The sequence below is a fragment of the Vulpes vulpes genome, chromosome 9 (genome assembly GCF_048418805.1).
Source record: "Vulpes vulpes isolate BD-2025 chromosome 9, VulVul3, whole genome shotgun sequence".
NCBI classification, from domain to species: domain Eukaryota; kingdom Metazoa; phylum Chordata; class Mammalia; order Carnivora; family Canidae; genus Vulpes; species Vulpes vulpes.
Window position 1 is genome coordinate 3,509,717 of NC_132788.1, and position 69,748 is coordinate 3,579,464.

Sequence of the window (69,748 nt, forward strand, 5' to 3'; positions counted from 1 at the left end):
CTGTCGCCTGGGCCCCTGCGGCACTCAGGTGAAGCATGTGACTGCGCCCGGGGCTCCCTGGGAGGCTGAGGAGGTGGCTGCTGGCCTGCGAGTGTCGCCCCGAGCTCCCTTTTGGGGTCTGGATGGTGGTGGTAATTGGGGGGAGTCCGCTCTGTCAGCGGATCATAATAGGTTTCCCAACTTAGCTACAGGGGGTTGAATGGTGGCTCCCCAAACTCTCATTCCAGAGCCTGGAACCTGGGAAGGTGATTTTATTTGCAAAAAGGGTCTTTGTACACGTCCAGAGAGTGAAGATGTCTGATGAGATTACCCCGGATAACTGAGGCGGGTCCCAAATCCAGGGATGAGCATCCTTGTAAGAGAAGGGCAGAGGGAGATGTGACACGGACATAGTGGGCCCTGTGAGGATGGGGCCACAACGTGGGATGACGCAGCCACAGGCTCAGGACGGCGGGGGCCCCCGAGGCTCGGGCAGGCAGAGAAGGGAGTCTCTCCGAGAGCGGCTGCAGGGAGCAGGGCCTGCCCACACGCCGATCCCAGACTTCCGGCCTCCACCCTGAGACGGTCCGTTGCTGGCGGGTGAGAATTTGTTAGGAGCAGCCCCGGGGCCCCTCAAGATCCGGGCTGGCTGCCACCCCCTGTTCCAGGATGCAACACATCCCGTTTGCCAAGACGGTGCGCGCTGGCGTGGGTGCCGCACCTCTCCCGGCACAAGCCAGGGGAGGAGTGCGGGGGTGGAGGGCTGTGGAGAGGGCAGGGCGGCTGGGTGGGGGGCCGTGGGGGGGCCGGACTGGAGGAAGCTGGTGTGCTCCTCTCGCCCTGCCAGCCGCTGCCTGGGGACGGCCCCTTGCAGAAGCCGGGACAAGGGCCCAGGCCGGGAGTCGGCAACCTTGTCCCGTACGGGGTCAGATGGTAACAACCCAACTCTGTTGTTGTAGCACAAAAGCATCACAGACAAGGAAGCACAGAGATGTGGCCCGATCCATGGACTCAGGCCTGGGCCATCGGGCAGGTGTCCTCGGGAGGACGCAGGGGCAACAGGGACTTTGGAGAAAGGAGGTGGGGCTGGCCTGCCTTGGGAGCAGCCCCCCCAAAACTGTCAGGCCTGGTGGCCCCCAGGCTCGGAGGACGGGTCTTCTCAAGCTTCCCAGGGGCTTGTTTGGAAGGCAAGGGGTCTGGGCAGTGGGGCTCACGGTGACCCTCCTGCCCCCCACAATGACAGCCCAAGCAGCCAGTGCTCCCTGGGGACGCTGTGACAAGTCACGACGAAGGTCTCCATGGAGCAATGGCCCACGGTTCCCAAGAGCAGAGACAGCACTGATGCACCGTGACACAGGCGCAGACCCAGCTCCTGGGTTTATCAAGACACCGGCAGATGCGTCGCACGAGCAACGAGACCCAGACATCGTGGAAAAGAACCGAGTGGAAGTGTTTGGCCTAAAGATACACTCCAAATAGCCACATTCTCCTGATAGGAGGTGGGGGCGAAGGTGAGCGAGCCGTGGCCGGAGCCCCTGGAAGGCCGGAGGGGACACTAGAGGGCACAGCAAGCAACTGGGGCGTGAGACCAAGTTCAGCTGGAAGAGTGACTCTGAGCCCCCAGAGGCGGTGGTGGTGGCTGCTCTCTGGGGTGGAATCGGCCACACGTCCAGCTCCCAGGGGCCCGAGGCCTTGGAGCCAAATGGGGATGGAGAAGGGGCTCCAGCGTGGGGGGCTGGGCTGGCGGGACCTGGGCAGGGGCTGGGAAGGACCCCCTCAGCCTCCCGCACTGTCGGGTCTCTGTGCGGGGCCGCTGAGGGAGTGAAGGCCCGTGTCCTGGCTGTGACGTGCGCCGATGACGGCTCACAAGCCCCTCGAGGCCACCCTGACAGGGGACACCCGGCTGTTGGGAGTTTGAGGTTCTCGGAGCTCAGATCAGCCAGGGAGGAGCCTGGCTAGTGAGGTTCTGGGACACGAGCAGGTAAACTGGGGACCCACTGTCAACCCTCGGGGACACGCCGAGGGCCAGCGGACTCACTGCTCGGACTCCTGTGAACTCGCACTGACTTTAACGTACTCTGGGAACAGGGAGGGGCGCGCCAACAAACAAACGGATCCCCTTTCGTCGGTAGGACGCCTTCCATCCCTCGGCTTTGAGTCGGGAGCCAGGTGGCCGCCCGGGGCAGGGGTGTCAGACCCGTCTCTTTGACACACCCCGACAGCCGCGGCAGCCAGATCCACCCAGAAGCTGGTTCCTGAAGCCTGTGGGCCAGCCCGGCGGCGGCTGCACCTGGGGCTTGGCAGAAGTGCAAGGCTCGGGGTCCTGGGTGGGCGCGGGGAGGGGGTGCGTGGAGCTGTGCCCGTGGTCAGCTCTCGCTCCAGGGGGACACTGCCTCGCACCCAGGGCTCTGTGTCCTTGTCCACAAAATGGGCTTAAATTCAAGCCAAGATTGCACACATGAGTCCCCGTGGGGCGGGTCACAATGTGCAGCCGGGGGGAGGGGCGTGTGCAATTACAGTGACCATGTTCCGAGGCAGCCCCCCCCCTGCCAGGGTCCCCGTGGGCTCCCCTTAGAACCGGATGAGCCACCCAGTCACCCAGAAGCAACCCTGACTCCCAGGCTGCCCCAGGTGGAGGAGGACTCAGGGCCCCTCCAAAACTGACGGCAGGTGGCTAGCGGGCATCCCTAGTTGGTCCTGGCCCCTCGGTCCCACCGGAACCCACCCTGCGGCCCGCCTCCCCAGCAGGTCCTCCGCCCCCCGACGTGGATCCGAGGCTCCCCTGCTGCCTTGTGCGCGCTGTGCCCTGGACCGCAGCGGGATTGCCCCCGGTCTGTGAATCCCAGGTGGCCTTGCAGAACGGGGGGCAGGAGGGGGCGGGGAGGTCGGCTGGTCAGGGGTTCCGTCGCCCGCCTCGATGCGCAGTTGCCGGTCCGACAGTGCACATGCACACACGGGGACACGCACGCCTGCCCCGCTCCCACCCAGGCTGGAGCACACGGCAGGTGCTGCGTGGGGCCAGCCCCCCTCTAGCCAGGCCGGCTCGGAAAGGGACAAAAGATCAGGCTGGAGCATTCTTCTCCGTGGCCTTCAATACGTGCGTGGAGCGCCGTCGTACAGGAAAGCCACGTCAGCCTCGGCGTTTCTCAGGGATCGGGGCAGGCTGGCAGGGGCGGTGGCCGAGGGTGTCAGGGAGCAGGGGTGGGGGGTAGCGGCGGGTCTGGAGCGCTGTCACCTCGCAGGAGGGCTCGCTTTCGGATGGGGCTCCGTCTTGTCCCGTGTCCCCCGGACTGTGAGCAGCACGACGTTCAGGGCGGGTGGAGGAGCACGAGCTGAGGTGCAGGGAGACAGGAGGAGGGCCCGGGTGGCTCTGTCGGGCCCCTTCAGGGCTGCTGGGTCATCACAGGCTTCTGCGGGACACACACACACACACACAGGTGTGTGCACTGGCCACTCCCTCATCAGAGGGTGCACGGACAGAGAGGGAGAATTTCAGGCTCTGAAGCGCGGGGAGGGATATTCTAATCGGAAAGCCCGTCAGTTCTCAAGTCCCCGCTGGCAACTTCCTCCGGGACAGTCATCAGCCCTGGGCGGGGACGGCGGAGCTCCGGCCACGGTCGTGCCGCCGCTGTCAGTTAAGGTGGGGCCTGCGGGCACCTCTATCCTCGCGTCTCCCCCCACGTGCGTCCCCTTGTTGGGGTGCCTGTCCCCTCCCTGGGTGTCCTCCCCATCCGTGGGCTGTCCCCTCCCCAGGTGACCTCCCCATCCATGGGCTGTCCCCTCCCCGGGTGTCCTCCTGTCCATGGGCTGTCCCTCCCTGGGTGTCCTCCCCATCCGTGGGCTGTCCCCTCCCCAGGTGACCTCCCCATCCATGGGCTGTCCGCTCCCTTTTGTCCTCCCCATCCGTGGGCTGTCCCCTCCCCAGTGTCCTCCTCGTCTGTGGGTTGTCCCTCCCTGGGTGTCCTCCCTGCCCATGGACTGTCCCCTCCCGGGGTGTCCTCTGCCCCAAGCCAAGACCCACCCCAGGATGAGCAGTGGCCCCTGCCACTGGTACATTCTGGTACCTTTAAGAAATGTTTTCAATTTTCCTTTAAATCTTTGGCCAATTTTACCCGTTAGTGTTCCCCCGGTCTGTGCTCTGGGGTCTTTTTATTTTTTTCAATAAATTTATTTTTTATTGGTGTTCAATTTGCCAACATGCAGAATAACACCCAGTGCTCATCCCGTCAAGTCCCCCCCTCAGTGCCCGTCACCCAGTCACCCCCCCCCATGTGCTCTGGGGTCCTAACGTCACCGTCACCATGTAAACCTGCCAGGCCACCGAGGTGCCCGCGCCTCAGGAAGCAAGAGGAAAGCTTACTGCGAAGCTGTGGGCGGCCACCCCCTTCCTGCTGTTGGGGTTCCTCTGCGTCAGGGATCCGCGGTACGTGGACGCCGATGGCCGAGCAGAGTCGGCGGCTCTACCTTCGGGGACAGGGAAGCGGTTAGGGACGTGCACACCCCGTGGGCTCCACTTTTCTCCGCGGCCTGGGAGCGAGCCTCACGGTCCCGTCGGAAAGGCTCCCTCCGGCAAAACACCAAGTGCCACTGCCTTTCCTTTACTCTGTGACGTGCCGTGGGCCACGGGGCCTGGTGGCGCTGCCCTCAGCATGGAGGGGCCCCCCCCCAAGGGCCCTCGCTCTCACATCCTGGCCAACGGCTTGTGGCCACAGCGAGCGGATCCCGGGGGAGGGCGGCCAGCGGCCTTGTCTGCCTGCCTGAGGCCCGGCACCTGCTCCCCGGGGGGGTGCTGGGCCCGTCTCCCCCTCCCAGCCCCGGGCTCCATGACGTCGCGGCGGTGGCTGCAAATCCACCACGGTGCAGGTGTTCACGCCACGGAAGCCGCCAAGTAGGGCTGCGTGATGCATCTTGCCAGGGGAGCTGAGGAGCTCCGTTCCGGGCAGGGCACGCGGGGCCGGGATCTGCCACCTGTTCCTGCTCCGGGACCCAACCCTACTGAGGGGACTGCCGATCCAGTGATCCCGGGGTGGGGAGGGAGGACACCCGTGGCCCTCCCCACCTGTCCCTGGGGATGAGGGATGAGAAGCCACTCCGCGGAGGCGGGTCATGGTGGCAGGAGAGGTGGGTGCAGGCTACCAGCCTCCGTGGGAAAGCCCGCCAGCTCCGGGGGTGCCTGGGGTGGTGAGGTATCCAGGCCCGGGACCGGGTGAGTGGCCTCTGAGGGCAAGGGGCTCACCCCCATCCTCCTGCTGTGAGCGGGAGCCTTCACTTGGGTTTCAGCCACGAGGCCTCCCAGAAGCTCCCCAAGCGCCAGTGCATGTGCTCCAGAAACCTCCTGGCCGCCCCGTGGCAGCTGGCCCCACTGGCAAAGTCCGTCCCCTGGCTGGTGGCCCTGGGTCGCGGGTTCCCCTCAATGGGCCTTGGGACCAGCTCTGTCTCTGGGCTGACCTCTCGGGGTATGGGGAGCTCAGGGGTGCAGAGAGGGAGCTGGCAGGGAGGGGAGCTGGGTGCACACCGGGGTGTGCAAAGACGTGCCCTGAGGAGGTGGAGGAGAACATTCTGGAAGTGGTGGGGAACCTCCGAGGGGAGACACTGCACCCGGCCTTCGGGGAAGGGATCGAGAAGAGCTCTGGGCAGGAGGCCCGGCCCAGGCAAAGGTACGGAAGTGCGGGTTTGCACAGAGCTCTGAGACCCCAGGGGCCTGCGAGGTGTGTGCTGTCCACCCAGGGCCCCACGTGGGGCAGGAAGTGAGGGCCTGGAGGGCTGTGCCAAGAAATCCCACTCATTCTGCAGGCAGGCGGGGGCCAACGATTGTTCGGAAGCAGAGGAGGGACACAGAGAGAGCTGTGCCTCACAACGGGTGGTGAGGACAGACACAGGGACCACGGGACACGTCACCGGGGCTTAGAGGGCTGACGGAGCAGTGGGGGGACCGGGCCCTGACCCAGGAAGGGGGCTGCTTCCCTCTGGTGACCTGCTGCCGGGCTGCGAGGGGATCCACGCACGGGCACACGGCTCTCCGCCGGCCCGGCCGTGCACGGTGCATGAGGCAGCCAGGCCTTCCAGCCTTTCTGCCCGGAACAAGGTCCGTGTCCTTGTCACACGGAGACACGGAGGGACACTAGGTCACGTTCTGTGCTTCGCGCGAGACGGTCGGGAGCTGCGTACCGCATTAGACCAGCTTACGGCGCAGGGCGTGGAAAACCCAGCGGGGACGAGGGGAGCCGCTCCCTCTTACCTTGGCTTTTCGGAGAATTACTGAACTTCCTTCTGAGGAGATAGGGCGCAGTCGTCACCTAGAAGAAAGAAGTCTCTGGGCTTCACGACATTGCTGCAATTCTGGGGCCCTTGGGTGGCTCTGCCCGTGGTTGAGCGTCTGCCTTCAGCTCAGGGTGTGACCCCGGGGTCCCGGGATCGAGTCCCCCATCGGGCTCCCTGCAGGGAGCCTGCTCCTCCCTCTGCCTGCGTCTCTGCCTCTCTCTGTGTCTCTCATGGATAAATAAATAAAATCTTAAAAAAAAAAATTGCTGTAATTCTTAGCCACACTGGGAGCTAACCCGGGACTTCCCGGGGTTCTTCCGGACTCTGGTGAACCAGGTCAGCTGTCTGTCCTTTGGCAGTATGTGAACACTGGTCAATGTTAAAACACGTGGTATCAGTGAACGAAGCGCCAAGTGCCAGAGCATAAAGGAGGTGCTTCCGTTTGTCCCCCGGGGGTGGGAGGCACGGACAGCACGCTCTCAGCCCCGCAGACCTGGGGGTGTCACCACCTGCATGGTGACGCGGATGACCTGCGTGTCCTCTCTGAACTCATCTGGAAAATGGGCCAGCAGCCCCTTCTCAGGGATACTGGACGACCGCCCACTCCTCGCACGTCCCCGGCTCTCGTGGCTGAGGCCCCTTCGCTCTCACTGTCCCGTGGACTGCGTCCCTGTGACGACGCGGATCTCCGCTCCCTGTTTTGCCTCTTCGGGCAGGAGCAGGTGGCCTGGAATTCCCCTGGAAAGTGCCCAGCTTCTCCCCGGGGTCCTGCCGGGCACATTTTGTGGGCTGCACCTGGGGACCTGATGCAGAGGCCTCTGGGGCTGGGGCTCCCCGAGCAGGTCAGAAGCACCACGGCCCCGGGAGCAGGGCGGGAGGTTGGGGCCAGGGTGCCGGGGCCAACATCCCTCCATCCTGCGTGGCCTGCGTGATCTCCATCAAGTATGTCCAGCTCCCCGAGCCCCGGTTTGCTCATGGGGGCCACAGGGTTAATCCCAACGCTCACTCGCCAGGCTTGTCAGCCCCAAATGGAAGGAGGGGAAAAACACTGTTTACACTGTAGAGAGCTGCCCAGCGTCACTGCACGATGAACAGGAGTGACCAGGGTGCGCTGTGGCTCTCAAGGGGCACGAGGCAGCAGGCAGGATGGGGAACAGATGCTGCTCTTCCTGGGGCACGGGGGTGGCACCCCTGACGCCTCGGAGACCCGGCTCCCTCCTGGGCCGGCACCTCCTCTGCATGCAGTGATGGGGCCACCGTCTCAGACCCACCCCGGTCCCGGTGCCCCTGCAGGCACACTGGCTCCTCATGCCCGCGCGGCCACGGCTGACACCTGCACCTCCCGGGGGCCAGGGGGTGCCGACCCCAGGAGCCCACCTGCCTGCACAGGGCCGCGGGGGAGAGCCCAGAGTGAGGTGGTCTATGGGTGACGGGCGAGGAGGGGTCCGTGCGGCCTCCCGCCCCCACGCTGAACCACTCCCGCCGCCTTACCCAGAGCCAAAGACACCGTGTGTGGGGTTTGCCGAGGCCGAGGCCTCTGCCCACCGTCCTGCCTCCCCAGCTGGGTTTTCCTGGATTTCCCCAACACGATGACGCCAGCCCTGTCTCAGCGCACGCCTCTGGGGACGCCCTGGGGTCCCCTGCAGGGCTGGCCAAGCTTACACAGGGCACGTTTCAGCCCCACCGCTCCCGGGACTCGACACGCTTCTGGAAGAGCTGCACCAGCCTTCCTCTTGGAATGACACGTACCTCGTCCGAAGTCTCTGCATTCGGATCCTTAGGCCTCTGGTCGTAACTCCCAGCAAGTCGGGGAAGAAATATCTGGAGGACAAGGAGGGAGCCTGTACCTGCTTGCTGCTTGTCCGACCCCGTCACAGGTGGGCCCGCGGGACAGAAGGATGGCCGTCCTCCCGGAACACTGGCCCTGCCGTGTATCCCCTGCAGCCGGACCTCCGGGGGCTCTCCTGGGACCACCCTCTGTTCGCCTGCCAGGCTACCCCACTGGCATGACCTGCCTGGGGACCCCAGCCCGGATCTGGGGAGACAGTACTGGCCCCAGACCCGCCCCCAACCTGCTCTTCCCGCTGCGCCCAGCTCTGACGGCACGTGCGGGACGCCACCCTTCAGGCTGCTTCTTTCGGACTTGAGGCCGTGTGCATGCGTCCCAAGTTCTCACAGGAAGAGCCAAGCTCGCCTCAAAAAACGCTTCTTTAGCCAGAACCCCGGCGGGGCACAGCTCCCGGGCTGGCCACGGGTCGGCGGGGCGGGCGGCGGCCTCTTGGTTCCAGGCCCACCGGGCGGGCCTGCGCTCTGGCCGGTCCCTGGGCACAAAGCCCCCGCGCTGGGCGCCCGCACTCACCGGGAGGTTGGACTTCCTCCGGGGCTTCCCCGAGGGCTTCACCGTGAGCCCCGCAGCCTGCAAGGCCGCAATCTTGGACTTGATGTTGGACACCTGGCAGAAAGGACAGACAGGCGGACCTCGTTCAGGTGTGCCGTCCCAGCCGCCGATTCGCCTGCATTGTTACGGTTCCCTTAAGACGGGGGTCCCAGCGGATGCGCTTTCGGGGAGCCCGTTGTCACACGTGGCTGCCGGGGAGGGGGCTGCTGCAGGTCGCCCCAGGTAGAAGGGAGGGGGGCCCTGCACACTTTCTGGCCCATTAGGAATTCTGGTTCCCACCGGGGACGGAAGGAGGGGCAGCGACTGCCGTCGGCATTGCTGTAGCTCTCAGGGACAGGGCTACACTTGACGGGCAAAGACTTGGTCGGCGTCTGCCTCTCTGGCATTACTATTTTATATTTTATATTTTATTTTATTTTATTTTATTTTATTTTATTTATTTTATTTTATTTTATTTTATTTATTTTATTTTATTTTATTTATTTTATTTTATTTTATTTTAATTTTATTTTTTCTGGCATCATTTTAAATGGGCCCCCACCCCCAGCTCCCATGGCAGCCAGAGGAAACTTCTAGAAACAGAAACAAGGCCCCTGTTCTGCTCCCTCCAATGGCTCCCCACCCTCCTCTCGGACCTGCCTCCCACCCTCTGCCCCCTCACACCCTCTGCCCCCGGCTCAGGGTTTCACTGCTCGTTCCTGAACATGCCAAGTTCAAGACCACCCCAGGACCTTTGCACATGTGTGCTGCCTTCTTCCTGTCCTATCCCTTCCTGGGCAGCCCACCTGGGGGCTCCACCGAGCCACCCTCACTTCCTGTGTGCACAGCTCTCTTTAAGAACTGAGCTCCTTGGTGTCAGGCTGGCTTGTCCCCCCTGACGGGCGTGCTCGGTGCACAGCTCAGGTGACATGCTCCTCACTCCTGGTGGGCACTTGCTTAGGAGAAGCAAGAATGGGCCGTGGGTGCTGGCTCCCCTTGCAGCCTGAGGGCCAGACCCTCTCTTCTCTGCGGGTCCCCAGGGGGGAGAGCAGTCCCCAGTCACCTAGGCCGTCCCCGAGGGGCCCTGGCTCCGTCCTTGACCTCTGTACACTATGGACACAACGCTCACCGGAACTCAGGTCCTGGGCCCACACTTGGGCTCCCAGGGTGACCCTCGGGTCAGAGTCTGGTCCTGAGACCCCCCACCCCCGGGGGCTGTCCTAAAACCCGAGTCTGCTTCTGGAGAAGCCCCCGCGTCCTGAGACTGGGCGGGGTACGCGTCAGCATCATGCCCGCGGGGCTGAACACCCTGCCCGCCTGCCCCTCACCGAGGCTGCAGGCGGGTGGGCATTTCCAAGCTCCTGTTCGGGAGCTGCGGGTGGACTGTCCACGGCCGCCACTCCTCCTCCCGGGGGCCCCCGCCCCTGGGGCTGGTGCTACCTCGCTCTCCACCTGCTGCACCTCACACGCCGTCAGGGCCACTCTGTCCTCCAGCTGCAGCAGCTCGTCTGTGGTCCTGCCGGGCTGCACGAGGTCCCGAGGGCCCCAGGGGGTCGTGTCCCGTCCGTGCGTTTGGCCCGCAGCCGTGCACACCTAGGACAGGGAAGCACGGAACGTGACCACCTGCAGGAGACACGGCAAGGCCTCCCCAAGACGGGCCCATCCCAGAGACACCCCTTCCTGTGGGCCTAGGGGGCTGGGCACCCACTGCTGCTCTTGTGGGGGCCCAGGACCCACCGGGGATGGGCTGCCTGCCTGGGGGGGCATGGGGTGGGGGCAGCAGCTTCGTCACAACCTCTGGACGCCTGGCCCCACCTCTGCCCAGGTCCCGCAGAGCCTACCAGGGCGCCTCACCTCCGGGGCTGCCCCGGGGAGGTCCTGCGAGGAGGGGCTCCTGGCCAGGTCTGACCCTTCCTCCTCGCTCCCTGCCTCCTCGGACGAGGTGCCCTGGTCACTGACGCGGCAGGTCAGCTCCTCCAGCTTCCTCCTGAGGGTCTCCTCTTCTCTGTCGGCGTCGGTGGGCTCGCGGCCGGCGAGACACTGCAGCGGGCAAGGAGATCCGCGTTCAGCGGGTCATCCGCGGGCACCGGGCTGCAGGGGGGCTCTGGGAGGGGTCCGCAGCCACTGCCCAGAGGAGCTGGTCCGAAGAGCTCGTGCTGGGCCAGTCCCGGGCTCAGGAGCCAGGCTCTGCAGGGGCGGCGCGGGGCACACCTGCCGATCCCGACGCCACCCAGGCCAAGGCCCACCCACGGTGAGCGAGACACTGGGCGCTCCTTCGTGGGCACTTTCACCACCAACAGTTCTTCCCTCTGACCCCAGATGGGGTCCCCGAGTCGAGGGAGTGCCCCCCGCCGTCAGCAGCCCAGCTCGGCACAAGCACCAGATTCCCAAGCAGTGGCAGGAAAGCCGAGGCCACCACGGGTCACGTGACCTGGGGCGGGTGGCCCTGAAGCCCATTTTGATGCCCGAGAGTTCTGGAACACCAAGTGAAAGCTGGGAGTGGGACCAGAAGAGAGGGCAGCGGCGGGGGCGGGGGGTGACAGCGACGGGGGGTGACAGCGACGCCGAAGCTGATCGGCGTCCGACGCGTCATTACCCCCGGGCAGCCGCTGTCACCGGCGCTCCCGATGGGCACAGGAAGGCGCGGATCGATCGTGCCAGGCTGCTCGAACTACGAGTCGTTAGCTGGCCGCAGCCTTGGGTCACCGTGGGCCTGGAGGCACCAGGTAACAGCCTCCCAGTGACTGAAAGCGCCACTTCCTCTTCCCCTGAGTCACCGGAGTCCACGGGCGCCCAGATCGGGACCCGGAAAAATCGATGCCTCTGTTCTGCTTCCAAGCACAGCAGAGGCGTCTTTCCTGCCATTACGTCCTCTGTGGCTCGCGTGTTTTCAAAGGGAAATGGCACTTGGGGAGCGGGGAGATGTTCCTGCTTTGTTCGGCAGGTAATTAGCTCGATCCTCACGGCGCCCGGGGCTCCGAGCGGGCGAATCTGCCCCAAGAAGAACGGAGAGCCGGGAAACGTCAACACGAGGGGCTCGGCTGCGGGTCACCGGCCCCCCCGCCGGCTGCGGGTCATCGAGCCCCCCCTCTGGCTGACGGTGATCAAGCCTCCCCCTGACCCTAGCTGAGGGTCATCGAGTCCCCCCCCCGGCTGTGCATCATTGAGCCCCCCTTCTGGCTATGGGTCATCGAGCCCCCCTCTGGCTGCGGGTCATTAAGCCCCCCCCTCTGGCTGCAGGTCATCGAGCCCCCCCCTCTGGCTACGGATCATCGAGGCCCCCCCTCTGGCTGTGGGTCATGAGGGCCCCCCCCGGCTGCGGGTCATCGAGGTCCCCCTCTGGCTGTGGGTCATTGAGCCCCCCCCGGCTATGGGTCATTGTCCCCTCCCTGGGATGTGGGTCATTGAGCCTCCCCCACCTCTGGCTGCGGGTCATTGAGCCCCCCTCTGGGTGCAGGTCATCTAGCCGCCCCCCTCTCTGGCTGCAGGTCATCAAGCCCCATACCCCTGCTGCCGGTCATCGGCCCCCCGCCCAGCTGTGGGTCATCAAGCCGCCCTCTGGCTGTGGGTCACCAAGCTCTCCCTCTGGCTGTGGGTCATCGAGCTCCCCTCTGGGTGCAGGTCATCCAGCCGCCCCCCTCTCTGGCTGTGGGTCATCAAGCCCCATACCCCTGCTGCCGGTCATCGGCCCCCTGCCCAGCTGTAGGTCATCAAGCCCCCCTCTGGCTGCGGGTCACCAAGCTCTCCCTCTGGCTGTGGGTCATCAAGCCCCCCTCTGGGTGCAGGTCATCCAGCCAGCCCCCCTCTGGCTGCGGGTCATCAAGCCCCCCTCTGTCTGCGGGTCATCGAGCCCCCCTCTGGCTACCCGGGAGTCCAGAGGTGGTGATGGATACTGGGCAGGGGGAGGCTCACCAGCCACCTCTGTGTGTGCAGGACACGTGGTTGCCACTGCAGACCCCAGCCAGCGCCCGGCACAGTCCCTGTCAAATGTCCTCTCGAGCGTGGAAAGGAAAGAAAAGCATCCCAGGACAAGGAGCTGGAGGGCTCTCATCCGGGGTTGGAGGAGGCAGGAGCCAGGGGCGGCAGGGACCACAGAGAAGGGAGAGGGCGGCGGGCAGCAGCCTGGGCATGAGCTGCGGGTCCAGTGCTGCCCTGAGCTAGGCTCTGGCAGCTCTGGGTGCTCCGAGGAGGAGGCAGGAGGGCCCCAGGGCGGCGCGGACGCGGTAAATACACCACCACCCTGGTTTTCCATCTGGTATCAAGGCACTGCCCCTCCCACCCCAAGCAGAACGCCTGCTTCTCAGGTCCTCGTGAGCGACCTCCACGAAGCTGGTGGCCCTGTCCTTTCCGCCCAAAGCGGCAACCACCTCGGCACTGGCTATGCCCCCGTGTGAGCTCCGACCGTCAGCCTTCCCACCTTACTTAGACACACGCCGGCAGAAAACCGGGCATGAGCTCCTGGTGCTTTCAGCTTGTGTGCAACCAAACCAAAATTTACCATTTTTAAATTGGGGGCAGACCTAGGCCGTGGATTGAAATGAACCACCATAACCTGGCACGGGTGAGGCTTCCGTGGGGAAACCGAGTCAGCGTCTGCAGGCTGAGCACAGCACCGATGGCCTTGGGGGTGGCTTTTGGGAGTGCGGGCCCACGCCCACCACGGGAGAGGGGCCATGCCAGGGCTGGGTTTCCCGGCCTTCTGGAACCCAGCCCCATGGAAGCCCCTTCATACACATGCTGTGCTGGGGCTCTGGTGTGAGTAATTGTAGATGAGCCTCCCCCGAGCAGTCCTCATCCAGGAAGTCCTGACCCTGACTACAAGCGCGGAGCCAGGCAACAGGGAAGAGCGGGACATTCAGACGGGCGCGACACGGCATCATTCTGGAGAACTCTCACCACCCTCCCCCCAGGTGTGTCTGTTGGTCTGGGTTTAGAAGCCGTCTCTGAGGGTGGGCAGGTGGGGGGGGGGGTTCCTCCCTTACTCCCGGGGGCCCTCCCCAGGGCCGCTGTAAGAGTCTGCCCTGGTTTTCACTGGTGCACCGGGCGGGCTGCCCGCTTGCCTTTACACAAAGATGCGCGGGACACGGCGAGGTGAGATGCTGGTGGACGTGGAGTCAGAGATGAGAACTGTTCAAGGAGGCTCGAAGGACGGGGGGTACCGGTGGGGCAGGGGCTGCGGGTACCCTCAGGGCGGGGGCAGCAGGTACTCTCAGGGCAGGGTCAGCGGGTACCCTTAGGGCAGGGGCAGCAGGTACCCTTAGGGCAGGGGCAGCAGGTACCTGCAGAGCAGGGGCAGTGGCTACCCTCAGGGGAGGGGCAGCGGGTACCCTCAGGGCAGGGGCAGCAGGTACTCTCAGGGCAGGGGCAGCGGGTACCCTTAGGGCAGGGGCAGCAGGTACCCTTAGGACAGGGGCAGCAGGTACCCTTAGGGCATGGGCAGCAGGTACCCTTAGGGCAGGGGCAGCGGGTACCCTTAGGGCAGGGGCAGCAGGTACCTGCAGAGCAGGGGCAGTGGCTACCCTCAGGGCAGGGGCAGCAGGTACCTGCAGAGCAGGGGCAGCGGGTACCCTCAGGGCAGGGGCAGCGGGTACCCTCAGGGCAGGGGCAGCAGGTACCCTCAGGGCAGGGGCAGCAGGTACTCGCAGGGCGGGGGCAGCTGGTACTTGCAGGGCAGGGGCAGTGGGTACCTGCAGGGCTGGATGCCAGGGCACAGGTTTTACTGAATGTTACTAACGTTGCCACCTCTTAAAGAAACTTTCTGCAAATAGACAAATCTAGTCTTCATCCCCTGTCTTCTGACTGGGGCTCCTCTGCCCACCGTGGCTCTGGCCTGCCCTGGGAGGTCCCTGCCCGGGCCTCACTGCACCTCCACCACCGCCCCAGCCCTCCCGGGGGCCTCACCTCCGTCTGATCAAAGGTCACCTCCCTGTGTAGTGTTTTCCTCGCTATTCCGTAAAAGGGGGGGTCAGGCCCTAAGAAGCGAGCGCCACCCTGGGTGCAGAACGGTAGACGGCTTTTCCCTGCAGACCTTCTCAGGGCCTTTCCCACCCTGCTGTGCTCAGGGCAAAGGGCGAGCACACCTCCTCCTGCAGGATGCTTCAGGGTGACATGCCAGGAAGGAGAGGCAGCTGTGCCTGTGGGCACGGACTCCGGACAGGGAGACAGACGCGGAGCCCAAAGACTCCACAATTCTGTCCTGCTGACGTTTTTCAGCTCAACCAACTTTAGAACAAAAAAACGTACCCCGGTTCCTCAAAAGCCATGCAGGAAGGGCGGGCTCCTCAGCCGCCCCCGCTGGCCTCGTGCATGTCCTGGCCCGCGTGGGCACATCTGCTGCTGCTCGGGCTGATGGGGACAGGGCGCTCAGCAAACCTGGGCCCCACTGGGCCGCCCCCCTGGTCACCGACGGCCCCGGGCAGTGCCGGTGTAGGGCCAGCTGGGCCTGGGGGGGGCTGTCGGCCGTGCTCCTCCGGGTAGTCTGGACGCACACAGGGGTACAGGGCGGGCAAGGCCTAGCTCCCTGCAGACAGCCCCTCCCAGCTCCAGCCCCCTGCTGCCCCGCGGGCCCCCCGTCCCCCCGTCTGCCTGTGCAACCGCAGCAAAGCACCACTGCACGTTAGCAGCTTCCCGCCCTTTCTGGACACGCTGGATGTTGGTGAGCCCTCCCACCTGACGGCCCAGAGCTCCGTCCCCATTGGGGAAGCTCCATGGGTGCATCCCCCGGCCCTCCACCCCCGCCCCGCAGGGAGGGTCCCGGGAGGAGCTCTGTGCCACACCTCCGGGTGCAGACAAACGTGCCCGAGACCCGCCTTGGCTGAGCTACATCCAGGCTCCTCCACCCAGAGCGGGGGCTCTCAGCTCGGTGTCCTGCCTCTGGGTTCCTCACTCTCAAACAGCCCCAATCCCACGACCCCCTCCGTGGCAGTCAGGCCTTACTGGGGTCGGTGCATCTGTATCCACCTGGTGGTCCCGCTCTCCTCCTAGAAAGCACTGTCGCCTTCCCCCCGGTACCGTGTACTTGCTCAGGCCTAAGCCAATTATCTGTAAACGGGACCACGGTTTCAACTCCGTGAAGGGAACCCGGGGCACTCAGAGGAATCTTGTGATTTATTCCCTAAATCGGGGTCTTCAGTGTGAGGCGGTCTCACTAATTTAACAGGTGTCACGTCTTCTAAATTTTCTTAACACCTGCGTGAAGTCTGCTGAAGGTACAAAGCAGTGGAGCATGTCCTCCTCTTGTAGGTGACCTGAGGATACTGGGTGGAGTGAAGAGTGAATACCAGCATCAAAAGGAGCCAAGCGGCGACACAAGCTAGACTATGACGGACCTCAAAGCACTATCCCTGTGCGCAGGGGGCCGGGCACGGAAGGTCCCGCAGGGGACGTTTCTGTCTACGTGGAAAGCCCGGAAAGGGCAAATCCAGGAGACGAGAAGCAGGCTGGTGGCGGCCAGGGCCTGGCGGGAGGGGGCGGGGAGCGACGCTAACGGGAAGAGTTTCCCTCTGGGGCGATGGCGTTTGGTGGGACCTGCGTGGTGGCGGCTGCGTGACACTATGAACGTCCCAAGTGTGAGCGAGCGTCCGCTTCGGAATGGCTAATTTTATGTTGTGTGGATTTCACTTCAACGAAACGATGGATATTTTGATGATACCGCAACGCACGTCGGTTTGTGCAAATGTAGGGTTTTAAATTCAATACTTGAGGTATTTTGAAGGCTCTGATTTCTCCACCAGGACTTGATGATGTTAAGCTAAAAAGGCTCCTCCCCAAGCGGCTGCAAGGAGGAGCTTCCCAGATGCCTTACCTGGCCCTCAGCCTTACCTGGCCCTCGCCCTTACCTGGCCCTCGGCCTTACCTGGCTCTCAGCCGGAGTGTGGCCTCCCAGTCGGGGATGCTGGGAGGTGGTGCCCGGAGCCCCGGCGCCCTCGTCTTCGGAGACGGAGATGTCCGCGTCGGCCAGATGCTGGGAGCGGAGGGGCTCCCTCCCGACGGCCTGCGTCCCTTTGGGGTGAGAGTGGGTTCGATTTATTTAGAGCGAAAAGCGGAAAGCCAGTGGACACGCTTTCCCCGATAAAGAAAAAGGAGAGATTACAGCCGCCGAGACGTGCCGGCGGCCCCTGCGGAGGGGGAGCCGAGAGCTTCAGGCAAGGCGCAGCCTCGGTGGGCCGCAGGGAGACAGCCGTGTGCGCAGGAGGCTCACAGCACACGGGGCCGCTGCCCGGGGTCAGGCGGACGGGGCCCCCGGGAGCTTCACGAGCGGAGGTGACTTTAGAAGTCCTTCCACACTCGTCACTACGGGCTTTTTCTCACGCCAGACCTTCTGTGGGCACGGGTCCCCTCCCGTGGGCCTGGAAATGCTTGTCCTGGGCTCCGGCTGCGGGGGGCTTACTGTCCCCACGGCCTCCCCATGAGGTCCCTCCCGGGGCTCCAGGCAGCCTGGACGGCACGGCGCCCGGCCACGCCGGGACCTGATGGGGGACAAGGAGCTGCGTCCGGAGGTGACCCTCGCTGGGAGGTGCTGCCCGGGAGCTCCTGCGGCAGGAAGTCACCGCGCACAGCGACTTCTGCACTCCACGGGCACAACGAGTCCTGCCGAGCCCCTGAACGAGCTGCCGGGAGGGCCCCGGGTGCCAGGGATACTCCGGCCCCGTGACACGCAGGTTCCAGCCCAGGACGCCGTGTGCTGAGGGCGCAGTGCGGCCCTGCCGGACTCCCAGCCCACGGCAACAGGGTGGACATGTGCGGCTTTAAGCCGACACATTTGTGATCCTACGAAACCACGCGGTGCCTATGAGCACGCCGCCTCCCCTCTTCGCAGAGAGGAGAAACTGAGTCACAGCGGCTAAGCGGGTTGGTCGAGCGGCGTCCCGCGTCCCACCGCACCTGCGGGTTGTCTGAGGCACTCTGAAGGACAGCGCTGCCTGTCAAACCCCGACAGGTCACTGGGAGATGCCCCCAGTTTAAGGGATGAGGTGGAGACTGTGCTATTTGGACAGAATGGCTGGGCTCGGAACTCGGTGCCGGCCGTCTCCCTGGGCCTCTGCCCCCGCCCTGCCCGCCGCCCCACGGTCCGGTGCTCGGGGTGGTGAGGGGTCACGGCAGTGGCGGCAGGGAGGGGGGCATGAAGTCTGCGCACGTCCCCGTCCTAGGACTTGTTCGATGTAGATTCACTTACTCACTGTTCAGGGGGCAGTAAAGCCCCATGTTCCCCCCGAAATGCCTCCAGCATCCTAACTGCCCTGTGCACCCTGAGATTACGGCCCCTAGGATATAATGAAAAGGGAAAACGGAAAGTGGACCGATTTCCTGGCAGACGGTGTCTTAACCACATTTCCGGGCAGCTGGCCCCCGGCTCGTTAGCGGGACGGCAGGTTGCCTCTGCGGTCTGCTCCGCTCCCGCATCAGTAGGGGCTCTGAACTCCTGAACCCACCCCCCCACAGGGCACAGGGAAGACGGCCATGCGGGATCTCATTATGAAGCACACTGTCTGCCAACGAGATTAAACCGAGCAAATCCAGGTTCTCGGCACGCACAGGCCTCCCGATTCCCAGCTAGGAGCCGACGGCGGGCCAGGGGAGGCGGTGCCCGGGGGAGCCTGTACCAGCCGTCCCCCCAGGTTTGGAGCTGCCCGGTCCTTCGGTCACGATGGGCGGTCCAGGTGACCGGTGATCCTAATCCCTTCAGGGACACCTACTTGTCCCTACAAACCAGCTCAGGATCTTCCCTAAAGGCCGCAGCAAGCTGTGCGGCCAGTTGACTCATTAGCGCTGGAACTTCTGAGGGTTACAAGAGAAGCACCCAGCCCCGGGGTCAGGGTGGGGTGGGTGTGGGGATGGGGGGGGCAGGTGTGGATGGCGTCCACCAGGACGGCGTGTGTCGGACGGTCAGAGTGAAGGAAGGGGTTGCTATGAGTGAGCCAGCGCGTCTACACCCGTCGGGGCAGCAGGCAGGCCCCCCCCCCGCGGCCTCCTCCCCCGCAGAGCCCATCGAGGGACCTACCAGCTGCGGCTGTGCTGCAGGACCCCGCAGGGAGGCAGGGCTCGGCGAGGGCGTCCCGTCCGGCAGGTGAGAGGCTGTCCATCCGCTCTTCTGGATATGCACAGCACCCAGAGGCATCAACATCTGCCTCCTCCAGGACGGTGGCCTCCTGGGAGGCGTCCTCTGCACGAGGCTCATGCGTGAGGGCCTGGGCACACGGGACCTGCGGTTTTACGAGGAGGGTCAGCTCTTTGGCACATGGGTCCTTCCCAGTCCCAGTCTCGAGGGTTTCCAGGCATCATCTGAGCAAACGCCAGACACCCCTCAGCTCCGGCCCCTCGCAACTCACTGCCCTTTGCTTTCAGAAATCCCGCTGAACCCGCTTGCTGACTACTCTGCATCATGCGTCCGTGGGGGGCTGGGGTTCCTGATGCCCTAGGCCACTCATCACACAAGGGACCTGAGACCCACCTGACAGCCTCGGGGGCTCCGACTCACCTGCAGCCCAAAGCCCCGAGGGGGCCGATGGGAAGGTGACTGTTTTTGGGGGAATGCATTGTTCTGTGTACACCCTAATACTCCCAGAAAAGCGAGTGGGAGTGTGGGTGGGGCTCCCGGGGGGCCCCTGGGTGCCACCCCAGCACCTCTTCTACCTGCCGGGGTCTCTCTTGTGCCATCGTCCCCAAGGAAACAAGGTGCAGAGGGCTCCTGGAAGCCACATGCCCCAGGGCTCTTTTCCAGTGTGAGAGGGACAGGAAGGAAGCAGTCATCAGGCCCTGGAGGCCACGGGAAGTGGAGACCGCAGGGGCTGGTCTTGTGGCCTAAAGACGTCTGGGGAGCCAGCCCGCCGCCCCCAAAGTGGTCTGCGCATCCGCCTGGGCAGAGGCATCCCCACCCCAGCTCTGGCCTGGTGCCGCCGCAGGGACGTCCAGGCACACGTGAGGCCCAGAGTCCAGAGCAGACGCCGGTCCTCAGGCCTGCCCTCCTGAGTCACGGCATAGAAACCTTATTTCTGGGATGGGCAGTCACCCCGAAATCCCTGGGCCCCTCATCTGTCCAGCCCGGTTCCCACGTTCCCATCCTGTACACCACTTCTCCAAGCTGCCAGCCCCGTCTCTGCAGAGATGGGGAGTGAGAAGCTTCTGGACCCTGTGCCCTCACCCTGACTCTCCCCCGGCCTGTCGTGCCTTGAAGCCTGCTATGGCCATCGGACTCCTTCCCAGAGCGCCCCGTCCCCCACCTGGGGCCCACATACCTGTCGCTCAGGTTATCCCCGGAAGGCTGGGGGGCCAGAAACGAGAGCCCACTGACCTGCAGGCTGTCTGTGGCCACTGAGACTGGGGACGAATGGGGGGGGTGACTTCCAGACCAAGTGGAGTCGTCAGAGTCTGCCTCAAAGTCCAAGTCGTGGAAGGAGAGACGCTTTTTCTTCACAGGTGCGGGCGGGGGCAAGAGGAGGAGAGTCAGAGTCAGCCTCACAGAGAGGACTGGGGGCCCCTCAGCCCTGGGCAGCGGGAGGGGGGCGCCCCCAGGGGCTCATCTACCTCCTACACTAGAAACAAATCCGAAGGAGCTCCGGAGCTCGGAAGGGGTCCCGAGGCCCCCCTGCCCCGAATTCCCCGCAAGATCTGCATCCTCAGCATCTCTTAGAGCAGAAGGAAACACCTGCTCGGCCCGAGGGGCATGGGGCTGCTCAGAAGTGCTGAGGACACGGGCCCGGAGCTCTGTGGCCTCGGGGTGTTGGGTGGGGGGCCGGGGAGGGGCCGGCGGTCTTCTCCGGGGCTGATGGCTGCTTCTCTCCCTTCAGAGGTGTGTATGGGGGGGGGCGGTTCATGCAAATGAGCCCCCCCCCCCCCGTCGTGCGGGGATGCAGACTTGGAGGAGAGCTCCCTGGTGTTCAGATGAAGAGCACCAGCCCACTGAAATCCTCCCCCACGACGATCTTGATCCTTTAAAGGTATCGCATAGGGAATGTTCCGGACACTGGCTAGTACTCTTCAAGCTCAGAGTGGCAGGAATACAATTCTCTCGCTGTAGACTGGCCGGGTCTGGCTGGTGCCGAGTCTCATGGACCCCAGCATCCTCCCCGTGTCTCCCAACTAAACTCATCATCCACCCCTGCCCCAACCTGCCCCCTTCCGTCATCCCACCCAGAAACGCTGGGCCGTGCTTTGCTCGTCTATCATCAAAAATAAGTCATAAAATGGGCATAAAACTGGGTGGCTCAGTGGTTTGGCGCCTGCCTTCGGCCCAGGGCCTGATCCTGGAGACCCGGGATCGAGTCCCGTGTCGGGCTCCCTGCATGGAGCCTGCTTCTCCCTCTGCCTGTGTCTCTGCCTCTCTCTCTCTCTCTGTGTGTCTCTCATGAATAAATAAAATCTTAAGAAAAAATAAGTCATAAAATAAATGAAGATGGAGACCAACACGAATAAAAGGCTCGTGGTCGCCTATAAGGAAAAGTAAAATGTTCACAGGAAGGAGTCTAAAGGGGGTCCCCTTCCTTAAAAGATGCAGGGTGCTCTGGGACCCCTGCCTGCCCTCACAACCTCACAAGCGTGCCCCCCCACCCCGGGACTCTGGCTGGACGGGTCAGGCAGGCTTCTCTGCAGCCTCTGCCCACCCCACACCTTGCTTTGGGGTTTCTTATGGTGAGACCACGTGTGAAAGCAGCTCCTCTTTCATGCTCAGTCTCAGAGACCGTCCAGGCACGGCAAGGGAGGCGGGGTCTTGTGCTCATGCTGAAGCACCCAGGAGAGCCGTGGAGAGCACGGAGATTTTTAGGAAATTAGGACCCAAGCCTCCCACTTGGCAGTGGGGGTGTCTGGGGAGGACTTACCGTGCTGCCGAGGGGCTGGGCCTGGGCCACTGTGCCCGGTTCTCCATCCTCATCTGTCTGTTCACTGTCTCCACTTCCCTCACCAGGGCTTGGCTCCGGCCCACCTGCAACGGACACCTGCATGACTCCACCCGGGGAGAGAAAGACTGGGGGCAGACCATACATCCACCACCCACACATCCACCTACCCACCCATCCATCCATCCTCCCCGCCCATCTACAGCCCATCCACACACCCATCTACCCCCACCCATCTGTCCACCCGTCTACCTACCTACCACTCATCCACTCACCCATCCCTTCTCCATCCACCCATCTACCCACTGTGGATCCATCCAGGCAAGCTCATCTGCTGGCCTCACAGAGACCTATCCAAGCATCATTTAGACCCGTTCTGAATCCCAGCAGGAAACTATTACTTTGCAACAATTTTGTCGAGGGTCACACCTTCAGGCATTTGCCCTCCATTCCTGGACTGCTTCTTGGGCAATCTCACCCCCCGGCCTTGTGGTGGGGGAAGGAGGCCAGAGCTAAGTCATGTTTTCTCAGTCATTTCATCTGCTGATCCCGCCCCCCCTTTCTCTGCCCTGGCCAGGCCCTCACCTGAGCACCCAGGTGGCCCCGGCCCTCTGCTCTCCCACTCACGCTGGCCTGGCCCCTGGTCTCCTGTTAGGTCACCAGAAAGGAATCCAGGAAATGGACTCTTGGGATTTAGGGCATGGATCTTCCACCTTCCCTCAGGGGCCACGATGAGGAGCTTGGGCTGTGGGGCTGGGCCCTGCACTAGCTGCCACCGCCCACCCCAGCCTGTGCTGCCCCGGCCCTCACTCCTTGTGCCTTTGCGTGGGGGGAGGTCTCAAGTGTGAACAGCAGGGCATTTAGTGTCCTTGAGAACACCCTGAAAGCCTTTCTGGGTTCCCCGGACTCAGACCCGTGCAGCGGACGGACCGGGTAATTATCTTCACTCTCTGGACAGTGAGCCTTGAGGAAACTCACCCTAAACCACCAGACAGAGGAAGGACACTGAGCTGAGCTGAGCAAATGTGGATGTGGCTTCCGGAGGCCTGGGGCATGTGCATGTGTGCATGCCCCTGAGCGTGCATGTGCATGAGTGTGCGTTCCCATGTGTGCATGCATGTGTATGTGCATGTGTTCAGCGTGCATGCCCGTGTGTGCATGTGTGCGTGCATGCATGTGCATATGTGAGGTTGTGTGCGTGCTCCCGTGTATGCTTGTGCACGATGTGCATGGTTTGCATGCATGAGTGTGAGTGTGTATGCACATGCACGTGGCCTGTCCCCAGGACCGAACAGGAACAGGAGCCCTGCGCCCCTGCTGGTTACCAGCTCCTTGCACGTGTCCCCGCTGGGGAGGGTTTGCGCGGCCCCCACCCTCTCCAGAGCCAGTGATTCTTAGCAAAGCCCAGAGGCCTCCCTGCTGCTGTCGCGGGAGAGGGTGCGTGGGCGCCCTTGACAGGGAGGTGGCAACAAACCCCACCCGGGGGCATGAGGCACTTACTGTGGTTGTCAGGCGAGCTGCGCGCGCTGTCAGGCGAACCTGGGACCAAAGAAGAGGCGGTGGGGTCAGCCTCCTGGGACCACATGCCCGAGGACAGGGTCCTCTCCCCTCCCTCCCGGCCCTGGACGGTCTCCTGCCGCGGGGCCCCGTGGCTCTGCTGGGTCGCCCGGAGAAGACCCGGTACCCCCCGCCCCCCAGGGGACCAGCCTGCACCAGGCCCTGGCTGGCCAGGTCTCTAAACAGTAACCTCCATCACTTCTAGTTTTTCAGTTTGACTACCTGAGAAAAAAGATGCAACTTTCCTTCCCCTGCACCCTCCATGACTCAGTGAGATCACCCCTGGACACAGGGTGCCCCCCTCCACCCCGACCCCGTGCTGCCCGGTTCCTGCTGCCCCACAGTGCCACCTCGTGGCCCTCAGTCGTGACAACTGAAATCGGCAGGTCCTGGCTGGGCGTCACCATCCCACAGCCTTTCCCGCAGCCCACCCGGTGCCTGGAGATCAAGATCGGCACCTCCCAGATGGAGGCCACATCCTCAGGGGATCTAGTGAGGCCTCTGTGTACGGAGCCGCCTTCGGGGTTGAGGTTCTGGAACGCTCTGCTGTGCGGCTTTCCGTCGCGCTCCCTGAGGTTCCCACCCTCAGGCTTACAGCGGGGCTGGACTCAGCTCCTGGGGTTGCAGGGAGAGACCCACTCGGCCGGCTCCTGGCTGCCCGAGTGGGCAGGGGGGTATGGGCTTTCCTGACGGACTCCAGCCTGAGACAGACACAGCCTTCAAGAATCGGGTGGCAGCGGCTCCCGTGTCTGTGGTCCCATCTGTTGCCTCAGCACAGTTACCAGGAGAGCCTCCTTTTATTCTTGAAAATGTTCTGATTTGGACGATTTATCATGTGCCTTCTTCCCCCAAGAACCAAGAAGCCTCTCACCCCCTGGTTCCCTGCTCCAGGTGCTACGAGCCATGACAGCTGAGGGGGCCTCTGGGGTGGGGGTGGGGTCCTTGTCCTAAATTCAATAATGTGCTGAGATACCTGAGAAGCACCTGGTCCAGTGAAAGCCCTAGTGCTCTGGGGGTGGCCCTGCCCAACTTCAGATCCTGCTTATCAATGTGAGACTTTATAGGACACAAGACACATGTAAGGCCCCTCCCTGGAAGGCCTGAGGCTGGGATGTGATGAGGACACTAAGCCAAGAAGCACAGCATCTGCTCTTAACATGCACGGGCTCCAGCGCCTCGGGCCCTTGCATTGGTCCTCCACTTGGAGAGAGTCAAGGCGCCCAGCCCCCAGACACCTGCCTGATGGGCTGTGCCAGCCCGAATGCTTGGCCAGGCTTAATGGCAGAGCCTGGAACTCAAGTGGCAGGGACAAGGCACTTGTCCCCTGCAAACACTGCTCAGTCATCTCTGTTCAATTTCCAAACTTTGTCCTTCCCCTGAAATGATCTCCCTTCCCAAATACCTTAAAAGTGGACAATTCAGGTGAACGTACGGTTAGTGCAAGATCACAGTCTAGGTTTCGAGTTCATTATGGAATAAATACTTGGATTCAAAATATTTAAACACACTGCTGCGTTACAATCAGGACCCCTGAGTCTTGATAATCATCAGATGCACAGGGGATATTTCCCGAAAAGAGAAAGCCTAGGCCCCAAACTGGGCTCCCGGGGAGGAAAGGTTTGGAGAATGTGTTGTATTAGCCCGCGAGCGCCTGGCTATTCGACCGGCCACGGAGTTTGAGACCTCAGCTGTCAGTTCTCAACCTGCTAGAAAGCATGGAAAAATATGATTTCAAATAGTGGGGGTGTCAAGAGTATGCAGGACTTCCCAGGGGGCGAGGCCAGGGGGGTACAGATGTTTGCATCCCACGGAAAGGAGCCAACCTCGCCTAAAACACCTGACACGGACAGACAGGTGCACACTCACATTCCAAGGATCTGCTTGGTCTTAAAACATAAAACATGCCTGGGAACACAAAGAGCCCCCGGGAGAGGCGCACTCCTCACCTGCACCCTGCAGCCGTCCGCACAGGGACCGGATCACCTTGGCACTCCCGAACCGCTTGAAGCGGGCCCTCAGGTGCTTGTGGTACCACTCTACCGAGCCGATCTTCACAACTCTGCGGAGACACGGAGCTCAGGCCCGCGGCACTGCCCCGCGCAGCACACGTCCGTGCCCGCCCTTCTTCAGCCAGCCCCACCGAGGGGACGTGTCAGGCCCTAACACCCACTGGCTCACCTGGCCAGGTGGCAGGGGTCGCAGAGCCAGCCCTGCTCCTCCGGGTGGGCGTGGCTGCAGTCTTGGCAGGTGAAGAGGTGACAGTCCAGGCATTGCCTTTTGGGGGTCACGAGAAGCCGGTAGGGCTGCAGGCAGCGGGCACAGTGGGTCTCATTCAGGTGCGCGGAGTCCGCAAGCAGCTCCCGCTGGGAGCTTTCCTTCTTAATCTTGCCCTTTAACCCCCTTAGGAAAATATCAGAAACAGGAAATCTATTAGACACCTTCCTTGTTTTTGCAACAGGTTTTATTTTTTTTTTTTAAAGATTTTATTTATTTATTCATGAGAGACACAGAGAGAGGCAGAGACACAGGCAGAGGAAGAAGCAGGCTCCTTGCGGGGAGCCCCATGTGGGACTCGATCCCGGGTCTCCAGGATCACACCCCGAGCCAAAGGCAGATGCTCAAACGCTGAGCCCCCCAGGCGTCCCTGCAACAGGTTTTAAATGCTTGCACGCATGTGTGTGCACACACACGTATACACACACACAGGATCTTTCTCGTGTCCAGAAAACGGTGACCTAAAGTCACCAGCTCCTTTTCCAGAGGGGGAAGCCCAATAAGTTGGGTTCAATCACGTGCAGTCTGGGTAGGCTGGAACTGAAATACTTTATTTTTATAGAAACAAAATTGCATTTCAACAGTTCTGTGACTATTTGCAATTGTACATTTTTCCAGGCTGCCTACCGAGGAGTGTCATCCAGCACCAAAGGGCCGCGGCCCATCGAGGCTCAGAATCACAGGCTGGGACAGTTGCCGCTGCTGCCTGCACCACCTCAGCTAACTCATACTAATAGAGGAGGGACGGGGGTCCCGAACTCCAGCTCAGAGCTGGAACCCGCAGCTTTCCTGATGCCCAGCCCAGAGTTCGGAGACTGTGTTTCGTTCGGCGCCCTGTTTCCCCAGAGGACCTGAGTCATTAGCACCGAGCATCCAACCTTCCTCAGTCGGGGGGTGAGGAGAGAGGCCCTGGGGAGCCCAGTGGGGCCAGGGGCAGGTGGGGGCCTGGGGGTGGACGTGGTCAGGCCACATGGTTATTTCAAACCAATCTATTGCCCAGTCTAATTGTTTGAGAGGAGATTAGAGGAAAGAAGAATCCAAGTGGTTCACGGGCTGGTCAGTGCTCTGCAGACGCCACAGGGAAGGCAGAGACCAAGCTCATAGACGGGCAAGGCTGTGAGGCCCCGGCCAGTCGCCCCTGCCCTGCACCCTGGGTGAGCTAATGGCCCTGCAAGGAAGGCAGCTCCAGGCAGGTGGGGGTTGGGTTGGCACCCTCCGGAGAAAGTGACCGGTCGCTGCACTCCCCCGAGGTCACGAGGGTCCTGGGGACTGGGACGGGAGGCACCTCCTCACAAGCAGTTTTGGGGTCCTGCAGTAGGGGAGCAAGCTGAGCTGCCCCCCACCTCGCCCTCCCCAAGGTTGGTTCCCACAGAGCAAGGCTGCAATGGCCTGGTTTGGAGGGCGCCAGCACAGGAAACATCCAGCACCAGAGTGTCCCGGGAAAACCGCAGTTATCCCAGATCTTCCCGGCGTGCTTGCCAAATTGCTCCGACTGGGAAGTGTACCCCCACACCACGGACACATTCCTTTGGTTCTGGATTTTACAGAATGTCTGCCAAGTGCCGTATTTTTAGTTTTAGACGAGATCAACTTGATGCAGTCTTAGTGGCAGGAATCAGCCGGACCCTGGGTGCTGCCGTCTTGTGGGAACACTGCGCCTGTGGTTTCTGAGCGGGACACCCCAGAGCAGGTGGAGGCTGGAGACAAGGCAGGGGTTCTGGGAAGCTCTGGGACACCACATGTGGGGGTAAGTGGCATTTCCTGGACTTCACGGGCTTCCCGCTCCTCGTTCTTGGGGAATTTAGGCCCACAAACAAAGCTCTCATCTCAGCTTTGAAAACCAAGGAAACGGCCTACTGCTGGCGGCTATCCAGGGGGAGAGGTGTCACGGAGCCACGTGGGTGGGGCGGGCCTAGCCTCCTCCGTTTCCCCTGGGACTGTATCTGCATCAGCCAGAAAATCTAGAGGCCACCCCTTTGCCTCTCTCGTCATTCTGTATCCAGGCAGAAGCACAGCCCCAGCCCAGCAGGAAGAAGGCTGGGGGCCCACAGGACACTCTGCACCCCAGGACGGGAAGTCCTCTGAAATAGGGGCCCCGCAGCTGGCACCTGGACACCGACGTATTCCAGGGGCTGACCACGGCGGAAGGGATAATTACACTCGGCCTCAGATTCTCTAAAACGGAACTTCTCCTCATCGTGGCTGGAGAGCAGGGAAGGAGAGAACCCGCGCGGGTCCAGCACAGTAGCAGCAGGTGAGGCCTGCCAGCCGCGGGCAGTCACCCCGACCCGGAGCTGCACGAGCAGGAGGAAGCGAGCCGGGCCAGGGCCCTCCGCACATCCCGCTTATTGCAAACACTGGGTCGACCAGATGTTGCTCCACTCGGTGCGCCGGCAGGCAAAAGCCCACCCCGTGCAGCTGTGGGTTCCCGTCACCCTCAGGGAGAAGCGACGACACCCTGCATGTGGTCGACGATCAGAACCAGAAGACTAGAAACCAGTGTGGCTGGGATTCAGAGAGAGGGCGCGGGAGGGAAGGAACCAGGCTGAGACGGAAAGACCACAGGCTAGGTTCGCTGGGTGGAGGAGAGACGGCCCAAACAAAGATGGCAAGGGACGGCCACTGACGACAGGGAGGAAGACGGACGGGCAGAATGACCATCGCAGCATCTTAAGTCCCGCGACTGAGAACAGTGGTTCTTGGGGTGTGGTCTAGGGACCGCTGGAGGCTCTCGAGACCCTCTCAGAGGCTCCACTTGGTCCCCACTATTTTAGTAACAAAGCTGAGATGGTACTTCTCTCGGTTGCTCTTTGGCACCTGCACCAGTGGTGCAGAAGCAACGGCGGGACCTTAGCAGGGGTCAAGGCAGAGGTGCAGACCATCCCAGCAGCCCTTGCAGTACGTGCCACAAAGGTAAGGATGGGCATGTCTTTGATGAAGCGTGTCCCGATTAAAGGTACGTCCTTGATGCTGCAGTAACAGCTGTTCATCTTACTCAACCTTGACCCCGGAGCACGTGTCTTTTCCATATCCGGCGTGAAGGAATTAGTATGCACTCAAAGCATTTCTGCTACACCCCGAATCACCCCCAAGGTCTTGATGCAAGGAAGCAGGCCACTGCCGGAGCTCCAACGTGAACGAGAATTTTTCTTTTTTCACCAAGCATCATTTTTACTTTGAAGAACAACTGGAAGATGAACTATTCTGACTTGGGCGTTTGTCAGACGTTCCCTTAGAAATGAACACAGGGAGCCCGTCACCTGGAGGAAAGCAAGTGACAATGTTTGTGGCCAATGACAAAACTCAAGCTTTCAAGCATGAAGAAGAATGTCGGGAAATGTAGGTCTGCCACGGTGAGCTTGACAGCGTCCATCACGTAGGGGTTGCCGAGGAGGTTGGCGGTGATGGTAGTAATCCATGTGATTTTTTGGGGGGGGTAACAGATGAAATGTGTCACCATTTGGAAACTGTATATGGTGTGACCAAATGGCACATGGATACAAGATGCACTTCGAGTGCAGGACAGAGCAATGGATTTTAACCTAATGGGGAAGGAAAAGTTCATTGTTACACTTGCTTTCAGATTCCACCATGCAGGGGGCACCTGGGGGCTCAGCTGTTGAGCGTCTGCCTTCGGCCCAGGGCGTGACCCTGGGGTCCTGGGATCAAATCCTGCATCAGGCTCCCCCACAGGGAGCCTGCTTCTCCCTCTGCCTGTGTCTCTGCCTCTCTCTCTGTGTCTCTCATGAATAAATAAATAAAATCTTGAAAAAAAAAATCACCAGTTGCTGCTGGGTTCCCACGTAGTATCAAAGCACGATGTCCAGAATCATCTGGGAAGACAGATGAAACATGCCCTTCCCCCCAACGACACCTCTGCACGAGGACAGGTTTTCTTCAAATCCTTCAGCCAAAACAACATATTACAACACATTCAAAACAGAAGCAGGACGACAATTCAACCATCTTCTATTACCCCAGCCACTGAAGGGATTTCCAAAAACACAGAACATGCCAGTCTCCTCATTTGTTTTGGAAAAAGTTACTTTCCCTAACAACGTTAGTTACTTATGTTAACGTGTAAGTGGTTTACTGCTGTTATTTTTAAGTGAATGGATGACTGTTTTTGAAACGCCTGGCTCTCATTTTTTTCCTTTTTTAAACATTACTGTTTGTTTGTTTATTTATTTATTAGATTTTTATTTATTTATTCATGAGGGACACAGAGAGAGGCAGAGACACAGGCAGAGGGAGAAGCAGGCTCCATGCAGGGAGCCCGACGTGGGACTCGATCCCGAGTCTCTAGGATCAGGCCCTGGGCTGAAGGCGGCGCTAAACCGCTGAGCTACCCGGGCTGCCCTGACTCTAATTTCTGATAAGGTACACGCCGACATGCATAATCCATACGAACATAAGCTCTTTGGGGTTCTCGATAATTCAAGAATGTAAAGGGAGCCTGAAGCCAAAATGCTTGAGAACGGCTGATTCGGAAGCAAGTCTGCTGCCCCAGACACAGAGCCAAGGGCTGAAGGGATGGGGACGAGGAGGGAGGGGGCGGCCGTGGAATCAGGGACAGACGGAGGAGTGCCCCGAGGGGTGCCCCCAGGACCACAAACCCACAGCACCTTGCTCTGCCAGCCGGCCTCCAGCTCGGCCTGGGCACCAACATCAAGAGCCCAGAGTGGAGGGGGGATGCCCGTCGTCCTCAAGAGAGGCGTAGTGGCCTGGGGTCCGGTGCAAGGAAAGCCCTTTGAAGATGGGACAGGGCAGGGAAGTCCCCTCGAGGTAACAACTGGGTGTGGAAGGGAGGAGGACTGGAGGCGACGTGAGGCAGTTAGACCCGCGTGTCCTTGCTCCCCAGCCCCTTAGGGGCAAATCTGGAGGGAAGCAGAGTGGAAATGCATGAGTCCTGGGGACAGTCCGGGACCCAGGGGTCGGTGGTGCACCCTCCAGGGTCAGCTAGGGAGGAGCACGCGGTGGCCACAGCACCAACGTTCCCCAGCAGCCACTGAGAGAGGGATGAGCTCGGACCAGGGCTTCTGCTCTCTGCCTCCTGCGTTAGGGGATCCTTAGGTGCGGGACAGCACGAGGGGCTGGGGAACCGGAGGCCTAGGGTTGGGGCAAAGAGGCCGCAGCATGTGAGGCTGGGATCGAGGATCTCAGGGATGGGTGCCAGGGGCTCCCAACGCCCGGCCAGGACAATTCACACATGAGCGATGGTCCCCATCCTGTTAGCTGACCTGATTTATTTATTTATTAGATTTTTATTGTGATTGACCCTCCACGAACCAGTGGCGGTATATGGAGTCAAGACCCCAGCAACCCCGTCCACCCCATGAAGGCCAAAAGCAGGGGGTGTGGAGATGGGGGGCTCTGAAAGACAGGCCTAAGCCAGGAAGAGTCCGTGCCAGCGAGCGGGGTCTCGGATACCAGACACCAACAAGCTGAAGCATCTTCTGCTCGCGCCGTGGGGGCTCACGAGCCACCTTAGATGGCTAATAAATGAACTGCTCTTCTCTGCACACCCTGGTTGGCTGTGACTTTTGACCATGCCACGGAAGCAGTGATCACTGGGAGAAACCATGAAAACTCTCCTAACCAGGAGGGAAAAAGAGCCGGATCTGCAGATTAGGAGGTGCTGGGTTGCAGGCCACACACACACACACGCGGGCTCCTGGCATCGCTCGGTGAGGGCGCGGCAGGCTCGCTCTGGGGGAGCAAGGGTCGGCGGCAGGTGGAGAGAGAGCTGGAAGCCACGGGGCAGTTTCCGGATGCTGCTGTAGCAAATGCCCACACCTTTCGTGGCTTAAAATAACACCAACTTTTTACCTGATGGCTCTGGAGGTCAGAAGTCTGACGTGGGTGTCACTGGGCCAAAATCAAGGTGTTGGCAGGAACCGTGAGCCTCCGGGGAGGCGGTGGGGGAGGCTCTGTGCTCTGGCTCTTTCCAGCGTCCCGAGGGCGTATCGCTGGCCCTTCCTCTACTGTCAGAGCCAGCAGGGTGGGCGGGGTGCACCTCGCAGTGAAGCGCTCTGGCTCTTGCACTGTCCTGCGTCCCTCCTTTCCTCTTGTAGGGCCTCTTGTGATCACCCCAGGCCCAGCAGGGTCACCCAGGATCGTCTCCCCAAGTCCAGGCCATGTGATAAGCAGCCTTAACTGCAATCGGCAAGCGGATCCCCCTTTTGTCACATAACCTGACATAATCACAGGCCCCGTGGATCAGGATGCGGGTGTCTCCGGGGGGGCACATTATTGTGCCAGAGTTCCGAACGGCAAGTTGGGCGAGAGGGGATATCACGCCCAGCCGAGAGCGTCCCGAATGTAAACTCCACAGCCCGGGCCCTTCCTGAGAAATTAACCTGCAGGGGTGCTCCAGACGGACCCCAGGTGTGACCCTAGGAACCGGGTGTCGGGGCCTGCAGGCACCGATGAGCCTCGGGAGCAGGATGCTGAAGTATGGAAAGCACAGAGCCCCAAAGCAGCAGGACGGCCAGTCACAACTGAACAAGCAGGACAGCGTAGCATAATGATAACTGAAGAGCAAGTATGTGGATATTTTTTTCTTTTTTTTAAAAAAGATTTTATTTATTTATTCGTGAGACCCAGAGAGGCAGAGACACAGGCAGAGGGAGAAGCAGGCTCCATGCAGGGAGCCCGACGTGGGACTCGATCCCAAGACCCCGGGGTCACAGCCTGGGCCAAATGCCGGTGCCAAGCCACTGAGCCCCCCCCACCAGACGTCCCCCGTTAGCAGCATTTTTAAAGTGAGCCACGTTCACCCCCGTCTCATGCCGGGGGAGCTTTCAGAGAGTATCTCAGGAGCCCCGATCTGCTGGCAGAGATGGCAAATCCACATCTCCACCTGTTTACCTTTCTGAGGAAGGTTTCGCAGGCCTAATATTTGATTTTCGGGCAGTGCCCTTGGAAACAGGGTGTTCTATTTAGGTAAGCTGGGTCCTCGCCCAGGGGCATGAGTCACTGCCTGCGCCGAGCGCCCTCGCTCCCCCTGCACCTCGGGATTACCCAGGATTACCCAACCCTTTCCGGCACAGACGCAGTCGAGAGGCCACCATCCTGAGCCTCCATCGACGGGGGCGCAGCAACGTGCAAACTCAGGACCTCATCAGCCATCAGGGCCAGCATGCAGGTGTCCCCAGGCCCGGCTCTTCCCCAGGCGGAGGGGGTTCAAGACCTACCCGGGGCCATTACCTGCCCGTTCCCTTCAAGGGGGGGTGCTTAGGTGCCACTCTACTCACGGGACATGAAAACATCACGTGCGCCTTTTCTGTAGCTACAACTTTTTCATACCCGAGTAACGAGGACGAATGTCACTTAGGAGCAATAATGCAGAGCGACGCGGAGCAACATCTCCCCTCCCCCACGCAGTCCCACAGTTAGCGACTTCTGGACATTCTTGGACATTCCTTGCCGCCGGGGACGCTGGCCCATCCTCAGCGTCCTCTCCTGGAAACGCAGATAATAACAGAAGCCGCGTGGCAAGCTTGTCTAGGGGGTAAACGATGCAACACAGACAAAGCCCCAAGTGCACGTTGCTCATCTGTGCACACTAAGACGGCCGCGAGTCTTCCCGCGGTCAGGCACTGTGCTGGGTGCTAGTGACAGACTGGAGCCCTCGCCGGGCCTGACACGGGTGTCGATTCTACTCAGCAAGTGCACGACTCATAGGATAACAGACAAGCCCTAAGGGCCGTGCAGGGGGATCGAGCAGGCTAGGCAGAGAGAAGTGCTGGGAGGGTGGGGACTGTTTTAGAAAGGGCACCCGGGGAGGCTTCTCGGAGGAGGCGGCGTCTGAGAAGGGATGCGCGTGATGTGAGGGAGGGAGCCAAGGAGACCAGGGGAGGAAAGGTGCCTCCTGGGGGGCCATGGGAAGGAAGACAATGGGGTAGGGAGGGTGGAGGGGAGACGTCCAGCAGAGAGATGGCGTGGCATGAACCCGGGTGGCCGCGTGGCTGGTGAGCCACAGCTGGGACTTATTCTGAGGGTTGAGCCAACCGGGCTCGTGGGGGCGTGAAATGTGGGATGAGAGGGGAGGAGTGGAAATGACTGTGATTGCTGGGCACTCGACCTCGGCCACCAGGCTGACTCCAAGATGGGTAAGTGGGGACCCTGGGGGTGGGAATCAATACCTGCCTTAGACATGCTGGGTTAGAGATGCTGATTAAACCCCCGGCTGAGGGCAGCCCCGGTGGCTCAGCGGTTTAGCGCTGCCTTCAGCCCAGGGTGTGACCCTGGAGACCCAGCATCGAGTCCCGCGTCGGGCTCCCTGCATGGAGCCTGCTTCTCTCTCTGCCTGTGTCTCTGCCTCTCTCTGTCTCTCTCTCTGTGTCTCATGAATAAATAAATAAAATCTTAAAAAAAAAAAAAAACCAGCTGAGGCGCTCAGCAGACAAATTTACCTGCTTCTGTGGGGTCAGAGGAAAGTTCTCGGCTGAGGGCATACAGCTGGGACTTGCTGTCTAGACCTGCAGTGTCCAATATGGTCACCACGCGGCACATGTGGCTATCTATGTTTAGTTATAATGAGAAAAAAAAAAGACGAAGTCGGTTCCCCATTTGCATCGGGCACATTTCAAGTGCTTAACAGATGCAGGTGGCTCCAGGTCGCCTCCCTGGTGGGCAGACGTAGCTCAGTTCCTGCCCCACAGGTGGCACAGGTCTGGAGGGCGTTAGCACCGTGGAGCAGGTGTGCATCCCTCAGGGAGGGGGTGTGCACAGAGGAGAGCTGAGGTGGGGGCCCTGGACCCCCCAAAAATGAATACTGGGTGGGGGGCAGGAGTATCAGCAAAAAAAAACCCCAAAAAACAAACAAAACAAAACAAAACCAGAAGAGGCTGGACCCCCAGCCACGAGCGTGGTGGAGCAGAGCAAGAAGCGCGGAGCCCCTGTTACTATTAGACTTTTCTGTGCATGTTAAAAAAATGAAATGCCATAAAACCATACATTTCCACAGTCTGCTTTTTCCACTTTAATACCTCGTGAGCTGGTCCTGAAGATTTATTGCTGCAGCTTTATTTTAAATGGGCGCCAGGCGATGTCTTGTTGGATTCACGGTGAAAGTCAGTTATGTAGCCAAAGCTTGTAATTTTGGACGTTACGGTCTTTCTAGTTCTTCACTCTTAGGATCCTTGTTGTGAGGAATTTCCTCTCCTGCTTCTCTCCGTGGCATGACTTTTAGCAAAGAGCTTGCTGGCTCAAAGGGCGGGCACCCGTTTAGGGTTTGGTTATGTTGCCCCAGACTGGCCTCCGCAAAGGTCTGATTTATCCCCCTAATCAGCCCTGCATTTGCCTGCGCCCCACAGCCGGGCTGACCCCTGGGGTTCTCGTTCATCTTTGGAAATACGTGAAAATGTTATTTTGATTAGTCTGTATTTCTCCTGGTATTTCTTCAGGTTTATTGGCTATGTGCATTTCTTATTTGGGGAATTTCCTGTTCATATCCTTTTCCTATTTCATCGTTTTTTTTTTTTTTTTGTGGTTTTCTCATTTGGAAAACTTACTCATCTTTCTAAGAAGTTCCTTACATATGAAGGATATGAATCCTCTCCACTTACGCTAAACTGTTTCTTCTTTTTTTAAAAATTAAACCTCTCTCGCCATTTCCCTCTCAAATAAATGAAATCTTTAAAAAAATAAAAATAAATATTTTCTGTTAAAATTCATATATAGATATTTTAGTCAATACTTATTGATAACTTCTGTTGTGATTTCTTTTTTTTCCTTTTTGTTTTCTCTTTTTTTTTCTGTTGTGATTTCTGCCTGCATTGCTGTACGTAAGTCCTTCCACTGGAAGCTGATTATTATTATTGTTTTAAGACTTTATTTATTTATTAATGAGAGATACAGAGCGAGAGGCAGAGGCACAGGCAGAGGGGGACGCAGGCTCCCTGCAGAGAGCCCGATGCAGGACTTGATCCCAGGACCCTGGGATCATGCCCTGAGCCAAAGGCAGATGCTCAACCACTGAGCCACCAGGGGCCTCAAGATTATTATTTTTTTAAATTTTATTTATTTATTTGAAAGACAGAGCACACAAGCAGGAGGAGTGGCAGGCAGAGGGAGAGGGAGAAGCAGACTCCCCAAGGAGCAGGAGCCCGATGCGGGACTCGATCCCAGGACCCCGGGATTACAACCTGAGCCAAAGGCAGATGCTTTACCAACTGAGCCCCCACTTCAAGACCATACACATATTTACCTATATTCTCTTCCAGGAATTTTCCTAGTTACATATTTTACATTTTTAACCTATCACTCAAAATCTGAGGTTAACCCTCACCCCTGCCGGTGGCTAGCTGTCCCCCAACTGACCTTTCCTACTGGTATGAAATGTTACCTTTATCGTCCTAGGAACTGTTACTCATCCTTGGTTTTTCTTTAGACCTTTCCATGTTGTTTCATTGATTAATCTGTGAAGGCCCCCTTGATTGATTGATCGATTGATTCGAAAGGGCAAATGTACCCCAATGTTTATAGCAGCAATGTCCACAATAGCAGGGCCCGCTTTATTTTAATTAACGTAGCGCTGAAATAAATGATCTCAAGGAACAAAGGCCTTCTTACTATTTTTATTTTAACTGCTTTACCTTACATTTTTGTTTTTCTGTACCATTATCTCATGTTCCCTAAAGTGCCTTGGGAATCTCACCAGGGTCCCAGTTGGCTGATTCTCCGGCCATTAAGATGCTTGTGCAATCTCGAGCATACGGCATCACTTGCTATTTATTTAACATTTTCATGTGAGGCTCCACCATGTTTTGTGCGATTCTCCATAGTGCTTTTGCACATTTCTGATTTGTATATTTCTGGGTACCTCGTATTTTTATTGTAAATAAGTTTTATTCCAATATATTTTCTAATTGATTATTTTTCCTATATATTTTCTAATTGATTATTTTTCCTATATATATTCTAATTGATTATTTCCGATGTCTAAGAAGGGGACACTGATTTTTCTTTTATATTTTTTGGTAATTAGCCAGACTACTACATTCTCTTTTACCTTGGCTTTACGGAGAACTACCTTGGGTTTTCACATCTGCAGATAACAGGTTTGTATCTCCGGGATTTATTCTGCTGCCTTCTCTAATCGCACCGGCCAGCCCATCGAGAGCAGAGCGAAATTAGCAGGATGAGTGCTGATGATCCTCTTCTTGATGATCCTCTTCTTGTTTCTAACATTAATATATCCTGACGACTATTATTTGAGGGATACTTTTATCATGTTAGGAAAGTATTTTTAGGGCGCCTGGGTGGCTCAGTCAGTTAAGCATCAGCCTTCAGCTCTCAGGTCATGGCCCTGGGGTCCTGGGATCGAGCCCCACATTGGGCTCCCTGTTCAGCGGGGAGCCTGCTTCTCCTTCTGCCTCCTGCTCCCCTGCTTGTGTTCTCTCTGCCGAATATATAAATAAAAACCCTAAAAAAAATAAGTATTTTTATTTCTATTTTATTAATTTAACAAAATTATCAGAAACAGCATGCTCCCACTGAGATAGTCCTATGTTCCGTCTCCCTAGCACCCGGGAAGGCTCACAGCCCAGGCCTTGCACCGGGTAGCAGGCTCGGGGTAAAGAGGGCCATTCCCTCACACGAGGCTCTGCCCTCCACTGAGGCTCGAGGTTCATCCACAGCAAGACATACGCCCTCGTTACAGAGCCCACGGCTCAGGACTCGACAGTGGGAAGCAGGTAGTAAGGTAAAGGCATCCTAAAGCACCTCACTGGTGCCCATGTTGTTAACATCCTAATCTCGTCTGTCTTTGAGGTTTTGATTCTTTGGAGTGCAGTGTCACGTCCTGATGGGAAGCCAGGAATAACAGGACACTCTGTACTGTAAACACCCCGCTCCCAAGTCCCTGGTCCCACACGCCAACTCCAGGGAGAGACTGCTACGTGCCTGGGGCTAAATCAAAGACAGCATGGCCTCTTTCTTCCTTCTTGTCGACTTCCAGAAACGGCCTGCAAGGAAAGCCACCCACTCGGGATGCTCTCTATGTGGTGCCATCCACTCGGGAGCTGGACCCTAGGAAAACTCGTTCCGGTCGATTCAGTGGAGAGGCAGCTGTGTTTTCTATCTGGAAAGCCACATCAAGAGGCTCCTGCTGAGGCAGTGGCCAAGACCCTCCGGCCCTGGCCTCTCACAGCTGGGATGGCCCCCGTGTCCCCCATGGGGCTCTGAACATCCTCACACAGCCCGGGTGAGGGATCAGGGGCGTCAGTATTTGGAGGGGATGCTCTACCTCTGGTCCTGCAGGTGTCATGGAAACCAGTCTCACAGCCATGTGGCCTTCGTCCTCCCAAGTATCAGCGATCTGGGCCAGCTCATTTGTCTCGTGCTTCGACAGAGGAGACCCCAACCTGTGCTGCTCCTACAGGGAGGGACCAGGTACCCGAGTCTCGGCCCAGGCCCTGTCCTAGCATCCTCTACGGTGGACTGGCATATCCACGTCTGGGAAGAAATCCACCAAATACACATTTCTGTTAACTTGTAGACGTTAAAAGAAATATTTTTGTGGTCTGTTTTCAAACTGGTATATTCGGTGAACTGACTATTTAGCAAACTGCCCCTTGACAAATCTGCTCCCGGCGAATCAGGTCCATGCACTGTGTCCACCGGATGCATATTCAGGGCAGGAAAGTTCTCTCCATTTAGTGAACGTGTTTCTTGGGTTTCCACTTCTTTCCCCCATTAACTTGGTTCTATCACTGACTGTGGAAGCTTCCTCCAGCTGAGCTGTGCACTCGGTCTCCCTTTTGGAGGATGGCAAAGACATGAGAAACCCGTCTGAGCGATTCCCGAGCCGCTGGGTTTGTCACGGCCACTGGGTGACCACTTTCTCCTCTCGGCCCATGACTGCTTCAAGGATCAGGGAACCGGGGGGCGAGGGGGCTGGCATTTTAGCCAACTGCTCTGTAGAATCATCTCTGGTGTCAAGAACCCAGGGTCTTCATTTTCATGCTGGGTTTAGCTGCCCCTTCTAAGCAGAGCTGCCCATTCTGGGCAGAACCTGGACCCAGGCGTTTGGGCCTCACGGTGCTCATCACGCCCACCCTCGTGCTCGGGAGCACATGTCTGGGTCCCGTGGCTGCCCCCGGGCCGCTGAGGGTGACGGGAGAAAAGGTCCCTCACAGTGGTCAGAGGCAGCTTTCCTTTCTGTTGTGTATCTAACTAGGAGCATAGTTACCAAGAGACAAAACCATCAGAAATGATAAGAAATATAAAAACCCTTCCCTTCCTCCTCCCTCCCACAGTGACTCGTCACTTCCTGAGCCACCTGCTCCATGCATGTTTGCACAGCAACAACCAGCCCCGGTTATGCCATTTGGGCTTCGCTGCTCTGGACCTAACGCTCCCGGGACACAGGCTCTCCACACCGTGGCCTCTGCACACTCGCGTTCCCAGGGCCGTACGACCCTCCACTGCGTCAACATTCCCCATCCGACCTCCTCCCGTCTGATGGGGGGATTTAATCAGCCCACCCCCGGCCACACGGCAGGCCAAGTACACGGAGCAGAGAGGGCCGGTCCCCATCACCCCCCCACCCCCTCACCGGGTCCCACTTCTGAGCAGACGGCTCCGGGCACTTCTGAATGAGGAAGCTGCCCTGATGGTGACTGGCCCGGGGACCTGGCCCGCGGCGTCACGGTCCGCGTCCTTGTGGGAGCCTTCCGTTTCCAACGGCAGTGAGAGGTCACCTGGGCCTGTCTCCTCATGGCAACGGGAATAGGACACTACGGAATGGTGGACATCAGAAGGGACTCGCCTTCACGCAAGAAACAGGCATTTCTGGGACACCCACTCCGGCTGGCTGCCGAGACAGAGGAGCAGCCCAGCTCAAGGGTCTCTGGGAAGGAGGCTGCCTCTTGGCACCTGGCCCAGGTGGTCCTCCCTCTGCTCCCTGGAGAGCTGGGCTCCCCTCCTTCCCACTTATCTGTGTTTCTATAGACTGAAAATAAGTCGACAAGAGCTGGGCTGCCCGGAGGCAGGGCTGGGTCCATCCCTGGGGAAGAAGGTGCCGTCAGGAGGGAAGGCTGCGCTGGCTTTGCTGGTGCGAGCATCGCGGCCCTGGGCAGAGCCCGGCGGCCGGGCAGGGAGCTGCTCTGGGTCCCAGAGCGAGAGGACGCTGCAGTGTTCACAGGAGGAAGGGAAGAGAGGGAGGGGACCTCAGAATGGGGAGAAGTGAGGTCAACAGAGGCAGGGAGAGAAGGGGCGGAGGGCCCGGTGGCAGCTCGGGCACCTGCGCTGTACTCGGAAGTCAGGTCAGGCCAAGGCCTGCCGTGGGCTCCAGTCTGAGGTCTCGTGTGGGTGTGTTAGGGGCTGGCGGTCCCCGGAGGCCAGCACGGAGGCAGCGGCTTCATGACCAAAGCCCAGGGGTGACCTACAGGCCCAGGGCGGAATGGGCTGCACCGAGACGCAGCGGGGACCCCCCGGCGGCACTGACCGGGCCCCTCCCCGCGGGCGCTGCAGGCATTGGGGGGACCACACTTGCTTCTCTTAGTGGCTCGGCCATTATGTGGGCTTTGTTCTGTGCTGGGACCCAGAGCTCCCCTCGCCCCTGGTCCTCCTCATCTCCCGGCGGGGGGCGGGGACATCTTTCTCTCTCTGGACTCCCTCCTGGGGGGTCTCCTCCTGTCTGGCGACTACATGTTGGGGTCAGTTGAATAATGCTCTCCTTCCCACATGAAAATGGTCTATGGGGCAGCCCGGGTGGCCCAGCGGTTTAGTGCTGCCTTCAGCCCAGGGCGTGATCCCGGAGACCCGGGATCGAGTCCCACATTGGGCTCCCTGCATGGAGCCTGCTTCTCCCTCTGCCTGTGTCTCGGCCTCTCTCTCTGTGTCTCTCATGAATAAATAAATAAAAGAAAAGAAAAGAAAAAAAATGGTCTATGATCCTAATTCCTGGGACCTGTAGAGACGTCACCTCACATGGCAAAAGGGACTTAGCAGATGTGATCAAGGACCTCGAGGTGGTGAGGTTACCCTGGATTACCTGGGTGGGCCCGATGTCATCACAGGTCCTTGCGAGGGGCAGAGGGAGGAGGAGGAGGCAAGGGGTGGGGGCCGGATGCCAGGCTGACCGCCCTAGGACAGAGGCAGGGCCAGGGGCCGGGAGGCTGGGAGAGGCAAGGAAACAGGCTCTTCCCTGGAGCTTCTAGAAGGAACACAGGCCTGCCGACACCTTGATCTTAAGGCGTCTGACCTCCAGAACCCTGAGAAACGTATGCCCTGTAAGCCACTAAATGTACAGCGTTACAGCAGCCCCAGGAAACGGATATAAAATGTCATCTACTGGTGAAAACTCTCACAGTCCCCGAGCCCCCGGCCAGCTCGCGTGGAGGCCACCGGCCCACCTGATGCCTACCAGGCACCTAACCGCAACGTGTCGGAACCCTTTCCTGGTGTCCCCCAAACCCGCTCCGCCTCATCTTCCGAGGGGGAGGCGGCGACGACCCATCCTCCCGGTGACTCAGGCCACGACCCTGGCCTCGCCCCCGGCACCCGCACATCCAGTCGTGGGCAAACTTGCTGGCTCTGCCCTCGAGGTACGTGTGACCATTCCCCGGGAGCCGTCGGCTTGCAGAGCAGAAGCCGGGTCTTGGGGTTCCCCGGCTTGACGGCTGCCGGGGCTCAGAAGGCTCAAGCCCCAGAGAGGTCCTCCAGGACCCGCTGCCTGGCACCCCGCTCCTCACTAGCTCCTCTCCGCCTCTGCCTGGGGTGCTCTTTCGGCCATTCGCTGGGCTGCCCTCCTCCTCCGTGATCCTTTGCTCCGGGGTCTCCTTCTCAATAGGCCTCCGGCCCACACGGACACCAAGAAAGGATCATAAAGGAGCTCGGGGCACAGCTAACGTCACAGGTGGGGCCGCGGGTAAATACTGGCGGAGGGTGTTGGCTCAGTCCACGGCCACCCACTCGAGGATGGGTGCCACCCAACACGCGGGAAAGAGAGGCGAAGCCAGCCTGGACGCTGAAATCCCTCCATCCCGACGTTCCGGGTGTTTCCCTATTTTATCACCTTCAGCTCGCCAGGTGGCCGAAGCGTCCCTGGACTCAGGAGACCACGGGACCCTGAGCCTGAAGCTGGATCAAGAGGCACTAAAACCATTCAGGGGACACCCGAATGCAGGCTGGAAGGTCAGATCCCCTCGTTTTACTCAGGAGGAAGCCGAGCCCGGAACACAGGACGTCTCCCAGCGCCTTGCACCTGTGCTTCCTGCTGTCTGCCCCCCTCCCCCGAGGGCACCCCGGCGAGGCCCCTCCTGAGGACGCCGGAGGGACCGGCTCGGCCCCACACACTTACTCCAGTCGTTCCTCTTCTTTCCTTCTCAGGTCAAAGTCCCGCTGCACCACTTCCCAGACGTGCTTGGCCTCTTCGTCCGAGAGCTTGGAAAGATCCAGTTTTTTCCCCATCTCTGCTTGTCAGGATCACACCTGGAATAGGACAGGATCACAGGTGGTCACCCCGAAAGCCCGTGGACAGAGGCTACATCACAAGGCCCCACAAGAGTGGCCACGGGACATGCCGAGTTCCCAGGTACTTTGGCCCCGGACGGAAGGGTTTTCTAGAACAGACAAATGCCTGTCTGGAAACTTGCATTGTTTAAACGGTGTAAGGTCTATGTGTGACGTTCCTGCACACTTGGAACTCACACACGTAGCCCCGGGGCCCTTTGTCCCTCCGCTGTGACATAATGTCGGTGACGTCAGTATCTTTCCCCTGCCCCAGGGTCACGCGCTGCAGTGGGGACCCCAGGAACGCTGGGGAAACGCTGCAGAAGGGCTCCATCCCCGGGGCTCCTCGCCTTCCAGCTCCTGGTGGAGGGTGATCCTGTCCTGTTTCCAGGCAACTTCCCCTCAGACTCAAGGTCAAGCTGTGGAGTCACCGTGCACGCCCTGGCCCCCCGAGAGGTCGCCGCAGCCCGATGTCTTGAGGTCACTGTGTCTGCAGGGGGGGGGGTAGGGGCCTGCATGTACTTCCCAGGGTGGGGCCCACCTGCCGGCAGAGGAGTGGGGACCAGGCCCGCGGACAACATGGTCAGCGGGAGCGGGTGTACCCGAGGGGGTCGGCCGTGGGGCTCGACCCTGGGCGCATGTTAGGTTCACCGCCAGCGCTGGCCTCCCAGACCCTGACTTCACTCAGCTGCTTAACGGAGTAGCACTGGGCGCTTGCCTCGCATGGGGCGCCGGGGTGGCTCAGTCGGTGAGGCTCAGGTCATGATCCCGGGGTCCTGGGATCGAGTCCCGTGTCCAGCTCCTTGCTCAGCGGGGAGTCTGTGTCTCCCTCTACCTCTGCCTCTCCCTCTGCTTGTCCCCTCCCCTGCCCCCCCACCTTTCTCAAATACATAAATTAAGCCTTAAAAAAAAAAACCAAACCCCCAAACCGAACAGTGTGCCTCGAGGACCAGCAGCATTTCCGGGGAGCTTGCTAGAAATGCAGACTTCTCAGGCCCCGCCCCAGACCTCCTGATTCAGAATTCATATTTTAAGGAGATTCCCAGGTGGCTGTGCTCACACTGGAGGTGGCCGGTGTCGCTGGTCCTGGGACCCCTCTGAGCGGCAAAGCTCTAGCGAAGCAGGACAGGGACAGGGAAGGGGTTGGCTGAGCGGGACTAAGGATGGACGGGCCCCCCTGCTGGTTCTTCCCGCAGAGGAGTCACTCGGGCCTCACGGATGCTGACGCTGCCGTTACACTGGGTACAAAGTTGAGGCATTACCACACCAGGGAGGACTTCACTGGGGATTCGAGCACACGGGGTCGGGGTGCTGCCCAGAAGGGCCCACCCTGCTCAGCCCCACCCCCGTCATGCTCATCCTTGGAGCATTTCTTTGCACGTTCTAGTGTGACGGCTGCTGTCCCTCGTCCCTGTCCAGCTCCACGAGGACGGAGACTTTGTCATTTCCCTGGCACACCGCAGGCACCGTTCTGTGCTCCCAGCGCCCCGGCCCGAGGACGAGGCCGCTGCACCCACATCAGCTCTTCTTTGGGCACCGAGGCTCAGGGGAAAACATGGTTTGGGCGACCCTTGTGCGGTGAGAACCTGTGTGACTTCAACAAGCCTTCACCGAGGACTGTCGCCCGTGTCTCGGGGACATCGGAGAAGGGGGTCCCAACTGTCTCCTCCCCCTGGGAACCCTTCAGGCCAACCGAAAGACGTGACGTTGCTTCTGAGTTCTGGGGAGCCTCCCCCCCCCCCCCGACCACCCTGTGCTGTTCACATTCGCATGTTCGCCGCGGAGACGTCAACAAAACCTGCTCCGGGCCAGAGACGGACTCTGATGTGTTTCACAAGGGGTTAATGACAAGCGACATTTCCAGGGCAGCGTCCAGACGCCACCTAACACGAGCGCTTTCTCAGAGTTCCCAACTAAAAGGTCCCCTGACCTCTGCCTTAAATTGGTGAAGAGTAATTTCTTAATATTTTTTGCACCAAACCCTCAGGGGTTCCCCCTTCGGGCACGACGCTGACCGTGAAGGACACATTCAGGAGTTGCCTCGCTGTGCCAGTCATTCACACTATTTTCACGGATAGTTTAGATTTTGGACACGAAAGCGTTAAAACAAAATTCACTGTTGCCGTTCTCCTGGAATATGCAATTTCTGGTTTTTGAAGCATTGGGGGGAAGTTCTTTCGTGATGGATGACTGGGGTTTATTCATTTCTTTAAACCACTTTTGGAAAAAAAAAAAATTGTATCCTAAGAAGCACGTTCATTGAAGTTCTATTTTCAGAGCAGATGAGAGAGCCGTGACCATCAGCTGACTCGTTACCACGTCTCCTCTCCAAAGGGGCATCTTTCCAGGCTTCCTTTAGGAAACTAGATGGTGGGGCGCCTGGGTGGCTCAGCAGGTTACGTGGCTGCCTCTGTCTCAGGTCATGGTCCCGGGGTCCCGGATCGAGTGCCACATCGGGCTTCCTGCTCTGCGGGGAGCCTGCCTCTCCTCTGCCCCTCCCCACTGCTCATGCACATGTGCTCTCTCTGCTGCTCTTTCTCCCAAACAAATGAATAAAATCTTAAAAGAAAAAAAAAAGATAGTAAAGAATGAGGGAGAAATGCAAAACAAAAGGAAACCAGTATACTCTTCTTACCCTGCAAGCCCGCCTGTCTTAGAGCACGCCCCGTGAGTGGCCAGTAAGCGGATGGATGGGAGGCGGCTAGCGAGTCAGAGCTGCCTCCCTCGCCCCCCAATCCCCGAGATCTGAGGACATGTCTCCCCCCTCCCCTTCTCAGACTGTTCCTTCTCTTGGAAGCTTCTTGCTCGTAAGGATGGCCCCTTGGTTTCCCAGCTCCAACAGCAAAGACCACCAAGGCCCCGGGGACCAGATGCGTGCTGGACCCAGAGGGTCTGGGCACCTCTGGGGAGGGGGTGCCTGCCAGGAGGGGGTGAGCCCCTCAGAAACATGCTGAGATGTGAACAGGGGAGGCCAGCAGGCCGAGGGCGGCAGGCGGCCGCACCTGCCCCTGCGGAAACCGTGGCACGGTGGCTTAGCACCCTCTTGGGAGTTCCGGTCGTGAGCCCGAGTTATTAAGGGAAGCGACATCTGTCCACTGTGCTGTTTCACGAAGCCAGAGCTGATGGGATCTGGATTGTTAACGGGCATCTGACACCGCCAAGCCGAGAACCAAGAACTGCAAGTGTCACACACGGTTCCACGTCGCCTGAGACGTTTTACTCTTGTGCTTATGTTGAGCTCCGATGCAACCTCCAGGGGAGCTGGGAGGGGGGTGCAGGGAGGGGAGGGAAGGAGGAGGGATTCCAAGGTCCAGATTCGCCCGGCTGTGCTGTGCCGCAGTGCCGGGAGGTGGGGGTGGGGGTGTCGGTGAGGGTCCCTAGGGCAGTGTGTCACAGCACAGCCAGGAATTGGGAGCCAATACCCGGGGATCCCTGTCTTTATCTACTGTGACCGAATCTTCCCACTTAGGAATTAATGATTTTAGTGCTTTTTGAAAACTGTCTTTAAAAAGTGATCTAAAATTGAATGGAGACTATATTAGACTTCAGCATTTACAAGGCACATACCACACGGGCACCTGGGGCAGGCATCGCTAGCAGCCCCTCTGGGTGGCCTCAGGCTGGTGCGCTGATGCAGGCGGCCCCACCGGGGGACCTCTGGGGGCTCGTGGAGGCAACAGCCCTTCAGCCAATTTTCCCGTCTCCCATCACTACACACCGGGCTTGCTCCCCGAGACCCTGAGCTCCCCCTGGATCCCCTCCACCCACAACAGTCACAGGGGGTGCATGAGGACAGGGCACCTGCTGACCCCATCCAGGAGCAGGGCTGCTTCTGCCCCTGCCCCCACTCCTCCCCGGGGAACCTCCCAGGGCGACCGTGCTCGCGCGTCTGTGTCTGTCTGTCTGTGTGGGAGGAGGGCCGACTCCACTAGGCTCCTAGTCATGTGGTTCCTGCGTGAAACGCTTTCAATTTTGCCTGTTCCGCTGCTCAGATTTAATCACATTTTTAATCCCCGAGACTGTTAGCCCTCCCTAATTGTGTCAGGGTCGTAACGGAGAAAAGCAAGGGTGGACGCGGGGGTTCATGAGTTGGGAAGACAGTGGAACGGGACGGGTCTCGTAAAATGGAAAACCCCAGGCGCAGACCGCTGAATTTTGCTGGTGCGTCTTTATCTGTTAGAGACCCGAGGTCATGTTTGGGCCCAGTTAAAGGGAAGCCTGGGCGGGGCAGGGTGACACGTGGCTCGACCACCTCCTGGGTCAGCTGCCCTCTGAGCCTGGGAGCCAGGGTGATTAGGAGTGGGCACCCGCCTGGGCAAATAAAACTGGGAAGCCAGTTGGAGTTTCCCCTCAATGCCCAGCTCCCAAAAGAGGCAGGAATGCTGTCTGCCTCCATCAAGGAGGAGGTGGTCTTGCCCATAAAGTTTCAGGCACATTCCTGAGCGATGGTGGACGGTGGACGTGCCAGGCAAGGGGCCGGCTGCTTCTCAAACAGCCGCTCTGAGCTGGCTGGTGCAGTTACTTCTGCGGGTGGGCCTGGCCGCCCGATAGGAGCAACCAAAGCCCCAGCCCTGGCCAGCTGTGCACTGAGCGTGTTTCCACCCAGAAGCTTCCGCCAACCCCGGCTCAAAGCACACCAGGCACACCTGTTGCTCCAGCAGCAACTGCACTGGGGGTGGGGGGGGGCACTCTGTAGCCTGCCCGCCCACCTGCCCTTTCTCTCTGCTCCCTCAGGTCTCTGGGCAGTTGCTGGTGATCCTCACTGACACACGGACACAAGCTCTGCATGTGCAGCCAAGGACTCAGCTCAACGTCCACAGCAAGAATGGGTCCCCGGCTGGGGCTGCGGGACGGCAACAGGGCCAAGAGTCTGGAGCTGGCTTCCCATCATGGCTCAAGTACCAGCTGGCTCTGTCACCCAGGACAGGGTCACCGTCTCTCTGGGTCTCAGCTTTCCCATCTGTGTCATGAACAGGGTTGGGCTCCACGAGCTCTCTAGTGCTCTCCGGCCATGCACAATGCCAGGATGTTAAAGGGGAGGCTCTAGGGTGGGGTGGAGGAGCAGAGCTCTTCCTCCAGAGGTTGCTTCCTCTTTTTTTTTTTTCTAAAGATTTTATTTATTTATTCATGAGACACACAGAGAGAGGCAGAGACACAGGCAGAGGGAGAAGCAGGCTCCCTATGGGGAGCCCGATATGGGACTCAATCCCAGGACCCAGGGGTCACACCCTGAGCTGAAGGCAGACACTTAACTAACTGAACCACCCCGGTAGACCCAGAACTTGCTTCTGAAACGAACAAGACAGTCATCCCAGAAGGCTGACCCAGCCACGTGAGGTGGTGCACACACAGGCATGCACCATGCTGTCATCCAAGGACACCAGAGTCACCTTTCCCATTAGCCTTCAGGGCTCTGAAACCTGTTTACCACCCCAAGCCCCCCACCAGACCTACTCCGCTGGTTTTAACTTTTTAGTTTCTAATCCCCTAATCAGTAAGACCCCCTGATGTCTCATCTGTGTGCCCAGAACTGTTTCCAGGGCACCTACCACTGTGCCCATTTTTCGGATGGGGGAGAGCACAGGAACCTAGAATTGGTGCTTGGATTCTAAGGCATGAGGTCCTGGAGATTTGGGGGGGGGGGGCTCTCGCCCAGGAAAGTCATGGCCTTGCTAAGCTCAGCCGTGTGGCCCAACAATGAGGGGGAGGTACGGTCGTCCAGGAAAGAGGTGAATGAGCTGGACCCAAATGCCAGTGTCACTGCTCAGGTGCCCACGATCTCCAAGCCCTTGCCCTTTCTGTGGACTTCACAGCCACAGCCAGGGCCTGCCTTTGCACATAATGGGCTTCTGGGGGCCTCGCCTCCCCCATTACCATTCTAACTTCTCAGAAGGAAATATGTAAAGATTAAAAAAAAAAAACCTACCACATAAAAAAAGAAAATGTAAAAGCCCCAACCCAGCTGAAAATGGCATTTTCAATATTTGATTAAGGTTGGTAGGAAACAGGTGTCTAAGCCTAAGGTACTTTAGAGGATTTACAAGTGGGGTTTAGCTCAGGCCAGGACCTGGGACCAGCGCCCACTCTGCGACGCCCATCACCCACCAATCCGTCCCACATCCTTAGAACTAGGTGGACGGCGGCGGGGAGTGCTGCTGGTAAACAAAAGATGATTCTAATAAAGCTGGGACTTTAGGAGCCCAGAGGAAGGCCAGGACCCTCCTCCCACCGCCAGACACCAGCCCGGCTCTGTCCCCCCACATCGGCACCCCAGTGCAGGTGAAGACTTTCATCAGATGGCCTTGGGCCCGGCGGGTCTAGCCCTGTGTCTGCTGGGTTGGCCCAAGCCTCGGCCCAGTCCACACTAGGACCCACAGCTGGCTCTGAGTGAAATCACTGTTTTGCCTAAAATGAGCTCCCTGAGAACCCAGGCCAGGCTGACCCCCGGTAGCCCTGAGGCCTGTGTTTGGGGGAAAGGGAGCGCCCTCTGCACCAGCCTGGACCACTGCCTGGGAGCCGCTGGGGGCATTTACACACGGGGGAGCCGCACCCATCACCGTGGACCCTCCCTATGCCTGGGTGCCCAGTCCCGGGGCGCCCCCCTGGCCTCCCCATTCCCTGCTCTGGCTGTACTCACCGGCTCCTTTCCCGGGGGCGGGCAGGCCCTGGCCCTGCCCCTGGGGCTGCTCTCTCCGGTCCTACAGGGGAAGGAAGGCGACCAGGCGGGGCGTCGGTCCGGGCGGACTGGGGCGACGCAGGATGGCCGGGGCCAGGCTGGGCGCGGGGCGCGGGGCACCGGGCACCTGACCTGGGGGGGGCGCGGGGCGCGGGCGGGCGAGGTCACATGGGCCGAGCCCGCCCCGCCCCGCCCAGCTCCGGGCGCGCCTCCGGGTGCCGCGCAGGTGGCGGCGCAGGTGCGGGGGGCGGGGGGATGCTCCGGGGTCGGGGCCCCAGGATCCTCGGGAGGAAGGTGGGGAGGGCAGGGCTTGAGGCCACTCGCGGGAGTGCCGGGTGCCGGGGCCGTGGCTGCCGAGCCTCCGCCCCCAGCCAGGGCCCCGCGGCCTGACCGCGCCCTCGGAGCGCGCGCGCGGCACTGGCTTCTCTTAATTCTTTGGATTCCTACCCAATTCTGCAGGGGAACGCAGTTGACCCCGGCTTTACTGATGGGAAAACCGAGGCTCGGGAAGCCCCCGACTGCTAAGTGGAGGTGCCCCCGTAGTAAGTGGCCCTTGGGGCCCCGGGACCGTCCTGCAGGCGCACGGGCTGCGCTCGGGGCGCGCGGACCCCGCGGGGAGCGCTCGGAGGATGCGCTTGGGGAGACCCCCCGCGGCGCCCCCCGCACCCTCCCCGCACCCTCCCTGCCTGGACTCGGCGCTCAGGGAGCATCTGACTCCGCAGGTCCCCAGCCCCAGCCCAAACACCCCCGTGCCTCCTCGGATCTCCCGGGGACCCCTGGGGGACCCAGGTCTTCCCCTCTCTTCTGGAGTTGGACGCATTGGAGCGCGCTCCCCTCCTCCCTCTTGCTTATCATTAAAAAATATTGAACCCAAGAGTCCATCGCCCCAGCCTCAGGCCCTACCTTTGGGTCTTGCAGGCCCTTGGGCCGCCTTAGGATGGGAGGTCTCCCCCACAGCTACAAAATGGGGAGGGGATGGTTGATCAATGCATAATCCATGCTGTTAGGTGAACACACACTATCCGCTCCGTTTTTGCAGAGCAGGGGACTCAGCCTTAGAGGTTCATTGTGACGTCACATTAGATGATTTGTAAGTTTTTCTTTCCTTTAATTAATTTTTTATTGGTGTTCAGTTTTCCAACATAAAGAATAACACCCAGTGCTCATCCCGCCAAGTGCCCCCCTCAGTGCCCATCACCCAGTCACCCCCACCCCTAGCTCCTTTCTCAGAGTTAGGAGTCTCTTATGTTCCGTCTCCCTTTCTGACATTTCCCATTCATTTTCTCTCCTTTCCCCTTCATTCCCTGTCACTATTTTTTACATTCCCCAAATGAGTGAGACCGTACAATGCCTGTCCTTCTCCGATCGACTTATTTCGAAAGCCGCGCAATGCTGCTGCAGTTAGAGCGTTTGCCTGGCGCCCCAAGAAGCCGTGCAAATGAATTTGGGTATTTCAGGCCCTTGGACTGCCTTAGGATGGGAGCTCTCACCAAACTTCTGCAACTGGTTGTGTGCCTGCCCGTGCTCGTGTGTGCACGCACCAGCGCGTGTGCAAACCCTGGATATAGTTGCAGCTTAAAGCTGAGTTTCCACCGGTTGCCATGTTTTTCATTTCCTTACCATGTATTTTACTATTGCTTGTAAAATTAATAAATCTCTTAAAAGCAACAGGACTGTAAGTTCCTTAAGGGCAGAAGTGGTGTTTTTTTTTAATCTGTTTTTTTTTTTTTATACTTTAGTGGTCACTTAAATGAGTGGGTTTTAAAAAACGTACAGAAGTGACACATGATGATACCTGATAAAAATATATGGTAAAGAATATAAACAGTATGAAATCAAAAGTTAAATTTGTTCTTGTTCCTGCTCCCAACCCCACTCCCCAAAGGCAATCATTGCTAATGGTGTCTTGGGTATTGTTCCGGGATTACCGTGGGTGTGGTTAAGGATTTGGACTCCGCATCCAACTGCAAGAGCCCGACTCCCAGCTGGGTGTGTGACGGGCCAGCTGTGTTAGCCTGTGCATGTTACCTAACCTCCCCGGGGTTCACTTCTTCTATATTGTGGAGAAAGCAATAAGATCTACATAATAGGTTGTTCTGAATCCATATACACAAAGCTCTTGGATGAGCCCTGCCATGTGGTATTTGGTAAATGCTAGTTGCTCTTAGTACAGACCCAATTCATTCTTCTAAATGGTTTCATGAGTTTATTGTAATTATTTTACAGTCTCCCATTGATGGACAGTTAACTTGTGATTTTTTTGCTACTTAAAAAATTTCTGTCCTATAGGTATTGTAGGGAATACATGGTATCGTTGACACGTATATTTACAATGTTACAAAAAGATTACTGTACGTGCATATAGACTTATGCCGATATGTTTATAGAATGAAATCCTGATATTGAATTGCTGAGTCAAAGAATGTATGCAATTTCTACGAGGAAATTCTAGAATTAAAAAATTTTTACCTGGGGGATCCCTGAGTGGCTTAGCGGTTTAGTGCCTGCCTTGGGCTCGGGGTGTGATCCTGGAGACCCGGGATCAAGTCCCACATCAGACTCCTTGCAGAGAGCCTGCTTCTCCCTCTGCCTGTGTCTCTGCCTCTCTCTCTCTCTCAATCTGTGTCTTGAATAAATAAAATCTTTAAAAAATTTTTTAATTGTTGTAGCACTGAAAATTACAGAAATTTGCGTGCATGACACAAATATCTGCTGCTCTCTTCCATTTGTAAGTTGCTGACATGATTTTTCTCTAGTGTGTGTATTTTATACAAACGCGGGCAGTTTTCTAAAAAACTGCATTACCACCAGAATCGCGATACATGGCTGTCTCTAATCACAAGAACTGTTGCAAATTTTGCCAGTCGTCTCCATGATATCTTTTATTGCAAAGGGTCCCATTTAGAGTATCTTAATTTCCTACATTAGCTATTTCGGGGAAGCTGGGAGAGGACAGAGAGGAGAGGGGGGAGACGTTAGCTGTAGCGCTTGGTGGCTCCCGGCCAGGATCGGTGGAGCTGGTTGTTTCCCCTCAGCCTGACATTCCTGCCTCTCCTGGGCCTTACCTTTGGGATTCTGGCTACCTCGTCCGCTCCCCAGCTTCTGAGGGCTCCCTGTGTCCCCTTGGTGGTACCCTCTGGCTCCCTGACAGTTCCCCCTGCCCCTTGTTCCCTTGCTCAGGGCCTGGATTGCCCTTTCTCAACACTTTGCGGTTCTATCTTGTCTCTTGATTGGTTGGTTGATGGAAGAGCCGTGAACATACAGTGTTACATTAGTTTCAGGTGTGCAACATGGTGATTCGACAACTCTGTACGTTAAGCTACGCTCGCCACCAAGTATAGTTGCCACCTGTCCCCGTACAACCTTATTACAATACCGTATAGTCCCCGTGCTGTCCTCTTCATCCCATGACTTATTTAGTTTATAGCTGCAGGTGTGTACCTCTTAATGCCCTTCACCTGTTTGCCCATCTCCCTGTCCCCTCCCCTCTGGCATCAACGTGTTTGTTCTCTGTATTTATGAGTCTCTTTCTGTTTGTTTTGTGCTTTAGAGTCCACACAGAGGTGAAATCATACGGTGTTTGTCTGACTTATTTCTCTTAGCACAATACCCTGTAGGTCCACCCATGTTGTTACACATAGTAAATTCTCATTGTTTTCATGAATGAGTAATATTCCATTATATGTGTGTGTATTTTTACACACATATATATACCACATTTTTTAATCCATTCATCTATTCATGGACACGTAGGCTGCTTCCGCATCTTGGCCATTGTTAACAGTGCTGCAGTAAACGTAGCGGTGCGTACATCTTTTTGATTTAGTGTTTTCTGTATCTTACTGGTGAGGAGCTGATGCCCAGAGAAGAGGTGGAGTACACCCAGGGTCACACAGTGGGTTAGAGACCTCCCACCTCTCTAGCGCCTTCTCACTAAGCCATCCTGGACTCTCCTGAAAGCTGGTAGATGGGTGGACGCCAGAGGGCAGTCGAGGGCTCCTCCCCACCTCCTCGTCTTCCTAGTGCCTGTCTGGAGACCTTGCCTTTGCTGGGATTTAGGAGCAGATGGGACAAGGAGGGAAAGAGCCTTGTCTCCACCACTGCAGCAGGAAGCTCAGCATGGAAGATGGCCTTCAGAGGGGGGTCCTTGGTCTTCACGGTTTGGGAGGCCCCCATCTCCAGGGCTCGCTATGCAGGCTGCTTTCACTGACTGGTGGGCTTGGACTTAGCCTGATCTCTGCTTGTAGGTGGGGGCCGCAGGGGGAAAGGAGGCCCCTGGCCCACCAGGGAGTGTCCTACAGTATCTGTGAGATGGGCCGGTCCAGGATTTGCGCGGAAAGGCCTGCTGTCCCCGAGCCACGGGCCCCTCCTGGGTCCTCTAGCTCACTGCAGGCAGCTGTTCCAATCCATACCTCCTTCTCCCCTGTCTAAATCCTCTGGGCCACTTTGGCATTGGGCCGACAGGGGCATCTGGGTTTCTGAGATGAATGTACAGGATATTGAATACATGCAAAATACTGCCCCGAGCCCCAGCTATGCCCGGTAAACTACCTGTACCTTACAAGAAAATTATGTTTTCATCAGATACTGAATGACCTTTTTTCTTTTTTTCTTTTATGAATCTGGAAAGTTGGGAAAAATCCCATTTTTGGAAGCATTCTTCTGGTTCCTTGGTTGTGGGGCCAGGCAGAGAATCACAGGGCCTTTGAGGAGGTGTCACCTGACGCTGCTTCAGCCAGCTCTGCAGTGCACGGGGCCCTGTGACTGTCCCCCACACATCGGGGGACACGCACTGACCCTGAGCTGTGTTTCTTATGGGGTCAGGACCACAGCGAAGCACCTGTCTGCTGTCTCCCAACCACCCCTCCCTCCCCCTTGCTCTCTGAGGTCCAGCCTTGTCGATGGCCTCCCCCCGCCCCCGCCACTCCTCTGGTCCTCCTCCCTTTTCAGTTCTTAGTTCAACAGTCCAGAGAGAGCATCTTCTGAGCGGCCAGCCCTCCCCGCCATCGGATTCTGTTGTTCTGTGCACGTTCCTGCAGGGCCCCTCCCACAGTGTACCTGCCATGTGTGTGGTGACCTGGTTCTCGTCTTTGCTCCGCTGCTCGGAGCTCTGGGAGCCCTGGGACCGTGCTGTTCACCCTGACGTGTCTGCTGCCTTACATGGTGCTTGGTACATAGTAGGCCTTTGATAACTGTTGAATAAACAGTATTTGATAATCATAATTATCTGTTTCGATGGTGCCCTTGATTTTTTAAAAAAGGTTTTAATTTAAATTCCAGGTAGTTAACTGCAGTGTAGTATTAGTTTCGGGCGTACAGTATAGGGATTGAGCCTTCCCTACATCAGCCGGTGCTCATCACGACAGGTGTGCTCCTTCATCCCCATCACCTGCTCCCCCAGCCCCCCAGCCCTCCCCTCTGGTGACCCTCAGTGAGTTCTCTAGAGCTAAGAGTCTGGTTCTCGGTGTGCCTTTTTCTGTCCCCCCCCCCCACCCTTTGCTCATTTGTTTCTCAAATTCCACGTAGGAGTGAAATCATCTGGTGTGTGTGTCTCTCTCTGACTGACAGCTCTTGCTTAGCATTATACTGTCTAGCTCCGTCCATGTCCTTGCACATGATGATGCCCGTGATTTTGCTCTGACTGTTGGGCATTCTCCAAACAGAGCTCTGCCCCCGGCACCCAGCGCTCCTGGCAGCCTCCGGGGGAAGGGGTCTGCGGGGAAGAGGCCGGCAGGGGTTCATCGCCTTCACGGAAGCCAGAACTTTCTGCCGCCCCCTCCTCTTGCTTCTGCCACTCACTGGCCCTTACTGCGCTCCGAGATGCTGGCCCCCAACTCAGCTCGGCCTCCTCCTCTCTCTTGAGTTGGTGTGAGGTCATCCTGGCTTTCCCTCCCCACAATGTTCTAGGGCAAGAAACAGTCTCCTTCCACTTGAAGCCCTACAGAATTTCATTTGCCTGTTCCTCCCCTGTGTTCAAGGGCTCAGAGGAACATACGATCTGCAAAGCCGTTTTGGCAACGTGCTTTTTCCTCATCTGAACACATTAGGAGTTAGATTTCGATACTGCTTAGAAGCAGTTCTAATTAGGCAGAGAGGCCAAGCCAGAAGAGAGAGAGAAATCTCCTGAGGAATGAAGCCCGTGACTCTAAAATCATCAGACCACGCAGGCTTTCAGGGTTCTGGAAGCTTCGAGTCATGTGAGGCATGAGCCAATGAGCCCTTGGCCTTCTCTAGATGAGCTTAATTAGGGGCTTTCACTTCTGAGGATTCAGGAACTGAGCAGAAATGGTTGGAGTCGAGGGAAAGAATTCAGGAAAATTTTCATGTTTTGTTTTGTTTTCTTGTTTTATTTTTTATTTTTAGACTATTTATTTATTTATTCACAAGAGACACACAGAGAGAGGCAGAGACACAGGCAGAGGGAGAAGCAGGCTCCACGCAGGGAGCCCGATGCGGGACTCGATCCCAGGACCCCGGGATCATGCCCTGGGGCAAAGGTGGATGCTTCACCGCTGAGCCCCCCTGGATGCCCCAAGAATTCAGGAAAGGTTATATGTTCTCCTCTCAGGAGACCCCCTTCCAAAGTGAGGAGAGCTGGTCCCCCTGCCCCCGAAGACCTACTGTGTGCTGAGCAGGCACTGGGGGTGCCTGACGTGTCGACAGCTTTCGTGTTGGGGTGCCTGACCCATGCGGCGTGGCCTGGGTTGTACAGGCGAGGAAGCTGAGATGCCGGGTCCGCACAGTTAGAGCGGGGAGCCCGGGTTTGGGCCCGGGTGGGGGTGTCCCGGAGCCGGCCGGCCGCGGCCCCCAGCACAGTGGGGTTGGGGGCTCCATCAGGGCAGCGCAGCCTGGGGCGGACAGAGTGGCCCGGTTGCACCAGGCGTCCCCGCAACGGCTCCCCCACCCCCTCTTCACGCCAGCACCTCGCAGGCTGACCTCGTTTCCATTTCAGCAGCATGAGCTGCACTTCACACTTCATGTTACACTCTCCGAATGTTCCTGAACGTTTGCGGTGTTGCCCAGGAGATCTGTCGCACGCTGGCTCCACGGAGCCACTGCCAGCCGGACCCTCCCGGGTCATCCTGAAGCCAGCGAGGGCTCGGAGCTCCCTGCCAGCTGGAAACCAGCCCAGAACCTGGAGTATGAGATTCGAGGCCAGCGTGGCCCCGTCCTCCCTCCACCCCGTGGCCCACCCTGCGCCCACTGGCCCTCGCCCTGCCCTTCCCGTCCCCGTGGACTTAACCCCAGTCTTCACGTTGACTAGCCGCCTGCACCCCAAACCCAGCTCAAGTGCCCAGCCCCCTCTCCGGTGGCTCCTGCCCCCCAGGCCCAGACGGGCACGCTGGTTTCTGGGAGCACGGATATGCCTTGAGTCCGGGGTGAGACCTTGGTGTCCACCTGCTTCTGGGCCTTCCCTCTTGTCCTCGCTGCTCTCAAGTTAGCCTTCCAAGGATCCTTGCCCAGGATCCTGGGTCAGGTCACCGGTTTTGAAAATTATTTCGTAAATATATTTCGGGGTTCTGGAGACACTGATTAAAGTTTTCAGGTATTTAAAGTCATTTATTTTTTTTTTATTATTTTTTTAAAGTAATTTAAAACCTGTAACAAAAACCTAACGCGTACTCGAGAATGAGAACGGCAGGTGCAGGTGTCTCTCAGGGCCTCCTGTGGAAGCCAGAAGGCCTCCAGCGATGTTTAAGAGATCTGCATCCCCTGACACCTTGGGGCAGACTGTGCTGATAATCAGACCCAGCGTTAATCATAAGGATGCCAGTGTAGGTTTCCAGGTGAAATATGGGCTGCCTGGTTAAATCTTAATTTTAGGGTAACCATGAATGGGTTTTTTTTTCAAGTATAAGTATGTTCTAAGTATTTCATGAGGCATACCTATTTTTACTAAAATATTCATTTGTTTTTCTGAACTTCAAGTTTAACTGGCCATTTCGTATTGACACCTGGCAAATGTGTGCCAGAGCGGGACAGGTTTTCTGTGCAGTAGACGGGTCCTTGATAGGGGAGTGGTGGCATCCTGTGACCTGGGATGGGGACTTTTGGGTGGAAGAGTCTGAGTGTGAACACCCAGATTCTCCAGAACACTCTGGGCATAAGGAAGCAGCCTCTCCCGTTGGCCCAGCAGCGCTGGTGTTTGGACACCATTCGAACACGTCCCCTGAGCTAGCTGTCTGACAATCAGATGCTTATTCTCAAGACATGTCCCCACCTGGTCCTTCTTTCCTCTAGACCAGGGACTAGGGCCAGGTCTCAACAAAGCCCAAGTGGGAAAATAAAATTCCTGCTCTGGATATCGATGGCGTCTTCATGGACGTGAGCACAGGCCCTGGGTCGTATGTGTCACATACGAGCAACAGGGGAAACGTATAGGAGCGGACTTTGAAGGCAATGGATTGAGTTTACTGATTTGAGAGAGTTTGGCCATGGGTCAGGGTCTGACCTCCCGGCGAGGATACCGGGAGGCATCCAGATACACCGCTGAAGTGGCCCTGCAAAGCTTGGGCGTGGCGTCAGCGAGCTGGTTTGGGAGGTAGGGATGTGCAAATGGATTTATCGTGTGAGGCTGAAGGCTCTACCCCTTGACTGTGTTCCCTGGGAGGGTCCAGAGGACACTTCCCTCACCAAGGCGGCAGGGAACACACCTATGAGACGTGCTTCTGCATCTCGATGCTGGTAGTATTGACAGTAGCTTATGCCGTAGAACTTCACTCCTTAGTGTCAGCGGGGATGCCGGGATCGCCAAATAGAGTTTAGGTGGAGGTGCTCAGCTATCAGAGGCAAGGTGGGCAAAGTTGCCATAATGGCAGAAAAATCCAGAAAGGTGACCATGGCCCCTTGGCCCATTGGTATCGGTGGGGCTGGTTAGTAGACCATGGTATTCTCGGGACTCAAAGACAAGCATCCAACTAGGATATTGCTTGATTGGTACGTGCAGAAGAATTCAGGAACCGGCGAGCAGAAGGCTGATACCAGATGCCGCAAGGATGTCTGCACCGTGGCCCAGCGGAACGGGCTTCCTCTCACCAAGCCTGACCTAACTCTATCTTTTGCTGCGTATTGGACTGATGATGAGCTCTTCGTATGGAACCACCCCCCGGAGAAGACCAACCAGCCTGGTGGAACTAGCGTGTGTTTGGGGGGATTAGTGGGCATTGGTGAGAGGTGAGTTGGAACGTGGGATTATAAAGGACTTAGAATGCTGATTCTGAAAAAAGATGCCGGACTCCCTTTCCCCTGCTCCTCTATCTGGAAAATAACTTAATACCTTGGAAGTTATTCAACCGACAATGATCGGAGGACTATGAGCTTGCGTGGAAGAAGGTGGAAGGGCTGGAGATCTCAGGCCAGAGGAAGGATGCTCCCTGGGTTTTCCTTTTATCTGGGTGCCAGAAAGACCTGTGGTCAGAACCCCCCTTCCCCAAGCAGAGGTTAAAAGAAAACCTCAAAAAAGCCCATTTTCTCTGGCCAAGGGACTGGGAAAAGGGAGCCCAATGGAGCCTCTGTGAACAGCCCCAGCCTCACTCAACAACCGAGTCCCAGCAGGCAGTCCGATCTGTGAGCAGTGACTGTCCCAGCCTCTCCACAACTGGGTCTCCGGGGGGTCCACCTGCCCACAGATGCTGCCCACACCAGCGGGAGGGGTGAAGCCGTGTGCCTCCCTGCCCGCCACCCAGTATAGGGACACCTGGACCCAGTGGCTTCTGTCCCTTCCTGCAGAGTGACCAGTGACACCCAGGTGGCTCAGGGGAGCACCTCTTGCCTCCACATACCACACCAGCAGGGACAGAGGGACAGAGCCTCACCACACTGGAAGAATGGGGGCAACTGGGAGGCTCAGTGGTTGAGCATCTGCCTTTGGCTCAGGGTTTGCTCCCAGGGCCCTGGGATCGAGTCCCGCATCGGGCTCCCTGCATGGAGCCTGCTTCTCCCTCTGCCCATGTGTCTGCCTCTCTCTGTGTCTCTAATGAATAAATAAATAAAATCTTAAAAAAAAAAAAAACACTGGAAGAATGAAGCACACCTGAATGACATGGCATGGGCTCAGGAAACCGGGCTGTCCTTGGAGCACGAAGCAGGCCAGAGCCTACACCTCAACCAAAGCAGGTAATTATCTGCTAAAATAGATTTCGTTGGGGTCAAGTCTCCTAATGTAATAACCAAAAAGTCCAGGATAAAGCACAAAATCATTAGATCATACATCACGATCATACCAAGATCCAGGAAAACCACCGGAACCGGGCAAGGACAGCGAGTAGATGCCAGGACTTAGATGGACCTGATGCTGGAATGATCTGACAAGGGTTTGAAGGCAGCCGTCATAAGGCCTCATAAATCAGTGTCACAAAAGCGCTTCAACAATCAGTTACAAATCGTTGGTTTATGAAACCTGAATAGTGAGAATCAGGGGCCAGGATGTCCCCACTGGTTGTGTGGTCTTGGAAGGGTTCTAGGTTGTTGACCTGTTACTCTAGGATGCTGGTGACGGTTCACTGTGCGCCGGGGGGCTGTCCTATAGGATTTACCCACGTGGTCACAGGCCGTCCCCTCAGCCCCCCCGGTCGGGGTGCCAGAGCGGTCCCCATTTCAGAGAGCACCGAATGGGGGGGGGTTCTTGTCTGAGATGCCAGCTATGTGGAGGGGGAGGAGGAGTGCATACACCCCACCCTCCTGGCATCAGGCTCCACAAACATTAGTGGCTACTATTTTATCTTTGTCTTTCAAGGATTTTAAGGGTTTGTGTAAAATCCCTCGGGACGGTGCTCATCACATCCAGACGTCCTCACTCCCTCTCTCTCCTTCCTGCCCTCATCCTGCATTCGGACCATGTGTCTACCTTTGCCAAGGGCTGGAGACCCAGCAACGGATGAAGCTTGGAGGCATCCCCAGGGCTGACCCCAATGGTCCCGGGCTCCTGGCTGCTCCCTCCAGACGTCCTGCCTGGATGGCAGCCTGGGAAGGAGCCCCGCAAGGCAGAGCCTTAGGGACAACAGTGGAGCAGTCCCAAGCCTGCCGCCGGGCCATTTCCTGCTGTGACTCCTCTGTACCGAGAGGGAAGGAGAGAGGCCTATGGCCAGTGGACCCCAGGGCACTTAGTGGCCGACCTCCTGCCCTAAAGGGGCAGGCAGGGCCAGGATGGTCATCCCGCCAAGGCCAGCTGGCACGGGAGCCCACACTCCTGCCCCTTGCGGCCTCAGCATCCCCACATTGGGACCCTGGGACACATTTCTGCGTCCTGGCTTCTGAGCTCAGAGGGCACGGGCTAGCCTTCAGCAAAGGTGGAGCGTGGATGGGGTCCCCTGTAGCTCTGATGAGGGCCCCGTGCCGAGCCAATGAGATTTCAGTGCAATGTGGGCCACTGCATCTCCTCACACCCACCTCCCCCTCAGCCTCCCCTCACCCAATCGCCCAACTGGGGCCTGGCTGGGGCCTCAAAGGGTTTCCTTTTGCAGCCAACAAGCTTCCAGCCACTTTAAATCAAACGCATAATTAAAAGGCATCTTAATTAAAGGCAGAGATGCGGTTCCTGCTGGAGGTGCCCCACCCTCACACATCTGCCCCTTGGGTAGGGCTGACTGTGGCCCGGGGTGGCCCCCACCCCAGAGGAGCCCGGCAGGAACAGAGAAGCCCCGGAATGCTCGCCCTCTGCTCCCTAGTCCTTCCCTGCAGACCCCAGGGGCCTCTGTCTCCTCGGGACGTGGAGCCCCCAGCCTCACGCCCTTTAACCAGGAGACCCTCGTGACAAATCGTGCTTTATTGGTGCATCAGTGGCAACTGGGACCTGTGAGCCCAGAACGATATTAGGTGATCCTGCTCTTACTCCCTTTCCACTGTGTGATTCAATGTAAAAACAGACTGAGGTGTAGATAAGTTATGGGAATTTATTTTAATTTAAAGATTTTATTTATTTATTTGAGAGAGCGAGAGCGCGAGGCACGGGGTGGAGGTAGAGATCGAGGGAGAAGCAGACTCTCTGCTGAGCAGGGAGCCCGATGTGGGGCTCGATCCCAGGACCCTGAGATCATGACCTGAGCTGAAACCAGGAGTCCGAAGCTTAACCCCACCTGAGCCCCACCGGGCGCCCCTAAATTTAGCACAGTGCCCCGCAACCCAGAGTTTCGTATCCACGACAGTTACTTGAAAGCTTTTTTTTGTTGTTATTTTTTGTTTTCAATATCCAGTTAAAAAGAAATCTCATCTCCTGGTGCCCCTGTCTGGTTTGTGGGTGGTGCAAGCCTCCTGGCGCTGGGCCCCTTGGGGAGTCGCCTCCCAGCAGGGCTGTTATAGGGTTGCAACACTGGACTATCTGACCCCAGGGTGCAGCTTAGGGAATCCTTGCACTTTCAGGGGAGGGGGTGGGGGCGGGGGGATGGGAGTTCTGGGATTTCCCTCCATCCCAGGTACTGGGTCGAGCTACCATCACAGCCCCAGACCTGCAGAGGCCGACCCACCGCTGCCCCCTTTTCCCACCCTCAGTTAGCAGCTACTGCTAGGAACCTCCAGGGACACCCTTTCTGGCCTGAGCCTCCAGCAGAAGCCCGGCCCCTGCCTCCCCCCGTGGCGTAGACCCCCGAGGGGAGCCCATCTGGCCGCAGCTGTAGGGCAGAGGAGGACTGCGAGTGGGTGGCCCCGGGGGGTTGGCTGGGAGAAGGGGCCAGGCATTATTTCTAATTCTCAGGACGCAAAGGGGTGGGAGCCAGGCCTGCCATTTCCCAGGGAACAATGGGAAACTGGCTGTCTCTGCTGGCCTCTCTGTCGTGTCATGGGTTGTGTGGTTTCTGGCGCGGGGCCGGGCCGCCGTGGCTGTGGGAACATGCGTCCTGGGCTCCAGCAGTCGAGTGAGGGACCTGTAGCGAAGCTGCGGAGGGTCCCTTCTCCCTGCCCGTTCCCACCCAGCACCTACCCCTGAGGGGCTTCCCTGCGGGGTGGGTGTCCCTCAGCCTAACGATCCATGGCGAGTCTGAGCCGGGGCAGCTCTGGGACCTCTGTCCTCACGCCCTGGGTTTTGCTGTCTGCTGTCGCCCAGCAGGACTTAGTAACCTGAGGGCTCCTCGCCCGAGAGCAGAGCCCACACCCCCTTACCCTGGCCTCTCGGGGCTCCGGGCCGGGCGCCCTACGGGCCTCCCTGGGCACCTGCTCCCTGCCGCCAGGGTCTGCGCAGGAAGCAGCCGGAGGGGTTGTCGCCCAGGCTCCCCCGGCGGAGGTGAGGGTGGTTAGGGGAGCCAGCAGGGGAGGCTGGGGAAGCCATTGCCACCTTGGGCCTTAAGGGGCACAGGGGGGGTTTCCAGAAGGAGGCTGGAAGAGAGCCCGGGCCCCGGCACCCTTGGCCAAGTGGCAGGCGGGGCCTCAGGAGATGTGGGCCGCGGGGGTCACAGTCCGGGACCCTGGGGTGGGAGCAGCTCCGCAGGGGCGCACGGGGGTCCTGCGCAGGACCGCCCCACGTGTCCCTCGCAGCCCCAGCCCCGGGGGGTCCCCCGAGCGCCCTGGCCACCCGAGCGGCCTCCGGACAGAGGCTCCCCGTCCCCGTGCGTCTCACGGCCCCACCTGGCTTCCTGCCCAGCCGCGTGCCGGGGCCTCGGATGGCATCTGTGGGCGGTTGGCGCTCGGCCCAGGCTCGTGGGGGCAATAAATCAGGAGGGTCCTGGGCCTTGCTGGCAAGCCTGAGAGCACGGCCGCCTCTTCAGGAAGGAATATGTCCTTAGGCTGGGAGGGGGCGGGGGGCAACCCAAGAGCTGTCCCCAGGGCCCCGAAGTGCAGGGGGTAAAGCGCAGCCTCCGTGCCCAGGGCCCAGCTGATCGGCACGTGCTCCTGCTGCCCAACAAGTGACAGCCATGTGATGCTCGGTGGCTCCCAACCCCCGAGCCTTTAAACTGTGCACAGCCCTGTGTCTAGGGTCACTTCTAGGATCTCATTCAGTCCCCACAGCACGCTCGTGGGGTAGGCACTGCTGCAAACACCCCCATTTTATGGATCACAAAACTGAGGCTCAAGGGGTGGGGGTGTCAGATAAGTGACTTCCCAAAGGCTGCTGGACGCTGCAGGCGGCCCGGGGGCTCCCAACCAGCTCTGTCTCAGAGCTGAGCGTGGCCTCCCTGCCTCCCGGCTGTGAGGCTGCTCCTGAAAGGCCGCCAGGCCACGGGCACCCGTGCTGTGGTCCTTGGGAAGTCGACGAGCCCCAGGTTGGTGGTGATTGGGCCAGGCCCCAGCTGGGGGGCCCCCTGGGGGGCACCAGGACTCGATGGCTGCCTCTCTAATACACTCCCCTTGGAGACCCTCCTCCCAACCCCCCCACCACGGCCTGACCCGGGCCCCAGCTTCCCCGCCGGGGATGGACCCTGAGAGATTCCCAGAGCTGCCTGCCTTTCTCAGCTCGGCAGCCACACACCTCACCTCTCTGCTAGGGAGCTTCTGATACACGCACATGTTTTTTCTTTTCTTTTCTTTTTTTTTTTTTAAGATGTTATTTATTGATTCATGAGAGACAGAGAGAGGCAGAGACACAGGCAGGGGAGGCAGGCTCCATGCAGGGAGCCCAGTGTAGGACTCGATCCTGGGACCCCAGGATCACGGCTTGAGCCGAAGGCAGACCCAGGCGCCCCCTGGTATGCACATCTCCTCCCCCTTAGCCCTTCCCCGTTCACTAGGCTCCCAGGTCCCCCAGCTCCATGGCCTGGCCCCCCGGGGCTCCATCTGAGCCCTGCTTTGCATCTTGTCCCTGCCACACGCTCAGACTCTGGCCCTGCAGTGTGGAGCGTTCAGAGCGGGGCTCCCCTGTGCATCAGGCTGGCGGCTCCCTTGGCCTTGGCATGTAGCAGGCCACCGGTGCCCTTCAGGACTTGTGGAGGGAGAGCAGCACGCAGGTCTGACCCTGAGGTCTATGCCCACTGGTGGCTCCTCCTGGAATGGAGGGAAGAGCCAGTGTCCCAAAGGGCACCTGCTGCAGGAGCCCGACGACTCTGCCCGCCTCTGTCCAGCAGCGTCTCCAGGCGCCGGGAGATGCCCACTCAGTCCTTTAAAGACAGGCTCTAGGGCCAGCTGGCACCTGGGCACACCCCGCTGCTTCCTGCTGTCCTCTGATGCCCTCCACTGGCCAGAGCCAGTTACTGAGGCTGACTCTGCAGGCCTGGAGGCCCCTGGGGATGGGATTGGGGTTGGGGACTCAGGATCATGCCCCCTCAAGAAGAGTGACCACACACACCCAGCTCTTCCTACCGGCCCCACAGCATACCTCTATCTGCTTAATGTACCCATCTGCCCTAAGCTGGAGCCCACGGAGAAGTCTATGCAACCCTCCCCACCCACCGCGAGGAGCTTGGGTGGCTGTAAGGCTGCCCATCTGGTCTCCATTAGCATCCGAGACACCTACCAGCACAGATTTCTCCTGAGCAGACCTAAGTGGCATGCTTTAGGACTTTAATGTTTATATTCTTTTGCTCAACGGCTTGCCACGTCTTTAGGTGTCTGGTTTCAACTAGATGGTCTTTGGAATCCTTATAACGTCTATGCTTGATTTCACAGGCAGAATGATTTCAGACGTCTGGATGCTAGAGTCAGCAGTGGCTCTGCCAAAACATCCCCTGTGTAAAACCTGGAATGATGTGTGCCAGCCTGGGAAGCACTCCTCCCGGGAGAGCGCCCCAAGTCAGGTGGCAATAGCCTGTCAGGTGAGTCCTTGTGTCCCTGCACAAAACTGAGTGCGGAGCCCTGATGGAGCAACTGGGCCAGCTCTGTCCCCAGTGCCGCTTGGGTCTGGGCACATCCACCCTCTCCCGCTGTCAGCTAGGGTGATCGGAAGCTTCCTGGTGGAGTGGAGTGGATTCCACAGGACCTAGAAAGGATGGCACAATGCCATAGTCATGTCTCTCCTTTTAGATCTTAAGCGAAGCGTTTCTAATATTCTAACGTGTTGTTTAATTTGGTTCTTTTCCTTTGGTCTTTTGAGGGTTGATCAAAGCTGACTCCCTGCTTCGCCTTTCTAAAGAGTTCCATCACTGTCTCTGTTGTTTTGCATTAAGAAGATTTCAGCTGGATGAGTCCTCCCTCCCTCCTTGTCCCCTCTCCATCCTCCCCTCCCCTCCCACCTCCCTCCTCCCCCTCCCTCCCCTCCCTGTCTATTTACTACCTGTATTAGTCTGCTTGGGCCGCTATAACAAAACACCATACACCGGGTGGCTTAAACAACAGAATTTTATTTTCTCATAGTTTTGGAGGTCAGAAGTTCAAGACCAAGGTCTCCATCAGTTTGGTTCCTGGAGAGGACTTCCTTCCTGGCTTGCAGATGTTTCTCTTCTTGCTGTGTCCTCACATGGCCTTACCTCATTGTGTGTGTGTGTGTGTGTGTGTGTCTGAGATCTGTGGTCTCTCTTTTTCTTTGTATAGGGACACTGATCCTATTAGATCAGAGGCCCACCCTGATGACCTTACTAAAAAATATAGACCTCCTTATAAGTCCAATATCCAAATATGGTCACAATGTGGGGGGTTAGGGCTCAGCATATGAATTTTGCAGGGGGTATAGTCCACAGCACTACTCGTATGTATGAGGTAAGAATAAGGCACAGCATTCCCCAGCTCTCCAGGTTAAGATGCCTAAACTGCAGTTGTCAGCTGACACAGGTGGTTTCATCATACGAGAGCCGGAAATTTTAGTGAGCGGTTGGTTTGTAAGAATCTAGACACACAGTGAAAGCAATATGGCACCAACCAAGGGCAGCCAGCTGAAAGTCAACTCTGGGAACCCGTCTCGGTTTGTGTCCCCTAGAAGCAGACCCCGAGTGCATTTGATGCAAATAATTTATTTTTGGAGGCCACCCCAAAAAGCACCTGCAGGGGAGTGGGAAACATAAGAGAGTGTATGGTCAAGTTGGTTACCACTATGGGTAAGAGGAGCCCATGCCTGCTGCGGGACAGGGAGGTAAGGGAGAACAGGCCTTAGAGTCATCCCAGCCTCGGTTGAGGAAGCTGGGATTTTATCCAACAACTCTCTGTTGTTGATTGAGGCTCCTCTTTTCAGGAAAGATGCCTCAGGCACAGAGTCTTGGGGTTACCAGTAACCTACCTCCATTAACGGCTCCTTGTTCACGTAAATGTGGCACTGAACACCCCGTCTGCTGTAATTCCCTCGTGTACCTTGTGTCCTGGGGTTGGTCTAGTCCACTGGCAGGGCTATCAAAACTTCCTGCCCTGTGACTAAAGCCCTACCCCACTGCCACCCTGTGGGAAGTGAGCCTCTCTGCTCAAGGATTGGACCCGTTGCACTGGCTGGGCTCAGGACCATCTTTGCTACTTTCTTGACTCTCACTTGTGTCTCATCTTTTAGAGGGACCTTCAGAGCATGTGAGAGAAGTTGAACAGAAATTTAGTTCATATTGCTGTTTTTTTAAAAGAATGGGCTATGATGTTAGGGTCATAATGTAGCTACAGCAATCGAGACTAGATGGAATTGGCGAGGGATAGACACATAGATCAATGGAACAAAATGGAGAACCCAGAAGTAGAGCTACACAAATATGCCCAATTGATATTTGCCAAAGGCGTGAGAGCAGCCCGACGAAGGCAGGATAGTTTTCAACAATGGTGTGAAAATAAGTGGACATCCGGGGGCAAAGAGATGAACCTTAACCTAAATCTCATACATTACACAATACTCAACTCAAAATGGATGACAGACTTAAATGTAAAATATAAAACCACTACATTTTTGTGAAAAAAAAGTTTAAACCAGAGCGAGGTGAAGCATTAGTTGTTTGACCTGACATCAAAAAAAAAAAAAAAAAAATGGACATATGGGATAAATGGGACTGCACCAAAACTAAAAACTCTTACTCTGTGAAACATTCTATTAAGAGAAGGAAAAGAGGGACACCTGGGTGGCTCAGCGGTTGAATATCTGCCTTTGGCTCAGGGTGTGATCCTGGTCCCAGGATCTAGTCTCACATCAGGCTCCTTGTGAGGAGTCTGCTTCTCCCACTGTCTGTGTCTCTGCCTCTCTCTCTCTGTGTGTGTGTGTGTCTCTCACGAATAAATAAATAAAATCTTACAAAAAAAGAAAAGAGAAGGAAAAGAAAAGCAATCCACTGGGGGAACATACTCGCAACAAAGGATTAGTATCTAGAGTATATAAAGAACTTTAAAAAACTCAACAGTGAAAAAAAAATTTTAAAAATCCAAACAATCCAATTAGAAAATGGGCTAAAGATATAAACAGACATTTCACCAAAGAGAATAAACAGATAGTAAGTGAGCACATTAAAATGTTCTTGGCATCTTAGTCATGGGGCAAATGTAAAAGAAAACCACAATGAGATATCATTGCCTGTGAGAATGGCTAAAACAAAGAATTGTGATAATACCAAATGCTGGCAAGGATGAGGAGCACATGGGTCACTTACCCTTTCTGGTAGAAGTGTAAGATGGTACAGCTCCTCTGGAAAAGAATATAGCAATTTCCTGGAAGGCTCAATGTGCCCTTCCTAAATGGCCCTACAATTGCTCCGTTGGGCATTTCTTCCAGAAATTTGAAAACTTGTGTTCGCACAAAAATCTGTCTACAAATGTTCATAGAAGCTTTATTTGTATTAGTCCTAAACTGAGAACAGCTTCTTGTCCTTCAGGGGGTGAGAGGTTAAACCAAATCATGTATCTATATCTTGAAATACTTCCCAGCGGAAAAAAGGTACAAACTGTTGAAACACGTTGACAAGCGGGGATGGGTCTCAAGGGAATTATGCTGCATGAAAAATGTCTCCATAGACGACAAATTGCGTGATTCCATTTAAATAGCGTTGTTGAAGTGACAAATTTATTGAGGTGGAAGACAGATGAGTGATTGTCCAGGATCTGGAGGGGAATAGGGAGAGGCTGTGGCTATAAAAGGGATCCTGTGTTGGAGCTGGCCTATCTCCATTGCGGTGGGGGGTGGGGGTCACATGAATCTATACGTGTGATAAAACCGCACAGAAGTAAACACAAGCACATGCACACACATGAGTAGGTACATAATTGGTAAATCAGAATAAGGTGGATAAAGTGTATCAAGGTCAGGTTCTATAGTTATGCAAGATGCTGCCTTTGATGGAAGTGGGGTAAAGGACGTTTGGGTCTTTTTGTATTATTTCTTACAACTACATGTGAGTCTACAATTACCCTAACGCAAAAGTAAAAAATTTTAAAAATGAATCAGTTGAAGAGAAATGAAAACTGGTAACAACAGTGCATACATAGTGTCATTGCCCGCAACTGGGAATAATGCAAATATCTGTCAGCAGGTGACTGGGTAAACACAATGTGATGATTCATAAATGGAATATCAGCTGATCCTCGATAAAAGGTGACAAGCTGATGATACAGCAACTTGAGTGAATCTCATAGCCGTTATATTGAGCGAAGGAAGCCAGACACAAAAGCATACAGTATGGAGGGAGTAAGCTTCCGTTTATAGGAAACGCTGGAATAGAGAAATCAAATTTAGTTTGAGTATGTAGTTGTCTGGTGCTGAACGGGGGGCCCTCTTGGGGGCAATGGAAATGTTCTATATCGTCATTGAGATGGTGGCTGTAAGGCTGCAAGGCTGCGCTTGTTGTAATTCATCAAGCTGTATACTTCATATACATAGGTATAAACATTTATCAAAAATCATTGAAATGTACATTTAAATGAGTGCATTTTATTAGATGTAAATTATATCTGATTAAAAAAGGGTTTCTTAGGGTACCTGGGTGGCTCAGTGGTTGAGTATCTGCTTCTGGCTCAGGTCATGATCCTGGGGTCCCAGGATCGAGTCCCACATCGGACTCCTTGCATGGAGCCTGCTTCTCCCTCTGCCTGAGTCTCTGCCTCTCTCTCTCTCTCTGTTTCTCATGAAAAAATAAATAAAATCTTTTAAGAAAAAGGGGGTTTCCTAAACATGAATAGGAGGTTTTGGGCCTAATGGCTAGAACTGGTTACAAATGTCTTTTTATTTTATTTTAATTTTATTTTTATTTCTTATTTTTTTTTCATTTTTTAATGTACTATTTTATTTTTTATTTTTTTAATAATAATTTTATTTTTTATTGGTGTTCAATTTGCCAACATACAGAATAACACCCAGTGCTCATCCCATCAAGTGCCCCCCTCAGGGCCCATCACCCATTCGCCCCCACCCCCCGCCCTCCTCCCCTTCTACCACCCCTAGTTCTTAGAGGGTCGGAAGGGCAGAGGCAGAGGGAGAGATGGAGAGAAAGAATCTTAAGCAGGCTCCACACCCAGCATGGAGCCCAACACAGGGCTCGATCTCACAACCCTGAGATTAAGACCTGAGCCAAAATCAAGAGTTGGATGCTTACCCCATTGAGCCACCCAGGCGCCCCTAGACAGCAATTTTACAGCATATTTTCCCATGTTCCAGTTGACAACTGGATGAGATTTATTTCTTAAAAACAATTCTCTGCATTTAACTCGTTCCAGCTGGGCCCTAACCTCCCATCCACTCTGACCCATGTGATTAATCACTTATTTAAAAGTGTCCATGGAGGGGATGTCTGGCTGGCTCAGTTGGTAGAGCATGCAACTCTTGATCTCAGGGTCATGAGTTTGAGCCCCATGTTGGGTGTGGAGATTACTTAAAAATCAAATATTTAAAAAAATAATACAAGTGTCCATGGAGGAGAAACTTTGGCGCTGGGCATATATGCATCAATTTTTTGAGATTAGGCTCCATTCTTGTTTACTTCTCAATTCAAGCGGGGTTCCTTCGAGTTGAAATTAAGATATAATTTAGACGATTTTTACTAAGGAGTAACTTGCTGTTGCAGATATGGAGGTGTACCACTTGGCTCTCCCTTCAAGGAAGAACTTGCTGGAAAGCTGGAGGAGTGAGTTTTTGGGGAAGCCTCTGGCTTTGGCATCTTTAGGACCCATTCTGAGGTATGGGTCGAGGCTGCTCTTGTCAGTAGCTCCTGACAGGTTCTGGGCACAGTGGGGGATTCGAGCCTGGCCCTTTCCACCCCATGTAGGACCCTCAGGGCTGGTTCACCTGCTCCAGCACAGCCGTCATCCGAGGCTCTCTCCACGCTGTCCTCCCCGATGCTGGCTGGTGTCAGACTGCCTCCATCATGCTGGGTCTGAGTTTGTCTCCTCCTTTACAGCTCCCTCCCCTCCTTCTTTTACAGGTATTGTCCACAATAAGCATCTCGCATCATGGCCTATGCCCTCAGAAGACCGGAGGTCACAAACTTGCTGACCTTATTTCAGCCAGGTTCCAGTCAAGACAACAGAATCCATGCTGGTTATTTCAGCTAGAGGACACCGTGCAGGAAAGTGGAAAGAGGTAACAGG

At 57.5% G+C, this 69,748-nt stretch overlaps 1 protein-coding gene across 1 annotated transcript; it reads right to left on the minus strand.

Moving 5' to 3' along the window:
- Nucleotides 1–235: 235 nt before the first annotated feature.
- Nucleotides 236–48,587, minus strand: MLPH (melanophilin). Its single transcript, XM_025984319.2, has 16 exons — nt 48,383–48,587; nt 41,594–41,724; nt 25,186–25,407; nt 24,954–25,066; nt 22,951–22,989; nt 21,433–21,536; nt 19,908–20,024; nt 18,618–18,819; nt 16,473–16,618; nt 10,472–10,657; nt 10,058–10,210; nt 8,600–8,692; nt 7,990–8,061; nt 6,218–6,275; nt 4,340–4,443; nt 236–3,389 (listed from the first exon to the last, which is right to left on the minus strand). Exons 2-16 carry the CDS (start codon nt 41,701–41,703, stop codon nt 3,363–3,365), a joined length of 1,746 nt encoding a protein of 581 aa, XP_025840104.2. The 5' UTR covers nt 41,704–41,724; nt 48,383–48,587; the 3' UTR covers nt 236–3,362.
- Between the last annotated feature and the right edge of the window lie 21,161 nt (nt 48,588–69,748).

What these genes read in the sequence shown, in the direction of transcription:
- MLPH (XM_025984319.2), bottom strand. Translation starts at nt 41,703, where the DNA reads ATGGGGAAAAAACTGGATCTTTCCAAGCTCTCGGACGAAGAGGCCAAG. An exon ending in AAAGAAGAGGAACGACTGGA is followed by an intron (nt 25,408 to 41,593) that starts GTAAGTGTGTGG and finishes TATTTTCCTAAG; the next exon opens with GGGGTTAAAGGGCAAGATTA. An exon ending in ATGCAGAGACTTCGGACGAG is followed by an intron (nt 6,276 to 7,989) that starts GTACGTGTCATT and finishes TCTTTCTTCTAG; the next exon opens with GTGACGACTGCGCCCTATCT.